The sequence below is a fragment of the Musca vetustissima genome, unplaced genomic scaffold (genome assembly GCF_032173495.1).
Source record: "Musca vetustissima isolate MV318-11 ecotype Yass unplaced genomic scaffold, APGP_CSIRO_Mvet_v1 utg10360, whole genome shotgun sequence".
Lineage (NCBI taxonomy): Eukaryota > Metazoa > Arthropoda > Insecta > Diptera > Muscidae > Musca > Musca vetustissima.
Window position 1 is genome coordinate 36,985 of NW_026875844.1, and position 72,089 is coordinate 109,073.

Here is a 72,089-nt window from a genome sequence, read left to right on the forward strand (position 1 = left end):
AGCCTATTTATGCCTGTCCGTCCGTCTGTAGATGTTAAATTGTAAACAAAGTACAGGTCGCATTAATGTTTCGATTTGGATGAAATTTGGCACAAGTAACTCATTTGACCCAAGGACGAACCCTGTTAAAATTGAAGAAAATTGGTTCAGATTCAGATATAGCTCCCATATATATTTTCGTCCGATTTTAGGTAAATGGTGCAGCAAAGTCCCTATATATCTTTCGATTTGCACGAAATTTGGCATAGAGTACTGAATGAGGTCCAGAATGATGTGTGGAAAGTTTCGTGAAAATCGGTTCACATTTAGATATAGCTCCCATTATAGTTTTGTCCGATTTAAGGTAAATGGTGCCCCGAAGTCCCTATATATCCTTCGAGTTGCATGATATTTGGCAAAGGGTACTGAATTGAGTCTTTAATGATGTGTTCTAAGATTCGTGAAACTCGGTTCAGATTTAAATATAGCTCCCACATATATTTTGGTCCGATTTTAGGTAAATGGTGACCCAAAGTCCCTATATATCCTTCTATTTGCACGAAATTTGGCACAGCGTAATGAATTACGTCTAGAATGATGTACGTTAAGTTTCATTAAAATCGGTCTAGATTTAGATATATCCCCCATACATATTTTCGTCCGATTTTAGGTAAATGGTGCCCCAAAGTCCTTGTATATCCTTCGAGTTGCACGATATTTGGCATAGCGTACTGAATTGAGTCTTTAATTACATAGCGTACCGATTTGAGTCTAGAATGATGTGAGCTAAGTTTTGTGAAGATCCGTTCAGATTTAGATAGAGCTCCCACATATATTTTCGTCCGATTTTAGGTAAATGGTGCACCAAACTCCTAATCTTTGTCCGAATTGGTGCAGATGCAGCCATAGCTCCCATATATATTTCGATCGGTTGCCTGATTGAGATTAAATTTTTAACAGTGCGGCATACTGAATAGCGTGTATCAATTTTGCTAGAAATCGTTTTCAATAAATTTGTCCCATGGTACGCAGACGACTCTAAATCTGCCCGAATGAAATTAAATTTATCATAGGTTGCAGAAAGACATGAGCATGTTTTTTCGAGGGAACAGTGATATGCAATTGTAAGAATACATATGTACAATATACCCAAAGTGGTGAAGGGTATCATATAGTCGGCCAAGACCGACTTTGCTACTTTCCCTACTGGTTTGAATATTTAAAAGGGCTAACTATTGGCGTGTATATTTTAAAAATAAACCACAGGCATAGGCAGGACTAACAGGAGGCGTGGATTTTTTCTAAATATTTTATAAAGGATTATCCATAGGTTGGACTAATAGGAGGCGTGGATTTTTTTAAAATATTTTATAAAGGATTATCCATAGGCAGGACTAACAGGAGGCGTGGATTTTTTAAAAATATTTTATAAAGGATTATCTATCTATATTTTATACATATCCATAGGAGTTTCAAATGAGTGTTTCAGAATAATGCCATAGAGCCCCATGAAGATCCCCAATGGCATCATTTTGGCTATTTTCTTTATAAACAACTTCAAATAGTTGTACTTTCTCGATCTGCCTAATCTACTTAATGTATATAATATAAATAAATAATAATTGATATAAACTACTATAACCTACCATACTTAGCTCCATAAAGTAAGTGGGAGCCCATAGCAACTAAACCTCCAACACTACTCCCTTTTCCAACTTTCACTCCTCGTCGTGGTGGTCTTGGCAATAACTTTCAATTAATTTTCTTACTAAAACTTAATCCCATTAATTGAAAAACTTATAATTTATCCGAAAGTTTTTGGCGAATGGTATTTGCATTGCTAATGCCTTGGCCTGTCGAACTGCCTGTGCATGAAGGGGCGCTTGTGGGGTGGTGAGCCAGCCGAATGGCGACAATAATGAATGAGATTGCATTAAAAGTAAGCATAAATATTTACATATGTAGTTAGTTACTAATCCATAGACACAAAAACAAATATAATAACACACACACACAGACGAATACATACATACACACAAAGTAACGTATGTGTACACAAATACTACTTGGTAAATAGTAGTGGACTTAATACCCTGTGGTATTAATAAATTATTAATTAGTTGGGTAAACCACAATGGCGAAGCGATGGCAAGGCAACATGGCGCATTGACTGAGTAATGGATGTTTATATAGCGATGGATGAGGGGAGGGAGATATGGACTTTGTTGGGAGTTTTAATACAATTTCTGGAATTGAAGAGAAATATCGGAAATTTAATTTTGAAAAGGGAATAAAAGAGGCCGATTAAAATTCATTTCTACAGTACTAGACTGTTGCTAGTACTTAGTCCAGTAGTCCTTGATTCTGATCCCTAAAATGTATTCCTTGATAAATATATAAAAGAATCCACGAAGTTCATTGTTTTTAAAAAAATCAGAAAAATGTATTTGAGTTCAAGATTTTGGACTTGTCTATTCTAAACGTGTTTCAGACATACTGTCATGCTTGTTTTCTAAGAACTAACAAAAAAGTAATCTTCCATTAAAAAACCAGTAAGGAAAGTTCAAAAGTCGAACGGGGCCGAATATATGACACCCTTCACCCGTATGGGTAAATACAAGAGGGTAATGGGTACAATTTTCCAAAACTTAATACACATCATTCTAGACTTAATTCAGAACGTTTTGTCAAATTTCGTGCCAATCGGAAAATTTATAGGGGCTTTGGTGCACCATTCACATTAAATCGGGCGAAAATATATATGTGGGAGCTATATCTTAATCAGAACCGATTTTCACGAAACATAACACACATCATTCGAGTGATATATAGGGACTTGGGTCCATTATTTACCTTAAATCGGACAAAAATATATACGGGAGCTAGATATAGCTGAATCTGAACCGATTTTCACGAAATTGAACACACATCGTTCTAGACTTAATTCAGTACGCTGTACCAAATTTCGTGCAAATCGAGGGATATATAGGGACTTCCGTGCACCATTTACATAAAATCGGACGAAAATATATATGGGAGCATTATCTAAATCTGAACCGATTTTCACGAAATTTAACACACATCGGTTTAGATTTAATTCAGTACGCTGTACCAAATTTCGTGCAAATCGAAGGATATATAGGGACTTGGGTGCACTATTTACCTTAAATCGGACGAAAATATATATGGGAGCTATATTTAGATCTGATCCGATTTTCACGAATCTTAGCACACATCATTAAAGACTCAATTCAGTACGCTATGCCAAATTCCGTGCAAATCGAAGGATATATAGGGACTTCCGTGCACCATTTACATAAAATCGGACGAAAATATGTATAGGAGCTATATCTAAATCTGAACCGATTTCCACGAAATTTAACACACATTGATCTAGACTTAATTTTGTACGCTGTGTCAAATTTCGTGCAAATCGAAGACTATATAGGGACATTGGTGCACTATTTACCTTAAATCGGAGGAAAATATATGTGGGACCAATATCTAAATCTGAATCGATTTTCACGAAATTTAATACACATCGTTCTGGACTTTATTCAGTTCGCAATGCCAAATTTCATGCAAATCGAAGGATATACAGGGGTTTTGGTGCACTATTTATCTACAATCGGACGAAAATATATATGGGAGCTATATCTAAATCTGAACCGATTTTTCCCAATTTCGTCCTTGGGCCGAATAAAGCAGTTGTGCCAAATTTCATCTAATTCGCTTTTTAACATGGACAGACGGACGGACTGACATGCATAAATCAAAAGGAACCATGTGTCTATCTCGATTGCTTTTGCCAGTTACAAACATATGCACAAAGACATAATATCCTGTACCACAGTGTGGTGAAGGGTATAAAAAAAATTCAATCTGCTTTTCACTCAAAATAATAAGCAAACAATATGTTGTTGTTGCTTTTGTTATTGTTATTACCCATTTAAAGGATAAAGTTTGAAACGGGAACGTTCATTTAATGGTCCCTAAACTATAAAAAGGTAGTAGAATCATGAAAACAGTTTTATTTGTGAACGAAGTGACCGAACGAGAAGGGGAAGTCCTAATTGAAAATTATCATTCACTTATCGGTTTATGGTGATCAATTTTTATGAGGCTACCACCTTGAGTTTATCAATATGGGATTCATAAAATGGATAAACGAAATTTTGAATAAATGAAGTTATAAAAATGAAATAATTGTTTTTTTTTTAAATTTAGAATTAAAAATCTTTTTGAATATTTTTAGCTGGATAAAGAGTTTTGTGTCCACATGAATAAAATAATTAAAAATCTTTAATCTGAATCGATTTTTAGCACTTAAGCTTAAAATTAATTACAGTTTATATACACGAAGAAGAGAGTAAAGGACAATAAAAATACACCCGCTCATTAGAGCCAGCAGTGTAAAGTGTAAACAATGACCAAATAAAGGACACGTTTGGATAGTCAACTGATGGTCCACTGCTCTGCTTTTTTTCTTCCTTCAAAGCTCATTAAAAACATTAAGCTGAGAAAACAACATATTTGCTGCTGTTTTTGTTGCTGCTTATATCCCATTTAAAGGATCAATAAACTTTTAAGTATTTGGCATTGTCCTTGTTGTCGCCATTCCGTTTTCATGGATATTGATGCCATCAATGATGTTCCCGTGGTTGCTGCTGTTGTTGTTGCTATCATTGTTATTGCAATTATAGCCATTTTAATTGGTCATATCGTCAAACGTCTATGTGTCTCCTTCATTATTATGCCTTCGGAATACAAATAATACTTAGCTTAGCCGCCAAGGCAGTCAGTGATTTAAGGTGATAAAATAGTCATTTGCATATTAATGAATCACGGTGACAGAGAGAGGGCGGATGAGGGGGAAGTGGGATAGACAATAGTATTGAATTTAAATGCAATGACAGTAAGGCCAAGGCCAAATTTTCGTTATCAAAAATTAGGTAAACATTGAGTAGCTGTCTTGGCCAGACAGATAAATGTAATTGCCATTTTTTTGGCATTTATTTCTTTGACACTATTGTAATTTATTTCAGTTTGTTGGAAATTTACTTCAATAAAAGAAATATTTGTGTGGAAATTCATTGGGAACAATCAGAGAGGTTAAAAAAAATCAGAAAAAGATTAATAACTCCTTGAGCGTCCACAGCGTAAAATCAAAAAATTCTCCACAGATTCATTCTCTGGCCTACAAAATTTCTATATGACATTTTTTGGTGGGCTTTTAGATGTCTAAAAAATTCTCTAGGGTTATTTCAAAGTATTACAAATTTTTATAAACTATTTTTCGTATACCATGGTAGCCTACACAATTTTTTTTTTTAAGTTTTTCGTAGGGCACTATGTGGCCCACAAAATTTCTATAGGAAATTTTTCGTAGGCCACTATGTGGCCCACAAAATTTCTATAGGAAATTTTTCGTAGGCCACTGTGGCCTACAAAATTTCTATAGGAAATTTTTCGTAGGCCACTGTGTGACCCATAAAATTTCTATAGGAAATTTTTCGTAGGCCACTATGTGGCCCACAAAATTTCAATAGGAAATTTTTCGTAGGCCACAGCGTGGCCCACATAATTTCTATAGGAAATTTTTCGTAGGCCACTGTGTGGCCCACAAAATTTCTATAGGAAATTTTTCGTAGGCCACTGTGTGGCCCACAAAATTTCTATAGGAAATTTTTCGTAGGCCACTGTGTGGCCCACAAAATTTCTAAAGGAAATTTTTCGTAGGCCATTATGGCCTACAAAATTTCTATAGGAAATTTTTAGTAGTGCACAGTGGCATGAAAAGGAAAAAATTATAGGAAAAAATTATAGACAAAATGTCTATAAGAATTTTGTCTGTATGCCTTATTCTGTAGTTCCATATTAAACATATACACCATGGCGTATAATTTATGATCAGACTCATACGCTTTCAAGTACCGCTGTGACCAAAAGCGTATGTTATATAGAAGAAAGCCTCACAGGCCTACATATTTCCATTCGGTAATTGTTCCTTAGCCTCAAAGGCTGATCAATTTATATAGGACAATATGTGCCTTCATAATAATAAAAGCCATCATATGCCTTCGTACAAGTTTTTATAGAAAATATTTCGTGGACCTCAACGGGCAACTAATTTATATATTATTTCCTCCTAGCCTTCAGAGACCTACAAATATCTGTCTTCCATTGCTTTTGGATTTTTTTTTTAATACCTCTGCTATCTACAAATGTCCTTCCTTTTGGTGAATTTGTTACATGTGATCTAGCAACTCAATGGCGTATGAGTTATGACAGTAATTATACGCCCCCAAGACCCGCAGTCAGCAATTATTATTTCTTGTTTAAAAAATATGAAGCTCAATTATTTAAAAAGGTTTGAAATATAAAAAATGTCAATTTATATTTTTTTCCTAGACCTTAGAGTTCGACTATGTTTCCGAGGTATATTCGTATAATCAGTTTTTAGGGCCCTATGGCCTACGGAAACTCTTCTTAGGACCTGTTGTTTCGAGCCACGTCTTTTTGTATGTATGAGGATGTATTCGTTTGTTTCCATGCCTCTAAAAAATTTTTAATAAACTGCTTTTGTCTTTTATTTTCAGATGGAACCATATTGACCGGATTTAAGGTAAGTCTAATTCTGTATATTTCTTATTATTTATTTCAGTGTTTCCAATAATCTGTTAAAATCCTGCACAAAATCCTACAATAAAAACAATTTGTTGTTTAAATACATTTACAAATTCCGTCATTGTGACATACACACACACACCATATATCCTATATCAAATGTTTGACAATAAGTTAAGAAGGATTATGAATGGTTTTATAACACGATATGCTAATGGCATCGCATATATCCATGGTGAAAAATCTCAGGTGGCATAAATAATGCCTGTCAATGGAAAATGATAACAAACGGCAAGACAAACAGCAGCAGCAGTTGGAAAATTCCTCTCCCAGCTTCAATAATGGGAAATGTGTTATGCTTTGTATGGAATCTATTCTTCGTTTCCTTTTCATAAGAAACATTTTGAAAAACAAGGAAACACCTCACCCTCTCATCCCCCTCTCTTTCCCTTGCCAATCAGCAGCAAAATATATGGCATAAGGCATTAATCTTGGTTAGTCAATGAGTAGTGTGTGTCACTTTATGTGCTGCAAGGATTAGTGAGCATCCACCTCCCTACTCCTGGTCTCCTTTGTTCATTGCATATTTTATTTGGGTGTTTTTTCTTTCTATTATTATTATTTAAAAACTTTTCTTATTTGTTTACATAGCTCCTCAGTCCTCCACCACCTACTCCACCACACTTACTACTTTGGCACTTCATCTTTGTGGTGTTTCTATGTGTGTTTTTTTTTCATTTTCAAATCGCCATTATTTTTCATGTAAATTAATCGAAAAACTTTTTGGTTTATAATCCGCGCGATGCAAAAAGCAATGCAAGCGAAATGGACAAAAACTGCAAACTTCAAACTACAACTGCAAAATGCAAAACAAATTCAGTGGAGTCTGTCCGTCCGCCCACACTCATCCATCCACTATTCTGTTCGGTGTTTGAATTTACCACTCTTTTTCGTTTTTTTTTCTATGTTACATTTCATTTATTTTTTTTTTGTGTGTTTTTTTCATTTTTTCTCTACTTTACATCGGTTTTGTTTTCGAAGTAGTTTTGTTTTATCTGTCTAGTCTTTTTTTCTCCGCTGCAATGTAACGGCCTTATGTTTTGGTACTTCGAAAAAATGCTGAACGAATTGTAAAAAACGTATTGTCTACCGCCATAGAATATCATTAACAAAAGCCGGCTCTCCTCTCCTTCACAACTAACAACAACGGCGAAGAAGAAGAGCACACAAAAACTAAAATTCAATTAAAAACCTGTAATTACTACGGTAGTGGCGACCATAAAACATGGATGGACCATGAGAAAAAAAATGGATGAACAACAAAACTTTAAATTGATAATGATTTGAGGTGGGTTGCCGGGAGAATGTAAAGCAATTTTTATGGACAAAGGTGGAAAAATATTACCCATATTGGAGAGCTACAAAAAAAAAAAAAAAAAACATATAAGATAATTTGTTGACCTCTCTGACCTACAAAAAATTGTCTATTGAAATTTCTGAGGTTTTTCTTATTAAAGCAGTGCAGGTTATTCGCTTATTAAAGCAGTGGTGCTTGGGGGCGTATGAGTCATGTCATAACTTATACGCCATAGTGTCGTTATATTATCTGCAAAAAAAAAAAACAACTAAGCATTTTTTCCACTTAGGCCTAGATTCCTATAGAAATTTGTAGACCTAAAATTTTCCTATATGCACATTTCATGCCTCAAAGGCCTACAAAAAAGTTCCTATAGAATTCTTATACAAAAATTCCTATAGAAATTTTAAAAACTTTGAGAACTACGTATAATTTCCTATAGCAATTTGTAGGCCACAGTGGCCTACGAAAAAGCTTCCACAGACTTCAAAAAAAAAAAAAAAAAAAAGCCTTTACAGAAATTTGTAGGTCTCTAAAGCAATTTTTATGGACTAAGGTGGACAATTATTACCCATATTAGAGAGCTACGGAAAAAAAACTTCTAAAATAATCCACGCCTCTGATAGCCCTTGAAAAAATATTCTTTAAAAAATCCACGCCTATATCTCTGATAGCCCTTGAAAAAATATTCTTTAAAAAATCCACGCCTCTGATAGCCCTATAAAAAAAAAAATATTCGAAAAAATTCCCAAGGAATTTTAATAAAAAAAATCCTATAGAAATGTTTACACCTCTATAGCAATTTGTAGGTCACGGTGGCCTACGCAAAATCTTCACCAGACTTCCGAAAAATCCTCTATAGAAATTTGTAATAAATCCACGCACAATTTTTTATAGGTTTTTATAGCCCTTGAAAGTTTTAAATATGCATCATGGTTTTTCTATATTACAAATGCCTCATAAATCCAACCTTGAAAAAATATTAATTAAAAAAGTCACGCCTAATACCAACCTTAAAAAAATATTAATTAAAAAAGTCACGCCTAATGCCAACCTTGAAAAAATATTAATTAAAAAAGTCACGCCTAATACCAACCTTGAAAAAATATTAATTAAAAAATCCACGCCTCTGATAGCCCTTGAAAAAATATTCTTTAATAAATCCACGCCTCTGATAGTCCTTGAAAAAATATTCTTAATAAATCCACGCCTCTGATAGCCCTTGAAAAAATATTCTTTAATAAATCCACGCCTCTGATAGCCCTTGAAAAAATATTCTTTAATAAATCCACGCCTCTGATAGCCCTTGAAAAAATATTCTTTAATAAATCCACGCCTCTGATAGCCCTTGAAAAAATATTCTTTAATAAATCCATACCCTGTGACGATCCTAGAAAATGTATTCTTGAATAAAGTCGATATGTTTAAATTTCAATTTTTACCTTTCACATTCCCTCTGGCATATTTTCTGCAATTGATGGCAGATGGGCTTGTTTCTGTAAATAATACAAAAGCCCTTTCTGTCTGTCAGATTTTTATTTAATAAAGATAACAAATATATGAAACGGAGATATAAAAGGATATTTTTTACAAAAGCAAGAAAGGGGTTGGGGGAAGTATTATTGTGGTTAAAACAATATCCAATACGTTTACAATTCAATTTAACCTTTAGCGAGAACAACAACAAAAAATCCTCAACTGAAACAGGACCACATACTGAAATGTGGATGGAGGGCACACAAAGCGTATCAGTGTATCTATGAGAAAAAAAACTATACATGTATATGTGTTTACTATGTGCATCTGTATGTGAATTTTTATATATATCTGGGGTTATCACGAATAACTTGAAAATCCCCTTAAACCATATTTAACAGTGCTCTCTGTTGAACCGAGCCCGCTATTGCTGCACTGCAATAGTGCTACAATACCAGTAACAAAACACAACAACACCACAAACCTACATCTGCTGCATGTTGCCATAGATATTTTCCAGTATCTCGTTTTCATCGTTACTGCAAAAATATAACTGGAATACAACTGAACCGAACCGTCCTGAACAGAAACTGTAACTATCAGGATTAACTATTCACGATTTTTTCATTCTCCCTCTCTACCCTTCTAGGTTTTTGTGGTGGTGTTGTTGTTGCTGTTATTATGTATTTTTTGTTCGATTTGTGCACTACTAATAAAATGCAAAAGATTACAAAGAATAACAACAAAAATCGTTAAAATGAGAGTCGAAAAGCGAACAGAGTAAATCATTTTCATGAAAAACATTTACTTATCGGTTTTCTATTGACGTTTGTCCGGAGGGTTGAGGGGTTTTTTGAGAACATGCACGTTATCAAAGAATTAAGTACTCGCTAACACACTGGACAACAAAAACGATTATAGGAACATATTCACAGTATTAAAGGGACTGTTTTTTCGTATAGAAAAAAATCTCGACAGCACCGCAGGGACTATTTTTTTCGTATAGAAAAAAAATCTCGACAGGACCGCAGGGACTATTTTTTCGTATAGAAAAAAATCTCGACAGAACCGCAGTGACTATTTTTTTCGTTTAGAAAAAAATCTCGACAGGACCACAGGGACTATTTTTTTCGTATAGACAAAAATCTCGACAGGACCACAGGGACTATTTTTTTCGTATAGAAAAAAATCTCGACAGGACCACAGGGACTATTTTTTTCGTATAGAAAAAAATCTCGACAGGACCACAGGGACTATTTTTTTCGTATAGAAAAAAATCTCGACAGGACCACAGGGACTATTTTTTTCGTATAGAAAAAAATCTATTTTTTTCGTATAGAAAAAAAATCTCGACAGGACCACAGGGACTATTTTTTTCGTATAGGAAAAAATCTCGACAGGACCGTAGGGACTACTATTTTTTTCGTATAGAAAAAAATCTCGACAGGACCGTAGGGACTGGATTTTTTTCGTATAGAAAAAAATCTCGACAGGACCGTAGGGACTGGATTTTTTTCGTATAGAAAAAAATCTCGACAGGACCGTAGGGACTGGATTTTTTTTTTCGTATAGAAAAAAATCTCGACAGGACCGTAGGGACTGGATTTTTTTCGTATAGAAAAAAATCTCGACAGGACCGTAGGGACTGGATTTTTTTTCGTATAGAAAAAAATCTCGACAGGACCGTAGGGACTGGATTTTTTTCGTATAGAAAAAAATCTCGACAGGACCGTAGGGACTGGATTTTTTTCGTATAGAAAAAAATCTCGACAGGACCGCAGGGACTGATTTTTTTTCGTATAGAAAAAAATCGAGTTTCACTGGGATTTTTTTTTTGTATGTATTTTTTTGCAATCCGTTGGGACTTATTTTTCGTATAGAAAAAAAATCGAAAGGTCCTTAGGGACTTTTTTTCGTATAAAAAAAATCGAGAGGTCCGCAGAGACTATTGTTTTCCTATAAAAAATATTCACAGGACCGTAGAAAATTTTTTTGCTTGCCTAGTGTAATTTATGCACCCTCAATTAAATTCTCTATTCTTTACAATACATTATCCATATTATATCCTTTGCTTACTTAGCGAAGTCCATCAACAGTTTGTTGTTTCAGGATTAATAAAATGATTTTCAATTACCAGTCATTTATCCATTTCGTCCATTTGTACTCTATTTCATCTCAATTTCCATTTATAGCTGTAGCTATTTAACCAGTCAATATTCCTCCTCCTCTTCGTCAAGGAACTGAAAATGTTTTTTTAAAAAGCAAATGTTAGTGTACTTTGCGTTTCAATTTGTAATTAAAGAAATTGCACAGAAATAGTATCCAGAAACTATCAAGAGTCCTCCAAAGCGAGTAAAAGCGAAAAAACCACAAAGCATTGCTATTTGTAGATATCCATCCTCTAAACAACGCTGATGGCAAACGAAATAGACGACTGACACCTAACTAGCTTAACCAACAAGAACAAGTGAAACGACAACAACAACTACACCACTTGAGAAGTAATAAAAGTGAAATGAAAAGAGGTTGACCTCCTCTCCCTCTTGAGCTTGGCCAAAACAAACGTTAAAAATTCCGCAGAAAAAAATTTCGAAATAGAAACAGAGCAACAATTCGCATCACTCATATGGGGAATAGAACACGAGAGACCTCCGAAAAAATGAAAAAACTCATCGCAAAGCGAAAGTGTCTTTGTGTCAATAGACACAATTCCACTTTTTCCATTCATTCATCCGTTCATTCGTTGGTTCTTCTAGAACCAAAAATACCACAACGATTGTTCGGGGTTAAAACCCCATACACCACACGATCATATAAACAACGTGACATGGAGTCACCGCCACCCCACACACACACATCACAGCACTTGGAACCACATCAAACCGAAGTGAAACAGCATCCAACAAAAATCCAACTATGCATGCCACAGACGGACAGACAGCCTCCGACTAAGTTTAAACTTCAGCTTCAGTGAGTCTTTGGTTTTAGATTGTTGGGTGGAGGAGGGGAAGAGGTGGTTGCAATGCATCACCGTGGCTTTTCCGTTTCTCTTTTTCATTTATTTAACCCTACGGTCAATAACCGGGTACATTTGTACCTTTTTTTGAATAAAAATGCTGTAAAAATTTTAAGAATAGATCAAATGTTGAGGAATCATTCTTGAGGTATTTCCACACATAATTGAAGAAAAAATTATAAATATTTTCCATATATAATTTATATAAACATTTCAGGATATTACCTACGTAGATCAAAAACCGTGGTACTCTTGTACCCATACAAAGATAGCTCTGTAACTCATTAAAAAATTGGACTATCGTGAGGTTTTTTATTTTAAATTAGTCTATACGGATCTGATCTAGATGTAGGAACTCAAAATTATATATACATTAAAATAATATATATTTAAATCCGTGCTTAAATGATAATCTATCTAAAACAATCATAGTAAATTCGTAATAGCTTTCGAATGGGTTAAGCTTTTTTAGTTATTTTTTTTATTGGGATCTTATTTAGGTGCAAATTTTTGTGGCCCTAGACAACATGGGGCCATCAGGGCGACTCGTGGAAGTCAGAAACTACCCTGGTTTTCCCTTGATATGCAGGGACAAAAACAATGATTCTTGTCCATAATTATCCAATTATTCTTCATATTGGGCCTGAAACTTTTTCTATAATCGAATTAGTCTGATTTATAACAATCCTAAATTGACGTAAATATATAAACTATAATTAAATAACGTTTTAAAGTATTAAATAGTGTTAAAAATGTGCCAATCACAATCTCTAAACTCATAAAATGTGAATAATTGGCAATAATAATTGTTTTAGTCCCTGTATACCAAGGAAAAACCAGGGTAGTTTCTGACTTCCACAAGTCGCCCTGATGGCCCCATGTTGTCTAGGGCCACAAAAATTTGCAGAGGGGTTGAGGAACACATAAATAAGATCCCAATAAAAAATAACTAAAAAAGCTTAACCCATTCGAAAGCTATAACGAATTTACTATGATTGTATTAGATAGATTATCATTTAAGCATGGATTTAAATATATATTATTTTAATGTATATATAATTTTGACTTCCTACATCTAGACCAAATCCGCATAGACTAATTTAAAACAAAAAACCTCAAGATAGTCTACTTTTTTAATGAGTTACAGAGCTATCTTTGGATGGGTACAAATGTACCACGGTTATTGATCTACGTATACTTTTTTGGTTATTGACCGTAGGGTTAAAAAAACAATTTGTAACGTTCCACTTTTCTAAATAGTTTCCTCTTCGTTTGTTTATTTGGTTGTCGGGGTTTTTTATGCTGTCATCCTCTTCATCGTCGTCGTTGTCTCTAAAGCTGGCTACAAGTTGATAACAACAATCCCACACACAGATAGACAGACACACACACACACTCAAGTCACACATAAATCCATGGATACTCCAATAAAGCATTTCAATGAAGACTCTCAGGGAAAGTTCCACGGGTTAGGAGGCTAATTTGGTTTTAGCAGGATATTTATTTTTTTGTCATTCCGGATGGATAACCCTCCGGTTGAAATGTGAGGTTTTTCTCCAGGAATGTTAATAATTTGGGATTTGTTTAGAATGTATGGGTGTAGTAGAGGAATTTAAAAAGTTTGGAGGAAAAAGTTTTGGATTTTTTTCAAATACAATTGTTGGGTAATATCTCCACTACAACATATTATACTTGACAATGATGCGGAAATATATTTCAGCGGTCATCACGGGACGTGTGTTTATTAAAGAATATTTTTTCAAGGTCCAGCAGAGACGTGGATTTATTAAAAAAATATATATTCAAGGTCCATCAAGGGCATGGATTTATCAAAGAATATTTTCCAAGGTCCATCAGAGGCTTGGATTTAATAAGGAATATTTTCCAAGGTCCTACAGAGGCGTGGATATATCAAAAATATAAAAAAATCACAGGACCGCAGGGACTATTTTTTTTGTATAGAAAAAAATCGACAGGACCGTGGATTTAACAAAGAATATTTTCCAAGGTCCTTCAGAGGCGTGGATTTATCAAAAATAAAAAAAATCACAGGACCGCAGGGACTATTTTTTTTTGTATAGAAAAAAATCTAGACAGGACCGTAGGGACTATTTTTTTTTTGTATAGAAAAAATCTCGACAGGACCGTAGGGACTATATTTTTTTCGTATAGAAAAAATCTCGACAGGACCGTAGGGACTATATTTTTTTCTTCGTATAGAAAAAAATCTCGACAGGACCGTAGGGACTATATTTTTTTCGTATAGAAAAAAATCGCGACAGGACTGTAGGGACTGATTTTTTTCAAAAATAGAAAAAAATCTCGACAGGACCTTAGGGACTATTTTTTCGTATAGAAAAAAATCTCGACAGGACCGTCGTAGGGACTCATTTTTTTCGTATAGAAAAAAATCTCGACAGGACCGTCGTAGGGACTCATTTTTTTCGTATAGAAAAAAATCTCGACAGGACCGTCGTAGGGACTGATTTTTTTCGTATAGAAAAAAATCTCGACAGGACCGTCGTAGGGACTGATTTTTTTCGTATAGAAAAAAATCTCGACAGGACCGTCGTAGGGACTGATTTTTTTCGTATAGAAAAACATCTCGACAGGACCGTCGTAGGGACTGATTTTTTTCGTATAGAAAAACATCTCGACAGGACCGTCGTAGGGACTGATTTTTTTCGTATAGAAAAAAATCTCGACAGGACCGTCGTAGGGACTGATTTTTTTCGTATAGAAAAAAATTTCGACAGGACCGGCGTAGGGACTGATTTTTTTCGTATAGAAAAAAATCTCGACAGGACCGGCGTAGGGACTGATTTTTTTCGTATAGAAAAAAATCTCGACAGGACCGGCGTAGGGACTGATTTTTTTCGTATAGAAAAAAATCTCGACAGGACCGTAGGGACTGATTTTTTTCGTATAGAAAAAATTCACAGGACCGGAGGGATTATTGTTCATATAGAAAAAAATCACAGGACCGCAGGGATTATGTTTTCGTACAGACTATTATTTCTTATAAAAAATTGCAGATCCTCTTTTTCGTATAGAAACAATTCACGTGGATAAAAATCGCAGTAGGGACTATTTTTTCTATAAAAACTATTCATAGAACTTTTTTGTTAAAAAAGGTTTAGCAAATTTTTTCTATAGAAATAAATCACAGGAGCGAATGGGAGTTTTTTTAAAGGTCCTACAAAATCTTCTAGGATTAATAGTGTTTCGAAATCATTTGAATAGTTCACTTTACGTCAAAACATGAATTGAAGAGCCAACATTAAAACCAAAGAGCTCTATGTTTCTGTTCCCATTTTCCCTTACTATACCAAACCAGGACTGCGCAAAATCCGCATCAATGTCTTCCGAAAAAAAATTCTCTTATAACCATACGCAAATCTCCACTTCTGTCACGATGCTTCATACCTTACAGGCATTTTATGCAAAGAGCTATTATGCCAATCTGTTTCAAAATTTAGAATCCTTTCAGTCATCCTGTGAATAGCACGCAACACGCTTTTGTGTTTTTTACGACACTTCGGCTCGAAAAAAATCGTTTTTATATTTACGAGTTTTAAAATACCATCTAAAGATGTGATTTTGTTACTTACAAATTTGTTAGACAATCACCACGATAAGGGCGAACTGAGGAGCTGGAGCGGAAAATAAACAAAATATCCCGATAATAAAACATCAAGTCCATCACAAGGACATAAAAAAGCTATCAAAATATTGTAACGCTCGTAAAAAGTTAACAAAGGATTCCACTTACATGCTCCTGCGGAATTCATGGTATAGCCCCTAAGATACCATCATCATTATCGGTTTCATTGTCAACAACAGCCTCAGATTTGTCACCCGCGCCATGTGTCTTTATATGGGTGTTGCTGAACATTTAGTTGATATATTGACTTTTTGTGTCTGTCGAATGATTGAAATGTCTATTTTCGTATTGATGATGACATGTGGCCTCACCACAACAACAGCAACCAGCCTGCAGGATGAAGAGGATGTTGTTGTCACGGGTGATACCACAATCCAGTCGGGATAATAATGCATCTGCTGTTAACCATTGATACTCTGATGACACGAAGTACGTGTTCAAGGACTTTGAAGGATAACACAAGTCAAGTGATTAACGGTAATCTGGTGTTAAAACAATGTTTTTTTTCCTGTTTCCACATTCGTCAACAAACGTACGTGAGTAGTCGTCACTCAACTGCGAGGCACATGCTGGCACAATCACACACACGCACACATCCACACTCTCACACACAGATTAATGTATAAATAATAAATTTAATACAAAAAGTGAAAAATAAAAAATAAATAAAAACCATGCAATTGTTGTGGAAAATCTGTTGTGTTATTTTTTGTTGTAGTTGCATTTGTTGTTGTGGCTGTTTTCGGGGTTAAAACCAACGATTACTTTTTGAGGTTGCCTTGCTTGTTGTTGGCTGGTTAGTTGGTTGGTTTTTTGGCAGCCTTTTGTTTGTCTGGCTTCCTGACTAAAGTTGGAGAGCTGAAAATGAAAAAAAAGAAATACCGCATCAAGCCATAATTCAGCCATATAAAAATTAATTTAAGTTTTTTTATTCAATGCCACTGTAAACGCCGCAGGTTGTCGGTTGAACTATATGATGTATTGTGGGTGCAAGCCGCAAAGGCGGGACCAGTCAACATGAGTGGCAATGGCTGTATTTTTTTTTTTATGATATAGTAAAGGACTAGTAAATATGTTTCTCATCGGTGGAAGATCCTATTCCCCCGTTGCAAGTGCTTCTGTCCTACGTCTCTGGTTTATGAAAAACCTTGATTTTCTTTTCATCAAAAACAAAACCCGCAAAATGTTTATATATTAAATCTTTTTTTTTAACTTGCAAGGAATAATAACCTACAAAGAATTTAATTTGTTATTTATTCGGGCAGAAGAAAAAAAATCGCAGATAGTCAAAAAAAAAAAAAATATATATATATATATAGCCAGAGGTAGAAGCATCTGTGCGACGAAGTTCTGAGCTCCCAAGTTTTGTTTTTCTGTAACAAAATAGTCCCCGACAGTCCTGTGATTTTTTTTCTATAGGAAAAAATAGTCCCTGTCCTCTCCAAATGTTTTTCTATACGAAAAAAAATTCCCTGCAATCCTGTCCAAATTTTTTTTCTATACGAAAAAAAGTCGCTGCGGTCCTGTTCAGATTTTTTTCTATACGAAAAAAATCGTCCCTGTGGTCCTGTCGACATTTTTTTCTATACGAAAAAAATAGTCCCTACGGTCCTGTCGAATTTTTTTCTATACGAAAAAAATAGTCCCTGCGGCCCGGTGAATTTTTTTTCTATACGAAAAAAATAGTCCCCTAAAGGGTCCTGTCGAGATTTTTTTCTAGACAAAAAAAATCAGTCCCTACGGTCCTGTCGAGATTTTTTTCTATACGAAAAAAATAGTCCCTACGGTCCTGTCGATTTTTTTCTATACGAACAAAATAGTCCCTACGGTCCTGTCAATACGAAAAAAATAGTCCCTACTGTCGAGATTTTTTTCTATACGAAAAAAATAGTCCCCACGGCCCTGTCAATGTTTTTTTTCTATACGAAAAAAATAGTCCCCTAAAGGGTCCTGTCGATTTTTTTCTATACGAAAAAAATAGTCCCCTAAAGGGTCCTGTCGATTTTTTTCTATACGAAAAAAATAGTCCCCTAAAGGGTCGAAAAAAATAGTCCCCTAAAGGGTCCTGTCGATTTTTTTCTATACGAAAAAAATAGTCCCCTAAAGGGTCCTGTCGATTTTTTTCTATACGAAAAAAATAGTCCCCTAAAGGGTCCTGTCGATTTTTTTCTATACGAAAAAAATAGTCCCCTAAAGGGTCCTGTCGATTTTTTTCTATACGAAAAAAATAGTCCCCTAAAGGGTCCTGTCGATTTTTTTCTATACGAAAAAAATAGTCCCCTAAAGGGTCCTGTCGATTTTTTTCTATACGAAAAAAATAGTCCCCTAAAGGGTCCTGTCGATTTTTTTCTATACGAAAAAAATAGTCCCATAAAGGGTCCTGTCGATTTTTTTCTATACGAAAAAAATTGTCCCCTAAAGGGTCCTGTCGATTTTTTTCTATACGAAAAAATAGTCCCCTAAAGGGTCCTGTCCTACGAAAAAGGGTCCTGTCGATTTCTTTCTATACGAAAAAAATAGTCCCCTAAAGGGTCCTGTCGATTTTTTTCTATACGAAAAAAATAGTCCCCTAAAGGGTCCTGTCGATTTTTTTCTATACGAAAAAAATAGTCCCCTAAAGGGATTTTTTTCTATACGAAAAAAATAGTCCCCTAAAGGGTCCTGTCGATTTTTTTCTATACGAAAAAAATAGTCCCCTAAAGGGTCCTGTCGATTTTTTTCTATACGAAAAAAATAGTCCCCTAAAGGGTCCTGTCGATTTTTTTCTATACGAAAAAAATAGTCCCCTAAAAGTTGTGGATTTTTTTTAAGAAAAAAATAGTCAAGGGTCCTGTCGATTTTTTTCTATACGAAAAAAATAGTCCCCTAGAAGGTCCTGTCGATTTTTTTCTATAAAAAAATTAAAATGTTTTATAGAAAAAAAAGGGTCCTGTCGATTTTTTTTATACGAATAAAAAATATAAGATTCTTAAGAAGATTTTTAAAGAATATTTTTTTGAGGGTACACAATGAGTGAATTCTTCAAGGTCTACAATAGGCGTGGATTTTTGAAGAATATTTTTTCAAGGTCTATAGAAAGCGTGTTTTTTTTAAATATTTTTGAAGCTTCGATGAAAGAATGTTTTCAAAAATATTTTCCCCGTGGGTTAAACAAGTCGTTGGTTATTTAAAAAATATTTGTAGGCCTCTGTTTGTGGTTGTATGGAACGTATGAGTATTGTCGTTACTTATACGACATAGTATTGGTGTATTGCAGGCAACAAGAAACTAAATGATTATTTTAATACATCATTTGCAGACCTATTGTTATATTTTGCTGATAGCTAAGACTGACTTAATCAAATCTTTAATCTTCACATATAACTGCCGTGCCTCACAACGTCATTTACGATTTCAAATGTTGGGAATTTTTCATAAATACGAGGTGACATTTGTTGCGAGTGAAAAGGGTAGGGGTAATTCGCAAATTATGTTGTTTCCCGTTTTTGTTTTTGTTATTGTTTTTTGAAAAGGAACCACAAAAAGGCGGTGAAAATATTTTGACATGTGATGGATCAGCAACCATAACTGATAATGGTTGGGTGTTAACAAGGACAACATGGACGAGCAAAGAAGAGACAGAGATAAATTGGAAATCATAACATGGCAACTGAAACAAATGCACACACACACACATCAAAAGACAAAAAACACAACAATTTCATTACCCATTTAATGTTCGAGTTAGGGATAAGAGGGCAGAGGAGAAATGTTAGGGGTACAGCTGTCTGGAACCATGTCATGACCTATGGTGCTCCCCACTTAAATCTGTGCGTGGGTGTGTTAACCCATATATAAAGTGATATTTGGTGTGGGGTTAATTATCCTGTACAGAGAACATGAATCCCTTTATCCCTTAAAAAAAAGTGAGTACACACTTCATGTTATCCTGGTGTTCCGTTCAAGTGTCTCTGACAGAAAACCCCGCTACCCCTTGCTTTTCGCACATACATCATTCTAGTCTATTCGCTTTGTGTGTGAGTTGTTTTTCCTCATTTCCTCTGTACATAGGCTGGCTGCTTGGCTATTCATGGAAATGGAAACCCACTTCAAAGTCTAAAAAAATAGACATACACAAAAACAACAACCAAAATACCGGGTTATGTACACAGAACCGGAAAAAACAACAACAAAACTGAAACTTTTTTCTCCCCACGCAGACAACATCTAAACAAAATATCGTCTGTCTGTCTGCTGCATGCCTTCCTGTCTGTCTGGACCTTTGTATATATGTATGTAGGGGGGTGTGTGTGTGAGTGCCAGAGTGTTTGCCCCCGATGTTTGTACAGACTCTACTACCACTTGCTTATTTTGTTAGCTGTGATTTAGTTTTTTTCTTCATATATTTACACCGGACTGCTTTATTATTGTTGTTGTTTATCATGTGTTCATGTTGTTTTTGTTGTTGGCAGTGGTTAACTGCAAAAAAAAAATGTTCCACCACAAAGACTCAGACGCAAATAAAACTTACAACGACGGCATAGGGGGCCCCACATGTACCCATTTGTCAGGATTTAGCTTAGCGTCAGGACGGAAAAAAATAAAACACCAAAGCAACCAACAACAATAAAAACGTTTTTGATTTCTTTCTCCCAAATTGCACTCACGTTTTATTTTTTAGTGTTCCAGTTATTTGATTTTTTGTTTTTGTGTTTTTCGGTTTAGGGTTTAACCTTTTTTTGTGGAGGATTTTTTCACACATGTCGTTGTATTTTTATATGTTATGGGAGCTGAGATTTTTAGGGAATTAGAATTTCATGTGTGTAGCAGAAATGTTTTTGATTTTAATTGGCCAAAAGTGGTTACATGGTAAGACATAAATATGACTGGTAGATTTTTGGATAGTAAAAGGTAAAAGGCACTTGTGATAGATGGTCTAAAGGAATGTGTAGACCTGTGGGGCTTCTGGTCACACCAGGCCACATTGTGGCCTACAAATTTATATTTTTAATGGTTTATACATATCTATAGGACACTTCTTGTTAGCCCCAGAGACATACAAATAGCTTTAGGAAATTTTTCGCCGGCGCATCTGGCGCATCTATAGCTCCTTTTGCTCACAATGATCCCCCAGCCATATTTATGATTTACCATATAACCACTTTTCGTTAATTAAAATCAAACAAAAATTCTCTAATTCCCAAAAAATCTGTGGTGACCAAACCTTGTCTGTGAAAAATTTCCAATAGAAAATTGTAGGTGTCTGAGGTAGACATCTGAGATCCTATCGATCGAATGTATTGCTTGAAAGCGTATGAGTGCTGTCAAAACGTATACGCCATGTTATCTATCTAAGAAAAATTGCCTATAAAAATGTGTAGGGCTTTGAGTCTTATGAAAAACTTCCTACAGCAATTGCTAAGGCCTTTGAAGCCTACAAACATTTTCTTATAGTAATTTGAAGCCCTTTGAGATCTTCGAAACATTTCTTATAACTACCAAACATTCTCGTTGGAGACGTTTGAGTAGATCAGCCTGAGGTGGCAGACATTGGCCAAGTAAGACTCTGGTCGTTTTGGATCGTAGATCCACCTGTCGTGAAAACGTGTAGTTCTTCGAGGCGTATAATTGTTGACATAACTTATACGCGTATAAATTATAACAGCTACGCTTCATAGTACCACAGATTCCAAATTTCCTAAGATTCTATAAATCATAGGAATTCTACACAAATTTTGTTTTTCAGAGGCCTACAAAAATGTGTAGGGCTTTGAGGTTTATGAAAAATTTCTTACAGCAATTAGTAAGGCCTTTGAAGCCTGCAAACATTTTAATTTAGGAATTTCAAGCCCTTTGAGATCTACGAAACATTTCTTATAACCAACAAATATTTTTGTTGGAACATGTGGGTGGATCAGCCCTATTGCGTTTAGACAATGGGCTGAGGTGACAGACATTGGGCAAGTAAGACTCTGGTCGCATTGGATCGTAAACACACCTGCCGTGGAAACGTGTAGGTCTTCGAGGCGTATAATTGCTGTCATAAGTTATACGCGTATAAAGCGTATGAGTACCACATATACCAAATAAGTAAAAAATGAGACCCACTAATTTCCAAATGTAAAGTTTCTATAAACCTTAAGAATTCTACACGAAAACATTTTTCTACCGATTTTTTGAGAGACCTCTATAGGAAATTTTCATTGGCCTAATTTTTAGAGGCCTACAAATTTCTGTAGGGAATTTTTCTTAGTTCTTAGAGGTCTACAAATTTCTATGGGAAATTTTTCTTAGCTTTCAGAGGCCTACAAATGTCTGTAGGATAATTTTCGTATGCTTCAGATGCCTACAAATTTCTGTAGGAATTTTTATAGACCTCAGAGGCATAAGAATGTCCATAGAAAATTGTTCGTAGTTCTCAGAGGCCTACAGTTTTCTATAGGATTTTTTTTTGTAGGCCTTAGTGGTCTACAATTTTCAAAAGGAAAATTTTTGTAGACCCCAGATGCCTACAAATTTTTACAGGAAATTGTTTGGATCGTAGACACATCTGTCATGGAAACGTGTAGGTCTTCGAGGCGTATAATTGCTGTCATAACATATACGCCATGGTTTCGCTATAATACTGGCAAGCAAATAAGAGAACCCATGTACGAGTATTTTCATGAAAGTATATAGTTTATAAAAATCCACGCATTTTCATATAACAGCGATAAGACCTAGAGTCTTCTAGGTTTCTTTATTGCTCGGTCACAAGCATATTTCACACTTGAAAATAATTTTTCAATAACACACCTACCACATTATACATATGTATGTGAGCATGTGGTCAGACCACATATTTTCTCAAAATTTTCCCATAAAAATGTGTAACCCAAAAATTTGCACACTAACATATCTTTGTTTTGTCATTATTAATTATTTGCTGAAACACCGCAAAACTTATTTAATTTCATCTAAAGTTGAAACATATGAACAGGCAGAGGGCGAGAGCAGATGATAATCACAGAGCCTCGTATGACCTCTTATGCATCATCGTCGTCGTCATCATCATCATATTACACAAGCATTTGATAACCAAAATTCTATGAAATACCGCAATGTTCTAGATTGGATGTGCTAACCGAACACAAATACACACGCATACGCACACAGACGCACTCATATTTTAAAACAAACCCATTACAACATGTGTGTGTGTATGTATGGTTAGGGTAGCATTTGGAAGAGGACAAGCGGCGATAGTCCAAAGTTTTATGTTGTCTATTTTTGAAATAGTGTTTATTAAATTTTAAATACATATCGCAGAGACCGAAACAAGAAATACAGGCAATGACCGATAAAGGAAATTGTAGAACAGTAATGTGACATTTATACAAATATGGGCTTTGAGGAGTTTCTGAATTTAGCCTAAAGATATAGTAACATTTCCTTTTTTCAATTTTTTTTTATTTCACATTTTTTCTATTCCATTTATCTGGAACCATCTGTAATGGTTTGTTTACAAATGTCGACTAAAATATGTTTATCATAGCTGTCATAATGGACTAATGTTTCACTTACCCCGAAAAATTGCAGTTGAGTTGTGTGTAAAGTAGAGATAAAATTGTAGCTTAATTTTCAATGCGCAAAAGTTATGCTGTCAAGCGTATGGATCTGTAATCATTTTTGGTGGCAATGCTACCAAAAAGGAGGACAACATTACTGATAAGCCTTGGGGATTTTTGGAACTATTGTTTGTCAAAAATTTAAATTTTATTAAATAAAAATATTATTAAAAGGGTGGTACGGAAATACGTACTTAAAATATTTATAATTCTTTTGGACATGAAGACCAAAAAAATCTACATAATTCGGTGAGGTTTGTAACCTACAGTTTTATGTTTAGTTGTTTAATTGTACATTCCAACACAATAGCGTATAAGTTATGACAGCACTAATACGCATCAAAAATGTTTAGGCCTCTGAGTCTTTCTACAAAAATTTGTAGGCCTCTGAGTCTTTCTACAAAAGTTTGTAGGCCTCTAAAAAACAGGCCAATGAAAATTTTCTATATATGTTTCCCAAAAAATCGGAAGAAAACTATTTCATATTGAATTTTCTGAAGACTATGAACAATTTTCTACACAAAATTATTGGACAAGGAAAAATTCCCATCAAAAATGTTAAGGTCTACGAAAAATTCTCTAAAAAAAATGTGTATGGCTCTGAGTCTTGAAACCCACAAACATATTCTTATAGTAATTTGAAGCACTTTCAGATCTACGAAACATTTCTTTTAACTACCAAATATTTTTGTTGGAACATGTGGGTGGATCTGCCCTATTGCGTTTAGACAATGGGCTGAGGTGACAGACATTGGGCAAGTAAGACCCTGGTCGCATTGGATCGTAAACACACTGTAACGTGTCAAAAGCCACATACATACCCATCATAGCAACAACCTCGCATGACGTCCCCGTGAGTACTAGGAACGAGTGCATAGGCATTTGCTCTCGCCACCTACTCTATCATATAATTATCATTTACGTTGTGACTCCGCAAACTGAAGTATTTCACTTTCATCTACTGCGGGCGGCTTGCCATTGCATAGGCTTGCTATTTTGTGTTGTGGATGTTCATTGCACTAACGATCATTCACAATTCTTTTGTGTGACTACCCATTGTGGCGGCTACATAAATACATCCACACAGAGACTTCGGTCTACTGTTCCACACAGAGGCTTCGGCTTACTGTTCCACACAGAGACTTCGGTCTACTGTTCCACACAGAGGCTTCGGCTTACTGTTCCACACAGAGGCTTCGGCTTACTGTTCCACACAGAGGCTTCGGCTTACTGTTCCACACAGAGACTTCGGCTTACTGTTCCACACAGAGACTTCGGTCTACTGTTCCACACAGAGGCTTCGGCTTACTGTTCCACACAGAGGCTTCGGCTTACTGTTCCACACAGAGGCTTCGGCTTACTGTTCCACACAGAGACTTCGGTCTACTGTTCCACACATAGGCTTCGGCTTACTGTTCCACACAGAGACTTCGGTCTACTGTTCCACACAGAGGCTTCGGCTTACTGTTCGTAGTTAGATATAGTAGATTGTACGAGAACTTAGTCAGTAAGCAACTACTAACATCGTTCCCGATTACCGTTAAATCGTCGTTGCCGATCATCGTACTGACACCCGACAACCATCATTCCCGATCACCGTCAAAGCATCGTTGCCGATCATCGTGCTGATACCCGACAACCATCATTCCCGATCACTGTTAAATCGTCGTTGCCGATCATCGTACTGACACCCGACAACCATCGTTCCCGATCACCTTTAAATCGTCGTTGCCGATCATCGAACTGACACCAGATAACCATTATTCCCGATCACCGTTAAATCGTCGTTGCCGATCATCGAACTGACACCAGACAACCATCATTCCCGATCACCGTCAAAGCATCGTTGCCGATCATCGTGCTGATACCCGACAATCATCATTCCCGATCACCGTCAAAGCATCGTTGCCGATAATCGTGCTGATACCCGACAGTCATCATTCCCGATCACCGTTAAATCGTCGTAATCGCTCCTGATAATCACCAGCATATTAAACCATCCGAAATCAATTATTTGTATCGCATATTTATATAAACACACTAGTATCAAAATCAATAAACATCAGATTTTTAACCCCAAAAGGGAGACACTAGTCTTTTCAATCAATAAGGTTTTGTGGGTCCTTATGAAGACCTTGGACAAGACTGGGCTTACCTCAGCCGACGAGAAAACCACGTTACAACACCTGCCGTGAAAACGTGTAGGTCTTCGAGGCGTATAATTGCTGTCATAAGTTATACGCGTATAAAGCGTATGAGTGCTCATACGCTTCATAGTACCACAGATAACACATATGTAAAAATGAGACCCACTAATTTCCAAATGTGAAGTTTCTATAAACCTTAAGCATTGTACACGAAAACATTTTTCTACCGATTTTTTGAGAGACCTCTATAGGAAATTTGCATTGGCCTAATTTTCAGAGGCCTACAAATTTCTATAGGAAATTTTTCTTAGTTCTTAGAGGTCTACAAATTTCTATGGGAAATTTTTCTTAGTTCTCAGAGACCTACAAATGTCTATAGGATAATTTTCATATGCTTCAGATGCCTACAAAATTTTTTGTTGGAATCTTTATAGACCTCAGAGGCATAAAAATGTCCATAGGAAATTGTTCGTAGTTCTCAGAGGCCTACTGTTTTCTATAGGAATTTTTTGTAGGCCTTAGAGGTCTACAATTTTCTAAAGGAAAATTTTTGTTGACCCCAGATGCCTACACATTTTTACTGGCAATTTTTTGGATCGTAGACAAATCTGTAATGGAAACGTGTAGGTCTTCGAGGCGTATAATTGCTGTCATAACATATACGCCATGGTTTCGCTATAATACAGGCAAACAATAAGAGAACGAGTATTTTCATGAAAGTATATAGTTTATAAAAATCCACGCATTTTCATATAACAAGGATAAGAACTAGAGTCTTCTAGGTTTCTTTATTGCTCGGTCATATAAATATTCCACACTTGAAAATAATTCTTTATTAACACCTACCACATTATACATATGTATGTGAACATGTGGTGAGACCACATATTTTCTCAAAATAGTCCCATAAAAATGTGTAACCCAAAAATATACACACTAGCATATTTCTGTTTTGTCATTATTAATTATTGGTTGACACACCGCAAAACTTATTTAATTTCATCTAAAGTTGAAACACCTCTGCCTGTTCATGCAGAGGGCGAGAGCAGATGATAATCACAGAGCCTCGTATGACCTCTTATGCATCATCGTCGTCATTATCATCATCATATTACACAAGCATTTGATAACCAAAATTCTATGAAATACCGCAATGTTCTAGATTTGATGTGGTAACCGAACACAAATACACACGCATACGCACACAGACGCACTCATATTTTTAAACAAACCCATTACAATATGTGAGTGTGTGTTTGTATGGTTAGGGTAGCATTTGGAAGAGGACAAGCAGCGATAGTCCAAAGTTTTATGTGGTCTGTTTATGAAATAGTGTTTATTAAATTTTAAATACATATCACAGAGACCGCAACAAAAAAATACAGGCAATGGCGGATAAAGGGAATTCCCGAAAAAGGAAGGGAACATACATATATGGGTCTTGAAGAGCTTCTGAATTTAGCCTAACGAGTTAGTAACATTTCCTTTTTTCAATTTGTTTTTATTTCATATTTTTTCTATTCCATTTATTTGGAACCACCTGTAATGGTTTGTTTACAAACATACATTAAAATGTCGACTAAAATATGTTTATCATAGCTGTCATAATGGACTAATGTTTCACTTACCCCGAAAAATTACAGTTGAGTTGTGTGTAAAGCAGAGATAAAATTGTAGCTTAATTTTCAATGCGCAAAAGTTATGCTGTCAAGCGTATGGATCTGTAATCATTTTTGGTGGCAATGCTACCAAAAAGGAGGACAACATTACTGATAAGCCTTGGGGATTTTTGAACTATTGTTTGTCAAAATTTTAAATTTTATTAAATAAAAATATTATTAAAAGGGTTGTACGGAAATAAGTACTTCTCATATTTATAATTCTTTTGGACATGAAGATCAAAAAAATCTACATAATTCGGTAAGGAATTTTTTGTAACCTACAGTTTTATGTTTATTTGTTGAATTGTATATATCCACCCTATAGCGTATAAGTAATGACAGTACGCATAAAAAATGTTTAGGCCTCTGAGTCTTTCTACAGAAATGTGTAGGCCTCTGAAAAATAGGCCAATGAAAATTTTCTATAGATGTTTCTCAAAAAATCGATAGAAACATTTTTCATATAGATTTCTCTGAAGACTATGACACAAATTTATTGGACAAAGAAAAATTCCCCTCAAAAATGTTAAGGTCTACGAAAAATTCTCTAAAAAAATGTGTATGGCTCTGAGTCTTGAAACCCATAAACATTTTCTTATAGTAATTTGAAGCTCTTTGAGATCGACGAAACATTTCTTATGACTACCAAACATTTTTGTTGGAAACATGTGGGTGGATCCGCCATATTGCATTTACACAATGGGCTCAGGTGACAGATGGTGGTCAAGTAAGATTCTGGTCGTTTTGGAACGTAGGCATATCTGTCATGGAAACGTGTAGGTCTTCGAGGCGTATAATTGCTGTCAAAACTTATACGCCATGATTGTTTTGTTATCCGTAATATAGCGAAACTATGGCGTATAAATTATGACAGCACTCATACGGTTCATAGTACCACATATACCAAATAGGTAAAAAATGAGAACCACTAATTTCCAAATGTGAATTTTCTATAAGCCTTATGAATTCTATAGGAAACAATTTTCTACCGTTTTGATATACCTCAGAGACCTCTATAGGAAATTTTTGAAGGCCTCAGAGGCCTATTAATTTCTATAGGATATTTTTCGTGGGCCTCAGAGGCTTACAAATTTCTATAGAAAACTTTCCGTAGGCCTCCATAAAGCTCTATAGACATTTGTCATAACCTCAGAGGCCCACAATTTTCTATACGAATGTCTTTAGATCCCAAATTTCTTTAGGAACATTTTCAAAGTCTTCAGAGATTTACATAATTCTATAGGAAATTTTATGTAGGCCTCAGAAGTCAACATATTTCAAAAGAAAATTTTGTGTATGCCTCAAAGGCTTTCAAATGTCTATTAAAAGTTTTCGTAGACTTCAGAGCCCTAAAAATTTCTATAGGACATTTTATCTAGGCCCACAAATTTGTATAGGAAATTTTTCGTAGGCCTCGGGGGACTAAAATTTTCTATAGGATATTTTTTGTAGACCTCAGAGTTAAAAAGAATTTGTTTTAGGCCTACCCGTAGAAAATTATATACATATATTATAGGAAATTTTCCAGACTTTAGATGCGTTATAGGAATTTTGCAACAGAGACAAGGACATTTTTCTTATGCCTCATAGACCAGTTATTTTCTTTAAGCCACAGGAGGATACAAATTTCACAGGAAATGTTCGATAAAAATAAACATACGAGCATTTTAATAGGCCTCAGAGGCCTTCAAGTCTCTATAGAAAATTTTGCGTAGGCATCAGATGCCTACGAACGAAAAGGATATTTCATATAAGAATTTCTTTTGTGGCAGAAGATTACCAATTTGTATAAGTAAATTTTTCGTTAGCCCCGAGACTATAAAATTCTAAAGAAAAAATTTCAAAGACCTGAAAGGCTTACAAATTCTTCTATGAGTTTTTCTTAGACTTCAGATAATATAGTACCACAAATAATATAGTTTCTTTGAGGCTTTATATAAATCTGTAAATTTTTATAGATCTATTTATTCTCCTATAAATTTCGTTATTTCCTTCCGTGTAATATGGAGACACCATGGCGTATAAGTTACGACAACACGTATACACTCCCAAGAACCACAGAAGCCTAAAATTGTCTATAAGGCAGCCTACATGTTTTATATAGTGCACAATGGCCTACAAAAACATATAGGAAATTAAGGAAATCTGTGAAAAATATCCAATAAAGATTTGGTAAAAAAAAGTAGACCTGGAATGTTAGTCGATGTAAGTCTGGATTTATATAGTCAACTTTTTTGGGCAACTCTGCTGCTGCTGCTCTCTTCGATTCTCTTCGGAATTTCTTTCCCCTTGTCACGTTTTATACCTCTCACTTCTAAGAACTCAGCAGAGTTGCTTACAAAAGTTGCATGTATAAACCCAGTCTAATGAATTACATTTCATATATTTATATTTTGTTGCTTCTATTTTCATTTTATATTTTATAAAATTCTGTGTATATTTTAATTCAATTTTATTTATTTTTATTATAAAAATCAAATTGATTCTGATCGCTGTGATTTATTTCAACTCTCTGAATTCAATTTGATGATGATAGTTGTAATTACAAATTATTGTTATTGTTTTATTTCCTGTTGTGCAGCTGTTGATGCTCTTGTGTTGATGATTGATTTCATTTGCCATGATTTTGTATTTCCTCCTCAACTCCCCCTACCTCCCAACAACATACTTATTTGTTTTCTCTTTCCCTTGTTATTTAATTTTGATGATAGATTACCACAACATATGATGATGACCAGCCACGTGGTGTGCGTGTGTGAGTATTTGTTCTTCACATCAAATTAATGATCCCGATACCGGACACGTGTGTTTTATAAATGACTTGGATAATCAGAGCCCCAGGCATTAATGGATGAACGGTTGAATGAACGAACGAGTATTGTAGAATTATTCAGGTATGTTTTGCAGCAGCATAATTAAATACAATTTAATTTTTCTTTTATAATCATTGCACAACACACAAATACATACACAGGCGTATGTACAAATATTGTGCGTGAGAAATTATTTACATAAAAGTAGCTTTACGCATTATTGCAATTATGTTAAATCATGTAAAAAGAATTTGTGCATCATCACGTTGGTTGGGTTCAACGTTTCACTGAAAGGGTATTATTTTTTACATTACTATGTGTGTTCAACGCGGTAGATGTGTTATTGACACCCATTTAAATCACAAAAAATTACAATTAATTGTCAATGATGTGTAAAATGATATTTACTTATGACTGTGGGGCATTATATTTCATAAAAAATGGGCTTATGTGAAATGTTGTGCTAGGGTGCGTATGAGTGGTGACAGAACTTATACGCCATGGTGGTACTGGAGTAATTGAAATAAAATAATATATTTTCTGCCGCAGCAAAATTGTGCGTATGGGGTGGTAAACACACACTCGGAACCTAAGAAGAAAAATTCCATTCCAACTGAAAAGTGCATAAATAATCTTTTTTTTAATGGAGGGTTTCTGAAGACCACAACAAATATCCGAGGCCCACAAAAAATTTTACAAATTCTGTAGAAGATTATAAGCCTCTGAGCCCTATCAACCTATGTAGGCCATTGAGACCTACAAAACATGTTATTATAAATATGTGGGCCTATGAAAAATGGCGTATAGTACCTTGTAGGCCTCTTAAGCTTATAAAACCATTGCGATAAAAAATTTAAGCCACGAAAAATATCCTAGAAAAGTCTAATAGAAATGTTTATGTCTGGGAGATGTATTAAAATGTTCCTAAATACAACGCCTACTAGAAATTGTGTGCACCTCTGAGTCCTAACTTAGAGTGACAATTGAGGCCTACCAGAAAAATCTCAAAGGCAACTTTCCTTCTATAAGTTTTCTGCCAAAATGTGTAGACTATGGGAGTGCTGGCAAATTTGAGTGCTCTGGAGTATAACAAAGATTTCCTATTGAAATACCAAGGCGTTAGATGTCTGCTAATATTGTCCTCAAAACATGTATATGCCTCTGAGGCCTACAAAAATATCCTGTGTGCATTTGAGGTCGCAGAAGTTCCTAAATACAACGCCTACTAGAAGTTGTGTGCACATTTAATTCCTAACTTAGAGTAACAATCGAGACCTACCAGAAAAATCTCAAAGGCAACTTTCCCCCGATAAATTTTCTGCCAAAATGTGTAGACATGGGAGTGCTGGCAAAATATGAGTGCTCTGGAGTATAACAACGATTTTCTATTGAAATACCAAGGCGTTTGATGCCTACGAATATTGTCCTCAAAACATGTATATGCCTCTGAGGCCTACAAAAAATATCCTGTGTGCATATGAGGTCGCAGAAGTCCAAGAAAAATTGTCTTTTGAAGAGGTCTAATGCTTTCGAAAATGTTCCTTTTAGAATTTTGCATGCACCTAAGTTTTCTGAGCTTGAGAACGTATGCGCGTTGTCATAACGTATACGTCATGGTGTCATTACATCCAATAGTATAACCTCTATACATTTTTTAATATTATTAAGAAATTTAAAGGCTTATGTGGGCTTCGTAATATGTCCTCTAAGGCCTACATTAAATTTCCTATAGTAATTTGGAGGGCTACGAAAATGAAATGCCAACATATTTTTAGGCTTCTATCTTTTCAATTTTTTTTATAGAAAATTTTAGGCATTTGAGGCCTACGAAAAAATTTCTTTAGAAATTTGTAGGCCTCTGAGTCTTACGAAATAGTTACTATCGAAAAGTGTAGGTGTCTACAAAAAAATCTATACAATTTTGTGTGTTTTGTTAGTCTCTGAGCTCCACAAATTCCTATAGGCCTCGGAGGCCTACGAAAAATTGCCTATACGTCTTTGAAGGGCCTACGAATAACATTTTATAAAAAAAATTGTAGGCTTTGTTAAAATGTGACCTCCACAACAAATGTCGTCGGCCTCTGAGGCATATGAATAATGCCATATTGAAATTTCTGTTTGTCATATGTAATACAAATATGTAGACCTCTACTAATTCCGAAAAATTTCTTTTAAGTATGTGTAACCCTTTAAAGCTTTCGAAAATTTCCCATAGAACGTTGTAGACCTCTGAGGCATACGAAAAATTTCCTATATGAATTTATAGGCCTTTGAAATACATCAGGTTCCCGAGTTCCACGAACAATAATTTGCTATAGAAAATTCTCCTTTTGAAACATTTTGTGTACGGTCATAAAACCTTTGACAAATGGCGTGCAGAATTTTGTAAACTCCTGAGACGTACAATAATATTTTAATAGAATTTATTAGGTCTCTGTCGTCTAGGACAAGACATTTCTTATTAAGGCATATATATATATATATATATATGTTATAGGCTCTAAAAAATTTAATTTCATAAAAAATAGTTTCTGGGGTTCTTGTGGACGTATACGTGTTGTCATAACTTATACGTCATTGTACCAAATAGTGCGTCAAATCGTATGAGTACTGTCGTACCTTATACGTCGTGATTGCTAAATGCTGTTCAACAAGCGACTGCATATATGGTGGAAATTTGTAAGTCTCAGTGATGTAAGAAATATTTCTCATATAAATTTGTAAGGCTACGCAAATCGTGTAATTAATGTTTCTGTATCCAAAAAGGAAAATATTCCTTATGAACCCAAGCCTCCGAAAAAAATTGTAATGCCATTTTTCAAGTCTCCGAGTCCTATTTCAGTTTTTTTCTAATTTGTTTAATTATTGGCTTTATCATCGAACTTATTTACTTTCAACTATTGAATTATTTGGACTTTTGTAAACGATTAATTCATAAATAAACTATTTAATTGTCAATTAACCATATTGTAATAACGGCTGAACATTTGTGTCAATTGATGTTGTTGTTTGCAATACAAATTGCAAATTAATTTAAATTACAATGACATTGTGGACGGACGGACAGACCCATATTCACATATATACATTTCCATTACAGCTTATAACAATACCATCACCACATATAGACAGACACTTCAATTAATCATTAAATATTTGTTTTTGTTGTGCGAAGAAGAAAAAAAAAACAATAGCGGAATTGACGTGTTATATGTGGTAATTCTTCTTTATTGTTTATTTGTTATAACACTAATGTAACGACAATAACTTCGTAGTTCAGAAAAAATTCCCAGAGTTCTTTGTTAAAATGTAATTAATGGTTTCCGTGTAATTTATTTGTAATGGTGTTAAATGTTCGGGAGAGAATGTAAGGCGTTTAAATATGCCAGCGAGGATTTATAATTTCAAATGGTTTTTCGAAGCGTATGAGTAATGTCGCCAAGTATACGCCACTTAGGGGTTGTAATACATTATTTGTTTTAAATTGAATTTATTAACTTAAAATGGAGAAAAATTTAGTAGAAATTTGTTGTAATCTTAGGTCTATGAAAAATATCCCATAGAACTTTGCAGGCCTCTGAGGCCTTGAACAAATTTCACGAACATTTTCCAGGCAAAGTTTGTAGGTCAAAGAGAGCTGAGAAAATTCCAATAAAAATATGTAGGTGCCTGAGGCCTGAAAAAAATCCTATGGGAATACGAAGGCTTTTGATTCCTACGAAAAATGTGCCCAATACATAATTGAATTTTCAGAGAGAATTTGGACGCCCCTGAGGCCTACGAAAAATTTTCTATAAATATTTTGTAGTTTTAAAATATTCGAATCGAAATGTATAGGCCTAAAACACAATTCACAATATTTGTTTGTTGGCTTCTCGGACTTAGGAAAAGTTTCTTAATGAATAGGTCTGTAGAAATTTGAAGCCCTAAAAATAGTTCATTTGTGGAAATCAGAGGAGTAGTTATAATGGTTTATTAAATTTGTATTTTATGGACTATGAATATGTTAACTGTGGTGCTGGAGCACGAATGAGTGTTGTCATCACTTATACGCTATGGTGTCGTAATATGACATGCAACAACATAAAAAACCTATAGAAATTTTTAGACCTTTGATGCGGATGATTCAAATTCTTCAGAAAATGTAGGGCATCTGCGGCCTACAAACAATTTACTGTTGAAATTCACTTATTAATAGTTTCTTATAAAAATTTGAAGGGCCTCCAAAGCCTACGAAAAGTAACTTCCAAAAACTAATAGGCCTCTGCAGCCTACGACAAATTTCCTATATATAAATTAGAAGGACTTTGAGGCACATGAAAAAGTTCCTATAGAAATGTGTAGACCTCTGATGCCTACGAAAAATATGTTATAGAATTGCATAGCCCACTGTAGGTAGTGGCTCCACAATTTGTTGAAGAAAATTCCTAACTTTTAACTGTGGTGCTGGAGCTTATAGAAATAGGTAGAGTACTGAGGCCTATCAAACATTTATTAAAGAAGTTACGAAGCCATCTAAAACCAACAAACAATTTCCAAAATAAATTTTTAAGTTGCTGTGTCCTAGTAAAAATTGAGGCTATAGAAATTTTTTGCCCCATTAAGGCATACGAAAATTTACATATAGAAATTTTAAGGCTTCTGTGGGCAATGAAGAATTTCCTATAGACAGGCCTCTGCGGCCAAAGAATATCTGTAGGCATCTGATCCCTACAAAATTTGTCTATAGGAAATTGTAGGCCACTGTGGCCTACGAAATTTTTATACCCTACACAACTATGTTGTCAGGGTATTATAGCTTTGTGCTGCACCAAAAGGTGGTAAAGCCGCGAAATATTGGTCCTGGACCGACCCACCTTTAAGTATACCGATCATCAATTTAACTATCGATCTATTCCGTCTGTCCATTATAATTTGTAAACACGATACAGGCCACAGTTATGGACCAATCTTCACAAATGCCTGGCCAAAAATTATCCATCGGTTAATATAATGAAATGGACCAAAAACTTTACGACAAATTATGACCCAAACACCGCGAATTTTTGCACGGAGAAATTAAGTATGCCTGTTTTGATAAAGATCGGCAATATTTAGCGGGTCAAATGGACCCTGACTTTTGTGTGAAAAATTACAAAAAATGGGATATATATTTGCACCTGAAGGTCTTAGACCCGAGAAGTTGATAGCATGTTCAAGAGGAGTGGTTGACCTTTAAATTGATACCAATTACATTGTCGTATGTACTCGGATGCGGGACTTACACATAAATATTTATTATATATAATTTAGTAACCCATTTATGAAACCATCGCTTTGAAATTCTCCATGAGGTTCAAGTTATGGTCACCGACAACGCCTATAATTTTCGGTGATGATCAGATAATAATTTTCGGATGAAGTGGACCGAAAACTTATTTTATTTATTTATTTTTTTTTTTTTGAGTCGATCTATATGCCACAAGCCGAGCATCACAACACAACCCACGGTGAAGGGAATCTGGACAAGTGATTAGACGGGCTGTACTGAATATTTGTAATATTTGTTGACCTATAGGGGGTGCAAATCGAAATATTTACATATAGAAAGTTATTGGAAAGGCTTATGTCGGCCCCGGCATACTGCTCCGCTCACTGGTTTTTGTTTTGTTTTTCTTCTCAGATTTAGAAAAAGGTCTGCAGAAATTTGAAACCCTAGAAAATAGTTCATTTGTGGATATCAGAGGAGTAATTAATGGGTAATGGCATTGTATTTTATAGAAAATTGGAATCTGTTAACTATGGTGCTGGGGAGCGGATGAGTGTTGTCATTACATATACGCCATGGTGTCATAATATAGCATCATAAAAACAACAACATAAAAAACCTATAGAAATTTGTTGACCTTTGATGTTGATGATACAATCAGAAAATGTAGGGCATCTGATTCCTGCGAACAATTCCTAGTATAAGTTTGACTATTAATATTTTCCTATAGAAATGGGAAGGCCTCTGAAATGGGTAGGCTACTGAGGCTCTCTGAATCCAACGAACCATTTCGAAAATAAATTTTAGGTTACTGGGTCCTAGGAAAAATGTGTATAGAAATGTGTAGGCGTCTAAGGCCTATTTTTCTATAGGAATTTGTTGGCATTAAAGCCCCACAAGAATGTTCATTTATAAATTTTTAAGCTTCTGAGGCCTTCGAAAAATGTTTTATAGACATTTGCAGGCCTCTGCGCCCAACGAAATTTTTCCAATAGACATTTTTAGGCATCCGATCCCTACAAAATTTGTCTATAGGTAATTGTAGACAATGTGTCCTACGAAAAATGTTTACATTAATTTGTAGACCTCTGAAGTTTACGAAAATATTCTTATAAAAATGTGTATGCCTCTGAAGCCTACGAAAACTTTCCCATTGAAATTTTGTTGGATTCTAAGGACTGCGAAAACATTATTTTAGAAATTATATAGGCCTCTGAGCCCAAAGAAAAATTTTCCAATTGATATTTGTACAAAAATGGCCTTATAAAAATTTTGTTGGTTTTAAAAATTAATAGGCTTCTGAGGCCATCTACATTGTGGTCCATATTCCTTCCTTATTACACATTCTTGAAACCAACCAAGACATTCTTGGCCACAAATGCAGCATAAATTCGTTAAATATCGCAACTTGACAGTCTTGTAGAGACAGCGAGAGACTGAAATATGCAGTAAACCGTTTGTAAATTCGTGGTTTTAAGATGTAAGTCCATACATGATACGGCGTAAGGTGTCTGTCGACCAGCCAATATAGGCTCATTTGGTTAATTATACTCATTAATTTCGACGGTAAAGTGATCCATGATGGGCGAACGGGACATGTGGGCATTGGAATCAATGCCCATGTGTGTGTGTGTCGGTGTGTAATTGATTCATTGGCAAATTTAATGATTAAGTGGCCCATCTGCGTTTCAAACAGCGATAATAACATACACAAAAATTCACAATGACAAAAACCGCAATACAACTATGCACGACAACACACATACACCCAAAACCATTGTAATTATATTCAATTTATATAATACAATGTATTACACTATTAACCACAATCACCAATATATAAAGGACAATGCATATTAAAGGATTAGGAAAAGGAAAACGCAAATCTGAGATTCTTGAAAATGCCCAAAAATCTTCTTAAACGAAGTATTAATGTTCTGGAATCCCCGTGGCGTATTAATTATGATAACACTCATACGCTGAGGAGAACACCCAAGAAATATTATATGAAAGGAGTACTCCTAAGCGTATGAATGTTGTCACTGGGATTGTAATAAATTATTAGTTATTGTTACAAGGCGTGGATTTATTAAAAAAATACATTTTTTTCAAGGACCATCAGAGGCCTGAATTTTTAAAAAAATATTTTTCCAAGGACCGTAAGAAGCGTGGATTTATTAATAAATACATTTTTTCAAGGACCATCAGAAGCCTGAATTTTTATAAAATATTTTTCCAAGAACCGTAAGAGGCGTGGATTTATTGATGAATATTTTTAAGTATCATCAGAGCATTTTAGAAAATTTTTTATAAAAATGAGAAAATATTTAATTAATAATTATTCTTCCAAAAAAAGACCAAGAAATCATAACCTACACAAAATAAATTAAAATTTTCAAAAATACCCAACTGTTACCACAATTATTGCAAAATTTACATTATTTATTTACTAAAGAGCAACAAAATGCGTGCAAATCATATATTTTAATTTTATTGCTGCTCCTGGACGTCTGACTCTCTTTGTGTGTTATTTATATATTGACATATATACATATATAGCCGTTTCCGTGTCTGTTTGTGTTGTGAAAACACAATATATTTACATATGTCCATTATGAATATACAATGAATCGGAATTTGACAACACGACCGACCGACCGGACCGGTTCGTCCGGTATGTTTAAGCTGTTGTGCAACATTTGTAAATAATTGATATTTTATTAGAATATTTCATAGTTATGTAAACATATGTAAGTATCTAACCGAATGACCGACTATCATGAATATACATATAAATAAATATAAATTTATGTGACGACACATTGTAAGGTCATAATATTTTAACTGACTGGTGATCACGACAATAAAACTAATAGGATTTAATTTTTTTATAAATTTGTATGGGGTTTGGAGGACTTGTCCACAAAATATTATAGACCTTGGAGTTCTATGAAAACAATTTCATACAATTTTATAGGAATTTTATTTATTAAATTTATGTAGGACCCGGAGTCATATCCAATTTTTGCCTATGAAAAATGTTCTCTAAAATGTTAGAGGCCTCGAGAGCCTCTGAAAATGTTTCTATAATATTGTTTGGCCTATAAAAAGTTTTCTAGAAAACTTTATAGTCCTCAATGGCCTATGAAAACTGTTCTATAAAGAGTTATTGAGCCAGGTGGCCTATGGACAATTTTTATACAAGTATATAGGCCTCGGAGGCCTATGCAAAATGTCCTATAAAATTGTATAGGCCATGGAGGCTTTTGAAAAATTTATATAGGCTTTGACATAAGACAAATTTTCTAAACATTTTTATAGTCACCGGAGGCCTGTGAAAAATTTTCTATACATTTTTATACCCCAGCCTTTAAGCTAATGAGGATATATACACTTTGATACGGTGAAAATGTGTTTCATCGAAATATTATTTTTAGGCCCCATCTTTCTTTGGATCAAATCCGTTTCAGAAAATTTGGAGTCGATTTAGCCTTGTCCGTCTGTCTGGATGGCTGGTGCGCACGATAACTCTCGAAGACAGCAAACGATTTCATAAAAACTTTGCACATCTTAATATTTCTTAGTTTATGTTCGAAGCCTTTTTCAGCCTTTTATCTTTACTAAGTCTAGATCAAGTAGGAAGGTGGGATCCATTGGTCCACTCCTTCTTATACCTCCCCACAAATGGTCAAAATTTTCAATAGTAGTCCACTCCTTCCAAATGGTCAATATTTTAAATCCAATATCAGGCAAATGGAATTTCTGATTTGAACCAAACCTTGCACAATCTATTATCTTTACCAAGCCTAGGTCAAGACCGAAGATGGGAACCATTGGTCCACCCTTTCTGGTACTTGCCCCACAAATGGTAAACATTTTCAATATTTGTTAATCCAATAGCAGGCGAATGGAATGTCCGATATGAGCCAAACTTTGCACAACCCTTTATCTTTACGAAGTCTAGATTAAGTCCAATGATGGGACCCAGTAGTTTACTCCTGAGTCCCAGGAGTAAACTAATCTGTGTCTAATTCCGATGACCTCCGCAGTAGTTTACTCCTGAGTCCCAGGAGTAAACTAATCTGTGTCTAATTCCGATGACCTCCGCAGACCATATGCTGGGGTATATATCTGTCGGCGACACCAACTGACACTTTTTTACTTGTTATAGAACATTTTGATTTCGGAGACCTATTCAAAAATGTATAGAAAATTATTCATTGGCCTCCGGGGACTATTAACATAGTTAAAAAAAATTTCATAGGCCTCCAAAGTCTATTAAATTTTTTTGATATATTTTCATAAGACTCCGAGGCCTATAAAATTGGGCTACAAAATTTTCAATAATGTTTATAGACATCAGTATGTCTGATTTTGGCCAAATATGCACCCTTTTTTTGTATGATTTGTTACCAGGTATTTTCATTTGAAAAAAAAACTCTAGTAGTCAATTTTCGCAATCCTCCCTAGATACAATTTTGTTATCATTAATTAGTGCCAAATCCGGACTGTATGGTGGATGCATTATAACTTCCCAACAAGCTCCCTAAGTTTCTGGCGAGTCACTGAAGATGTGTGTGGCCAAGTCCATTCTTGGACAATTAATATATTCAAACGGCGCTGTTGTTGACAGTAGAGATCCGAATTTAGCGATTGGCCATATGGAAGCAACTCATAATAAATAATCCCCTTCCAGTCCCTCCAAATGCAAAGCAGAACCTTCCTGACCGTTAGTCCTGGTTTGGCCACCGTTTGAGGTGTTTCGTATGTGATCCTTTTCTCATTGCAGTCACCATCCGTTTAAGAAATGGGTATATCTCATTCCGTTTGGTCAAGGCTTCGCAGATGGAATTTCGATCCATCCTATTTTTTCTGCTAATTGGTATGACACACAAACATCGAGCTTTTTTTTTTTTGAATCCAGTTTAGAACTGTTTTGTGGTCGATTTTTAGCTTCTGGGCGATGTTACCACTGCTATCATGCCAGTCAACTTCGATCATTTCTCCGATTTTATCGACATTTTCGAAGAGCGACCCAATGGATTTCCTTTTTCTCAACCGAATATTTTCTATAATATTGTTTAGACCTCTATGGCCTATGAACAAATTTCTAACAAATTGTATAGGTCTCGAAGGCATATGACAATTTTTTTTTATAAAATTTATAGACCGCTTTTGAAAATGATTCGGAGTTCTAAATAATTTAAATATATCCTTAAAGTTCCAATTTCCCCGCTAAATGCTGTGCTCGAACATAAAATAGATATTCATTTGCATTGCTATTTGGTGCATGAAATAGAGATGTATTCAGATGTATTCATACGTATTATTGTTGTTATTATTATTATTTCTATTATTTGAATAGTCTATTGTTTACAGACAATAATGAATCAGAGGAGACAGAATGAGATACCATCTCTCTGTGTATATGAGCCAGGAAACAACACGTGAATGTTTTGCATTTAAATTTTTGCATTTTTAATACCCTACACAACTATGTTGTCAGGGTATAATAGCTTTGTGCAGCCCCAAGTGTTTGTAACGCCGCGAAATATTGGTGCTAGACCCACCTTTAAGTATACCGATTGTCATATCTCGACTACACATGAGTGTCCGTCCGTCCGTCCGTCTGTCCATTATAATTTGTAAACATGATACAGGCCACAGTTATGGACCAATCTTCACGAAATTCTGCATGTAGGATGGGTTCTGGCCAATGAAAGGTCGGTTAATATTTAGGGGATAAAATGGACCAACAACTTTATTTTTGTCTAATTTTCTGGTCGCTCCAGAGGCCGCAATTATTGCCCAAACATCGCGAATTTTTACATGGAGAGGGGGATCGGTCCAAAGAATAAGCAAGCATGTTTTAATAAAGATCGATCAATATTTAGCGATTCAAATGGACCCTGATTTTGTATGAAAATTTACAAAATATGTATTCTATGGCTTATATTTTTACTCCTAAGGGACATAAACCCGAGAGGTTGATGGAATGTCCAAGAGGAGTGGTTGGAATTAAAATTGATACCAATTATATTGTCGTATGTACTCGGATGTGCGGACCAATCTTCACGAAATTTTTCATGTAGGATAGGCTATGACCAATGAAGACCTCTATTGTTTTTGGTAAATATAGGTTACTATTTAGGGGATGAAATAGACCAAAGACTTTTTTCGGTTTTTCTGGTCGTTTTAGAGCCCACAATTATGCCCAAAATTTTACATGAAGAAGGGGATCGACCCAAAGAATAAGCATGCCTGTTTTGATAAAGATCGGTCAATATTTAGCGGATGTAATGGACCCTCACTTTTGTGTGAAAAATTCTGAAGGACATAGACACGACCTTTAAATTGATACCAATTATATTGTCGTATGTACTCGGAAGTGGGAGTTACACTTAAATATTTACAGGTGCTTACGTATTCATATATTATTTAGTAATTACCACAATACCACAGTAGAGGCAGGAAATATAAAGCTGATCTCTTTGAAATTTTCCATGAGGATCCAGGTATGGTCAAGGACAAAGCCTATAATTTTCGGTGATGATCAGAAAATAATTTTGATATGAAGTGGACCGAAAACTTAACTGAAAGCCGACCATAACAACACATCCCACGGAGAAGGGAATCTGGAATATTTGTTGACCTCTAGTCGGAGGTCAAGAGGGTGCAAGTATCGCGAAATATTGCCCAAGTTTAGAATATAGAACCACACAATGTTATATTTTCGTGGATGTTGTGTAGGGCATCATATGGTCGGCCACGTCCGACTATGCTCCTCCGCTCACTGGTTATTTTTGTTGTTGTTGTTATTATTATTGCACGTAAATATTTGTTAGCTATGTCATTATTGTGTATTTAACGAAAATGCTGTAGCACTTTGACAAAATATATATTATGGTGGTGATGGATGCATGTTGCACATTTCACGTATTTGCATGAACTTTTAAAAATGTAGAGGGAAGTGGAAGAAGTTCAAATTGTTTCTATTATAATTTGTAAACATTAGAAGCTACAGTTGTGGACGGACAGAGGTTTATAAAAATGTTTATATATAAACATGTCTTAAGGGATAACTCCTCACTGGAACATCGGAATCCGAAAATTCCAACGGTGTTAGAAAGATTACATGACTGGCTCTCGTATGAACTAGGATTATTGACTTCGCTCTAAAATTAACAAAATGGCGGACCTTTAAAAAATTATTTTTGGAAAATCGCCGATTTTTGAAAAAAAAACAAGTTAAAAAATAAGGAAGATCTTCACCGATTGACTTTATCCTATTTCATACGATAGCTATACACTCACAGAGAAACGTGTAAAAATTTGAAATCGATTGGGTTATTAGTTTTTGAGTTATCGTGCCCGCCATTCGCAAAAGAGAAAAACGCGTTTAAAGTTTGAGAAGCCCTTCAGCGTAACTTGATGCTTTGTTACAATAAAATATAGAATAACTGGAAACGTTATTCCAGAAAAAAAATATTTTTTTTTCATTTAGAAGGTCTATATACTCTGGAATAATTTTAAGTAGCTTCTTATATTATAAAGGAAGCCTCATGGAATATTTTCTTGTCAGTGGATATAAAACTAAAAAAAAATATTGACTTTATTTTTATTTCAAATAATTTCAGTTATGAATGAAATAATAATATTATTTCCAAATTGAGTAGATGATTGTCTTCTTTTGTTTTTTACTTTCTTTCAATGTCTTACATTTTACAACACTAAAGTATTAAATAAATATATAATAAAACAACAAAAGCTATAAAATCAATAACAGCAGCAGCTTGAACAAATCTTTATTGTTAGCAGATAGTTTCTTTTTTATTTCCTTGAAAGAAAAAAATCAACAAATTGATAGGTTTGTAAAGATGTGAATGATGACGAAGAAGAATAATAGCTGTCTGCTTTGCGAATAAAGTAAAATTGTTACAATAAAGTGAAATATGATAAAATACAATATTTCATTGAACGAAATTGGTGAGAGAGGCAAAAAAAGAGTGGAAGTGGAAGTGGAAGAGAGTAAGTAAATCAAAGTAAAATTGATATAATCAATATATATACCAAACAAATAGAAACTAATAAAATTTCTAAAAGAGTAATGGAAGGACTCGAAGGTATGGATTTTTTAGTCAACTTTACTAAATAAGGTCGTGCGATTTTTTTTCTGAAAAAAATTGCATTTCGATGGATTTTTTTTCTATAGGAAATAATACAAATAGATTTTTTTTCTAGAAAAAAATGAGGTTCAATAGATTATATATATACAATCTATATATTATATATATAGAAAAAAATACAAACTGAGTTTCATTGGAAGAAATAGAAAAAAAGGCATCGAACCCCAGTTCTCAATTTTTTTCAATAGAAAAACATCATTCGAAATTTTTCTATAGAAAAAATGCATGGAAACCCATTTCGCAATTTTTTCTATAGAAAAAATGCAATTCTTTCTCAAAAAAAAAAAAAGAATCGAATCGAATCGGCATCGGCATCGAACGCCAGTTCGCATTTTTTTTTTCTATAGAAAAGAATGCATCGAACCCCAGTTCGAAATTTTTTCTAAAGAAAAAATTCATATAACCCCAGTTCGCAATTTTTCTAAAAAAAAAAACAATTTCGCAATTTTTTTCTATAGAAAAAAAATTGGAGAACCCTAGTTCGCAATTTTTATACCCTTCACCACACTGTGGTACAGGATATTATGTCATTATGCATATGTTTGTAACAGGCAAAAGGAACCGAGATAGACCCTTGGTTCCTTTTGAGAGTTTCATTGGAAGAAATAGAAAAAAAGGCATCGAACCCCAGTTCTCAATTTTTTCTATAGAAAAAATCATTCGAAATTTTTCTATAGAAAAAATGCAATTCTTTCTCAAAAAAAAAAAAAAAAAAAAATGAATCGAACCCCATTTCACAATTTTTTTTAAAGAAAAAAAGGCATCGAACGCCTTTTCGCATTTTTTTTAGAAAAGAATGCATCGAACCCCAGTTCGCAATTTTTTCTAAAGAAAAAAATTCATCGAACCCCAGTTCGCAATTTTTCTAAAAAAAAAAAATTAATTTCGCAATTGTTTTCTATAGAAAAAAATTGGAGAACCCTAGTTCGCAATTTTTATACCCTTCACCACACTGTGGTACAGGGTATTATGTCATTATGCATATGTTTGTAACAGGCAAAAGGAATCGAAATAGACCCTTGGTTCCTTTTGAGAATATCCATAGGATCATTTTCTAAGTCGATTTATGCATGTCCGTCCATCCGTCTGTTGATGTTAAATTGTAAACAAAGTACAGGTCGCATTTATAATCCGATTTGAATGAAATTTGGCACAAGTCACCTATTTGGCCCAGGAACGAATCCTTTTGAGAAAATCGGTTCAGGTTTAGATATACCTCCCATATATAGTTTTGTCCGATTTTAGATAAATGTTGCACCAAAGTCTCTGAAAATTATTCAATTTGCACGAATTTTGGCACAGCGTACCAAGTAAGTCTAGAATGATGTGTGCTATATTTCGTGAAAATCGGTTCAGATTTAGATATAGCTCCCATATAGTTTCGCCCGATTTTAGGTAAATGATGCACCAAAGTCCCTGAAAATCATTAGATTTGTACGGATTTTGGCATAGCGTACCGAATTATGTGCAGAATGACGTGTGCTAAGTTTCGTGAAAATCGGTTCAGAGTTAGATATAGCTCCCATATATACTTTCGCCCGATTTTAGGTAAATGTTGCACTTAAGATCCATAGCTAGGCCGATTGACACAACGTACTAAAATTAATAAAATTTAATCGCTGTCAAGTTTAGGTTGATAGATTAAGATCACATATTTAGGTTCGTTCAATTGCAATGTTCCTTCAAAAAGGCGACGTCTTTTAGGATACATATCGTTAGCTAAAATGCAAAAAGGCGTAACTAACAAAAAATTGAAAATGGAAATTGACTTTGTTAACACATGTAGTTTATTGACATTCACAATATTCATTCAAAAAGTCAATTTTAAATTTTTTGTTAGTTACGCCTTTTTGCATTTTAGCTGACGATAAGTAGGATATTCCCAAAGTGCTGAAGGGTATCATATAGTCGGCCAAGTCCGACTTTACTACTTTCCTTACTGGTTTTCTATAGAAAAAATTCATCGATCACCAGTTCGCAATTTTATCTATAGAAAAAATGCATCGAATCCCTGTTCGCAATTTTTTTCTATAGCAACAAATGCATCGAACACCATTTCGCAATTTTTTCTGTAGAAAATATGCATCGAACCCAGTTGGCAATTTTTTCTATAGAAAAAAAGCATCGAACCCCAGTTCGCGATTTTTTTCTATAGAAAAAAACTTAGAACCAAAGTTCGCTTTTTTTCCTACAGAAAAAAAAATAGTTCGCATTTTATTCAATAAAAAAATTACGATCTGACCATAAATGTATTTTTTATAGTTAGAATTTTTGTACAGTTCTTTGTACAATAAATTTATTATGGTTCTATTGTTTAAATAAATTTTAAAATTAAACCCTCTTTAAACTCCACACAAAATGCTTCACTCTCACTTATCGATTGTCAAGTTGTTGCCTCATTTTTTTTTCCTCCTCTAATAATGACCCACATTTCGATTCCAAACACAATCTATGCAACTCCCTTCTCATGTCGTCCTGTGAGGAGTGAGGCAACGCGGGGGTATGATATACATTTTATGGTTTTTTACATTCAATTTATTGTTTAAATTGCATTTTCTGCACATGAATGAGCAAACACAATTTGTAGCATTTTTTTTTGCTTTAGTTTTCAATGCTACAGCTTTTTTTGTTGGACTGATTTTGTCTTCGCCTCAGACAAATTTCATTAAAAAACTTGTTGTTCGTTCAATTCTCCTTCGACTGCTTCTGTTCTTCTTCTTCTTCCTATTTTTTGAGGATTGAACTAGTCGCCAGTGAAGATGAAAATATAAAAATACGATATTTTCCAGTATGAGGAAAAAGAATTTAGAGAATAAAATCCTATTTGGTGCGGTATGGTATTCTGCTTTACTGCACTTCGACTAACCCCCAGTTAGAAGATGATGATGAAAACGCCAATGGAGTCATTTTCACACACACACACATGCATATGTATGAATGTGTGTGTATTTTTTGATAAGTTTCAAATATATGTTTCTTAAGTGCAGTTTGTCTACACAGCCATTGCCTTTGTGTCTGTGCGTGTGTGTGAGAGTGTACATGTGTTTTTGTAAGTGTTTGTACAATGCTACTTGAAGTTATTTGTTATTGCTGTTATTGTTGTTCTCCATAATCTTCTTATTTAAGAGTATTATTTTATTTTATAAACTTTATTAAGTATATCTATGTATGTATGTATGTGTATTTGTACATAAATTGAGACAAATGCATTTATCTATCTGTTCGGATGTTATTGTTGTGTTAGTCGTCTTGTATATTGCTGTTCTCCGTCATTATACTTCCGAACAAAAGACATTGCTATTTTGTTTTGCTGTTTTGATAAATGGCACAGTACATGGGCATATTAGGGTGGTCCTTTTTTTAAAGAAAATAGTCTTACTTTTTTATTTTTTTTTTTTTTGTGGAAAAAATGACGAACTCTAGTTCGATTTTTTTTTCTTTAGGAAAAAATTTGTTGTACCATATCTCGAATTTTTTTTCTATAGAAAAAATGTAGAACCATAGTACGTAACCTAGTTCTCTATTTTTCATATAAAAACATATGGAAAACCTTTTAAGCAATACTATAGAAAAAATCATCGAGCCCTAGTTCGCAATTTTTTCTATAGAAAAAAAATCTGGAGAACCCTAGTTCGCAATTTTTATACCCTTCACCACACTGTGGTACAGGGTTTTATGTCTTTGTGCATATGTTTGTAACAGGCAAAAATAATTGAGATAGACCCATGGTTCCTTTTGAGAATATGCATAGAATCACTTTCTGAGTCGATTTATGCATGTCCGTCCGTCTGTCCATGTTACATTGTAAACAAAGTACATGTCGCATTTATGATCCGAATTGGTTGAAATTTGGCACAGGTCACTTAATTGGTCACTTAAATTGGGAAAAATCGGTTCAGATTTAGATATAGCTCCCATATATATCTTCGTCCGATTTAAGGTAAATGGTGTACCAAAGTCCCTATATATCATTCGATTTGCACGAAATTTCGTCCTATTTAAGGTAAATGGTGTACCAAAGCCCCTATGTATCTTTTGAGTTGTACGAAATTTGGCATAGCGTACTGAATTAAGTCTAGAATTATGTGTGAAAAGTTTCGTGAAAATCGTTTCAGATTTAGATCTAGCTCCCATATAAAGTCTCGCCCGATTTTAGGTAAATAGTCCACTAATGTCACTGGAAATCTTTAGATTTGCACGAATTTTGGCATAGCGTTCTGAATTAAGTCTAGAATGATGTGTGCTAAGTTTCATGAAAATCGGTTCCGATTTAGATATAACTCAATTATATTTTCGTCCGATTTTACATAATTGGTGCACCAAAGTCCCTATATATCTTTCGATTTGCACGAATTTTTGTATAGGGTACTGAATTAGGTCTAGAATGATGTTGCTAAGCTTCGTGAAAAGATCCATAGCTAGGTTGATTGGCACAACGTACTGAAGTAATATAAATTAGTCTCTGGCAAGTTTCGCTGAAATCGGTTCAGATACAGGTATATAACAAAAACGCGACGTCTGTTAGGATACATATATAGTCGGCCCAGTCCAACTTTACTACTTTCCTTACTGGTTTTCTATAAAAAAATCTGGAGAACCCTAGTTCGCAAGTTTTTTCTATAGAAAAAAATCTGGAGAACCCTAGTTCGCAATTTTTTTCTATAGAAAAAAATCTGGAGAACCCTAGTTCGCAATTTTTTCTATAGAAAAAAATCTGGAGAACCCTAGTTCGCAATTTTTTTCTATAGAAGAGAAATCAGGCCTCAATGTCTGAGGGATTTTTTCTATAGAAAAAAAGCATCGAACCCTAGTTTTAGTTGCTAGGTCGCAATTTTTTATATATAAGAAAAAATTGCGAACATAGAGATCGACGAAAAATTTATCGAAATATAGTTCGCAATTTTTTTCTAAAGAAAAAATTTTATCGAACCCTAGTTCGCAATTTTTTATATAGAAAAAATTCATCAAACCCTTGTTCCTAATTTTTTTACAGAAAAAAAATTTTATATAGAAAACAAAAATCGTAGAACCCTAGATCCATATTTTTCCAACATAAAAAAATTTATCGGTTCTTAGTTCTCTATTTTTTTTTATATATAAAATTTCGTAGAATCCTAGTTCCCTATTTTTTTCTTTAGAAGAAACTATATTTAGAACTTTAGATCTTTATTTTTCTATAGAAAAAAATGCATCGAACCCTAATTCTCTTTTTTCTCGAAAAAAATTTTTTATAGAAAAAATTCACAAAAATTCTCAATTTTATCATAAAGAAAAATTCTCTGGACTTCAGTTCGATTTATTACAGAATCTCTTTTGTCAACTAAAATTTATTTATTAATTTTTTCAAAAGACTTCAGACAATGCTAGTCTTCTTCTTTGGCCCTTACAGAGGACCCGCTTCTCTCTTATCACCGGCACTTTGAACGAATTCCTGTAATGTGTCATATCCACTGGTGTACAACGTTCCTGCCATTCCTCACATGAACGCCACTGCAATAAACCCGTTTTCGTGGAATTTCCATAACTTCGAAGATAATCCATCTCCTCCGACCTACGATATTTGGCTTCCCCATTCAGCGTAGCCCTCTCTTGCGGTACAATTCTAAACATTAAATCTTTCATTGTTGTTGCATTCCTTTCAAATTGATCCGCATCCCACAGGCGAATATTGCCGGCCTCGGAATTTAAACGATTTCGAAATCCTTTCAATTTCCACTCAACATAATCTTGAAAATCTTTTTGTGAATTATCATCGCCAAGGGGTATTGGAGTGGTAAAGTCACTTTTATAAAGCGGTTGTTGTTGCTGTCGTGACAGACACTCACTCTGCCCATAAATGCAGGGTGTGATGGCCTTCTTGTCACTTTTATCGGCAAAACGTTCCTCAAACCAATTGCCAACTAAAACGTTGTTGTTGTAGGGATTCTCTTGAATTTTAAACTTTATTGTGGTATCGATGGCACGATGTTGTTGGTCAACACCCCTTCCACCACTACCATCACCACCACCACTTGTTAGCATTGTTACGGACATTGACCAGCCGGAAGACAAAAGTTGAAATAACACAAATATCGATTTTTTGTTGTTTTTGAAAAGAACACAAAAAAGTTTTGAAAGTTAAATGTTTGAAATTCTTTGGGCGGTTTCATAGCTTTTATTTTGACTTATTTTTCTAGGGAAAATAATTTTCAAGTGCTTCAAATAATACTACGAGCCTTGATATGAGCATTGAAAAAATATTCTTTAATAAATCCACGCCTGATATGAGCCTTGAAAAAATATTCTTTAATAAATCCAGGCCTCACGTTGTCCCTTGAAAATATATTCTTTAATAAATCCACGCCTGATATGAGCCTTGAAAAAATATTCTTTAATAAATCCACGCCTGATATGAGCCTTGAAAAAATATTCTATAATAAATCCAGGCCTGATATGAGCCTTGAAAAATATTCTTCAATAAATCCACGCCTCAGTTGGCCCTTGAAAAATATTCTTTAATAAATCCACGCCTCAGTTGGCCCTTGAAAAATATTCTTTAATAAATCCAGGCCTGTTATGAGCCTTGAAAAAATATTCTTTAATAAATCCACGCCTGATATGACCCCTGAAAAAATAGTCTTTAATAAATCCACGCCTTGTGATGGTCACTGTCTAAGTAGCATTGTCTTTCATTTTGTCGTCCTGCTGTTTAAAATTTAAGCTCATGAATAACAAACAAAATATATGTATATACGTAATTTTCTTCTGTGTCCATTTTGGACCAGACCAACTGTTGCCTATTAAAAAAAAGGAAGAAAAACACCCCGAATACGAAATTGCAATAAATTAAGGCGTTCATTTTATTTATGGCCATAATTAATCTCATTTTCTTGTCGTTTTTTTCGATGCGGATTTTTTTCCACTTCATTCATTTATTGTAACCTGTAAAACTACAATCACAGAGAGAATTGTAAATGAAAACAAAGGAATGTGAAAAACATACAAGCACACACACACATCCGCCTCCACACTTACGCACGTGCACTCACACACACACACAGCCGTTGTCGCATTTGTAAATGTGAATGACAAATATTTATCTGCAATTACATGCATTTACTTATATTTGTCCAATACCTTTGGCAAATGAAATGAATGCACAGGCACAGAGAGATCGGCATGATTGCAGGATAACATTTTGGGAGATGTGTGTGTGTGTATGTGTGCAGGATGAACAGTTCACCTATGAAATTTACATATAGTAGGGTACCTTACAAACTGCATTTCCAGGAATTGCCATTAACGATTTCATACAATGGATAGGATAGTTCTGCATATGCGGAACTATCATCCTCCTCCACCTAGCTGGCAGATAATCTATGATCATCGCTTTTTTGCATTTTATTTATGGCCTAACTGATGCCTGATATATGGCTTTATACGCCATTTAACTCCGGCGAATTGGCAGTTATTGCGACATGAGATATACCAGAATGGTATATCTCATGTCGGTGTAGATTCTCAGAACGAATAAACGAGCGACCGAACGTTGGGAATCGAAATGCATGTTATGTTCGGTTTGGTTCTGGAATTTAATAATTTATCTTTTCTTTATAAGCTTTTCCTTTTAGTGTTATGTCCATTTTCTTTTCTTGTTGCTGTAGTTGCAGATTCCAAGTGGGTGGGTGGTGGCCAACCGAGTTTGTAAATTCTGGAAGTGACATTTATTGCCTTGTTAAGAGAGGTGGCCAAATCTTAAATCAATGACAGTAAACGAGAACTATTTCGAGGACGAGCACAAGGCATGGATGTATTAAAAAATATTTTTTTTTCAAGAACCAAATCTTTTTTCAAGAACCAAGGATTCACACAAGGCGTGGATTTATTAAAAAAAACTATTTTTGTAGGATCCACACAAGGCGTGGATTTATTAAAGAATATTTTTTCAAGGCTCATATCAGGCGTGGATTTATTAAAGAATATTTTTTCAAGGCTCATATCAGGCGTGGATTTATTAAAGAATATTTTTTCAAGGCTCATATCAGGCGTGGATTTATTAAAGAATATTTTTTCAAGGCTCATATCAGGCGTGGATTTATTAAAGAATATTTTTTCAAGGCTCATATCAGGCGTGGATTTATTAAAGAATATTTTTTCAAGGCTCATATCAGGCGTGGATTTATTAAAGAATATTTTTTCAAGGCTCATATCAGGCGTGGATTTATTAAAGAATATTTTTTCAAGGCTCATATCAGGCGTGGATTTATTAAAGAATATTTTTTCAAGGCTCATATCAGGCGTGGATTTATTAAAGAATATTTTTTCAAGGCTCATATCAGGCGTGGATTTATTAAAGAATATTTTTTCAAGGCTCATATCAGGCGTGGATTTGTTAAAGAATATTTTTTCAAGGCTCATATCAGGCGTGGATTTGTTAAATAATATTAAAGAATATTTTTTCAAGGCTCATATCAGGCGTGGATTTATTAAAGAATATTTTTTCAAGGCTCATATCAGGCGTGGATTTATTAAATAATATTTTTTCAAGATCCAAATCAGGCGTGGATTTGTTAAAGAATATTTTTTCAAGAACCAAATCAGGCGTGGATTTTTTAAAGAATATTTTTTCAAGAACCAAATCAGGCGTGGATTTGTTAAAGAATATTTTTTCAAGAACCAAATCAGGCGTGGTCACCTTTATGAAAATATAACAAATAAATTCAACCTCACTCACCTGGTCACTTAAATCGGATATGTCAAGAAAGAAACCGAATATATAAAACACAGTAGAGAAGGCGAAAAAGAATCACCTTTTGGGCAGGAAATGTGTTTCGGAATAATTTCAGATGACTGCCACACGCACACTAACACAAACAGACATCAACATGTATGGTTTATATGTGGTGCACATAAGTGGGATGGGGTAAATGGCTTGGGTTATTGGATCTGTTTTGTTAACACCGCCCACATAACTACGAACAGCAAAATGCAAAGAAGAATTCTTGAAGAGAGAAATAAAACATTTTCTTACCACATTTTAAAGTTCTTTGCTACAAAATGAATGGAGATTGAAGATGGCTATTTGTGTGCGTGTGTGTGTGTGCGTGCGTTAACCATCATTTCAATTCATATCCGGTGTTGTTTGTTGTTTTTTTTTCATTTGGTGAATACCTGATTCCGCCTTAATGGTTTTTTTTACAATCAGGTGTGATTTTAATTACGCTTCTTCGTGGTTGTACATTTTTAAATAATCTCGTCAGCCTCATCATCATCTTCGGGCAATGCTTCGGGGATTTTATGGCAATATATATTTTATTTAATGTAGCCATGAGCTATGGAGCAGGATATTGATACGCATAATTTGGATGCTAGAGATGAATATGTGTGTGTGTAAGGGTAATGATTGTAACAGGTGTATACATGGAAATTTAAATATGTAATTATTATTTTACGATGTTGAGGAGGAATGTGGAAATACGTAGTAAATATTGTAATTTTTATTTTGTATTCCCATAACGAAGCAATGACTGGAAGGAAATTCTGAGAAATAAATCCTTTTCCTTTTTCTTTTTTGAAATCATTTTTCTAATGATATTCCTCGAAAAATTATTTAAAAAACATCCGCACTTTCTGACCCTTTAATGTTCGAAAAATGATTGGGCGAGCAAGGTAATCACATTTCGCAGTCTCCTGATATCATAGCGGGTGCGTATAATTAATTGTCACGTAACGTATACGCAACGGAGAACGAAGAACTTATTCTTCAGTTCAATCATTTCATTCTTTTTCAAATTTATTTCAACAATTTAAACCTGAAAAATATTTCTTAAATTTTAATTGTCTTTAAAAATCATTATTAAACGCTTCTTAAACATTTTTTTTTATTTTTCTGCACATTTGCAAAGCAAAAAGGTCTAGCAATATCGTCATGTTTTTCAAGCAATTACAGCCTAGTTCAAGGTTCTGTTTATTTTATTTTTTTCTCTTATATTTTCTATTTACATAATGAAAGGCAGAGCGAAGAAAAAGTCAGCACAGAAGTAAAACAAAAAAGTTGTAGGTAAACATTTCTCATGAAACGTTTGGTGAATATGCTGCAGTACCAGCCAGGCAGCCAGCCATCATCTTTTCTTCTTTAAAAAGTAAAACAAAAATAAAACTGCAAAAAATATTTCCAGCCTATGGAAGAAGGTCATGATGTGTAATATTAAATTTAATGATTTAATGTTGATGTTGTGTTATTAATATTTTTTAATAAAAAAGATTTCATTTTTTTATCAGATGAATGAATATTCTCTATATATTCAATTTTTTTTCTTTATATTAACTTTTTGTGTTACATGTATGGATTCTGTATATCATGACACCCAACATTTGTTTTGCACCCTACATAAGGTAGGTGTTGTAAGATATTTATATGGAATGCTCATCGTAAAACTGTTTTTTTTTTCTTCATGTTTTCTTTTGGTTTTCGAAAAATATTATTTTTTAAATCCACGTCTTTAATGTTCCTTGAAAAAATATTCGTTTTTAAAATACTCGCCTTGTCCTTGAAAAATTTTCTTTTTTTAATCCACGCCTTAAAGGGTCCTTGAACAATGTTCTTTTTTAAATCCACGTCTTTAAGTGTCCTCGAAAAATATTCTTTTTTAAACCCACGCCATTAAGAGCTCTTGAAAAATCTTCTTTTTGAAATCCACGCCCATAAGGGTGCTTGAAAAGTATTTTTAAATCTACGCCTATGAAGGTCCTTTAAACATCCACGCCTATAAATGTCCTTAAAGATATTATTTTAAAAATTCTCTTGAAAATATATTATTTTTAAAATCCACGCCTGTTAAGGGCTTCGAAAAAATATTCTTTTAAAAATCCAAGATCCTTGTAAAAGTATTCTTTTAAAAATCTACGCCAATGACTTACTTAGCTGGCTTTTTACAGAACGGTTGTTCCATAAGCCGAGCTTAAAAATGATTTCCAAGCGTGTCGGTCTTGTGCGCAAATCCACCAATTTGGAAGACCACGTTCCCCGATGTTGTTTTCTACTTGGTCATTCCATCTAATTCGTGGCCTTCCCCTTCTACGGGAACCATCAGTAGGCTCGTTTTTATATGCCTTTTGAGCTGGGACATTCTCATTCATTCACACAACATGGCCACTGTAGTCGCTGCAGCTAAATACGACTGACTATGTCGATGTCCGCCTATAAATTGTAAAACTCGTGGTTCATTCGACGCAGATATGTAAAGTGTGAGTTTGTTCTGGCGGGAGGTGGCCTTGTTTCTAAAGTGCTTACTTAGACCATAGTAGCATATGTTGGCCATCTCAATCCTTCTCCGAATTTCAAAACTGATGTTATTCGTTTTATTTATGGCGGTAAATAAAATCTTTAACTACTTCGAAGCTGTAGTTCTGAAGTTCCACAATTGGTCCGAGTCTACTGGACGTCTTGCGCGTTGATACCATCAGCTTGGCCTTCTCGCCGTTTACTGCCAGACCCACTTTGGCAGACTCCTTCTCAATTTGTTCAAAGGTGGCTGTTACCGCTCGCAATGTTCGACCCATTATATCGATGTCATCGGCGTAGGCGAGCAACATGTGTTGTTTGGTGTACAGCATGCCATTTCTGTACACCTTTGCCTCTCGTATGACATTTTCCAGCAGGATGTTAAATAGATCACACGACAAACTGTCACCTTGTCTTAATCCTCGTTCGGTATTGAAGGGCTCCGATAGGTCCTTTCCTACTTTAACTGCTGACCTTGTGCCACTTAAAGTTATCCTGCATAGCCGTATTAATTTTGCAGGAATGCCGAATGTAGACATGCCTTTAAACACACAGATTGAACAGATTGAAAATGTGGTCAATGGTGGATTTGCCAGGTCTGAAGCCGCATTGGTATGGTCCAATGATGTCATTGCCCATTGGCTTCAGTCGTTCACACAGCACACTGGATAAAACTTTATATGCGATGGGAAGGAGACTTATTCCTCTATAGTCTTGTCTCCTTTTTTGTGCACGGGACACAGGATGCTGAGGTTCCAATCATTGGGCATGCATTCCCCTCTAGCCTAATTGTACTAATCAGCTGGGGCATGCATTTCCCTCTAGCCTAATTGTACTAATCAGCTGGTTCATGCTTCTGACCAGCATTTGCCCACCAGTCTTGAATAGTTTGGCTGGTAACCCATCGGATCCTGCTGCTTTACTGTTCTTGAGGCGATTAATTGCTTTTATGACCTCATATTGGCTAGGTGGTATACACTCTATACCATCATCTCTTATTGGCTCTGGGGTATCTTCTTCAACGCCACTATTTGATACCAGAAACTTTTCAAAATGCTCCTTCCAGATCCTCAACACGCTGTCTGTATCTGTCACCAGGTTTCCTTCTTCATCTCTACAGGAGGATGTGCCTGCACCAAAGCCTTCGGTTTGGTGTTTTACTCGTTGGTAAAATTTCCGGACTTCATTCTGACTCCTGTACATCTCGATTTGTTCACGCTCACGTTTTTTCATCTTTTTTCTGAAAACACGTTTCTCCTCTCTCCTTTTCTCCCGATAATTCTCCATCACGTTACGTGCTGCTACGCCTATTACGATCCTAGAAAAAAATATTATTTTAAAAATCCAAAAAAGTAATACCCTTCCGACTCTTTTGCAAGAGTTGTAAGTTCGTTATAGGTCGACCTGAACACCTTTGATTATTTTCGCATTTATATTTTTCGAGAAGGGAGTAAAGGTTATGACCTGATGACTTTGGGTATTGACACACTCACCGCAGTATATCGTAACATGTTATTCTCCTCATTGGAAAGCTGTTGAATAATTACATTTCAATGTCTGTGTGAACACAAGACATGATGATATGTTTGAAAGATACAAATTTCATCGTAGTTCAATTTTTTTCTTTTCATTTTGACATTCAACAAAATGAAATATTTCTATAGAAATAATGAGTTCTGTCAGTTATAATTTATCTTGTATTTATATTTCAACCCCTACCAAACAATCAACAGCAGCAACAACAACAACATCAAAAATTATAATTTTGGGTTACAAGGTTGTAGCAGAAAAGTGTTTAACCTTTTGTATCTTGGCAAAAAAAAAAAAATTGGTTTTTATTTTCTATTTCACATGTGAAACCTGAAGAGTGGGGAGATTGCCTTCTTTTTCATATTCTAGAGATAAGACATGTTTAAATTCACATTTCACCCACTGTGACATTTCGAAGAATAGAACAGACAAAATTATTCAAAATAAAATTACACTTCGTAGAATAATAAATTGGAAATAAATTTGATTTTTAAGAAAATACATTTGTTTTTTTTTTTAATTTAATATCTTAATTGATTTCAAATTAAGTGCAGCAGTTCTTGGAATTAATATTTTCTTGAAAAGTAATTCACTTTATTTTAACATAAATATTTGCTGTAATTTATAAATATCTACTTATGTCATAAATTTAGATCACAGTTGACAAAGAAGGTCATAGAATTAAAAAAATTAATTTATATTTTTATCCATGCCTTGCTCAGGTCCTTCAAAAAATATGTTTTAATATATCCGCACCTAGTTTGAGTCTTAAAAAAGTGAAAAAGCGTTAAGTTCAGCCAGGCCGAACTTTGGATACCCTCCACCATAGACATACTAACAGGTACTTGAAATGAAAATATAGAGAACATACCAAAAAGTGGACCTATACCGACATTTCTGAAAACGGATTATGTAAACCATAATACAAATTTCAGAAATTTTTAATGGATAATTATACCTTCAGCCTTTAAAACGGTAAAAATGTGCATCATTGAAATATTGGTTCTAGGTCCCATGTTACTTTGGACCAAACCCGTTTCAGAAAATTTAGATTTCATCCAAACTTTGCCCATCTTATTATTTCTTCCAACCTTAGTTCAAATTCGAAGATGGGGAATATCAGTCCACTCCTTCCTGAACCTCCACACAGGGACTAGGTCGAAATGCGGCTATAGATCATTATCGAACCTTACATTCTTATTTTTATCTCGCTATCATCCGCAGGTGAATTTATTACAACAGAGTCTTAGAACAAAACTCAAAACGCGGAACAAATCAGATAACTATTTTAATAAAAAAAGGGAGATATATGGGGACTACCCCAAAATAGGAGGCGAATATTAATAATTTTTGGTAGGGAGATTTGTTACCATATATGACCACAAAATACCAAATTGCAGCAAATTCGGTTGAAAAACGCCTTCATGAACTCCAAAATACCGAAAATTGGGGGTACCTTTATATGGGGTTGTTCACGTAGCGAACATTGTTTTAAATAATAAATATAGTGAATGCCTTGCTGTGGGTCTCTTGTGTAGAAGAGAGAATATTTAGTTAAACAGGGATCTATTTTTGTATACAGTCCACTTGAGATAAGAGCATTTTCTTGTTGAATATTTGTACACCAGAATAAGATAGGAGTTTTCTATTGCCACATGTGGTATGTTTGGGTGAGATTACGGGGAGTAATCTTCACTACAGACTGATAAGCATGTGTAGCGTGCTTGCCACATGTGAGATAAAGAATTGCGTGTGTCCTCTCCATGGGTTATGGCAGATGCACTCTCTCCCTCTCTCTCTCTCTTTTACACATTAGTCTAAGATAGGTTAAGTCATATTGTACAACTTAGTTCTTAAGAAACACTTTTTATATTAATAAATTAGTGTGTAAATGCACAGCAAAAAATACAGACGTGCTCTCACTCCGCGGACAGTATCCACGTAATATAGATCAGATCCCTAGTTATATTCATAATTTTTTGTGAAGAGATTTGGTACCTGTTAAAAACTCAAAATACTAAGCTACAGCTATTTCGGCGAAAAATTTGGTTAAAAAACGCGCTCAAGAACCCCAAAATACCGAAAATTGGGGGTACCATTATATGTGAGCTATGCCCAAACGTGGACCGCTAAAGCCCATCTTCGAAATTGACCTGCCTGCAGACAAAAGACGACTCTATGCAAAATTTTGGCGATCTATCTCACTTCGTTTAGACGCTAGAGTGATTACAACAGACAGTCAGACGGACATGGCTATATCGCCATAGAATTTTACTCTGATCAAGAATATATATACTTTATAGGGTCGGAAATGATTATTTCAATGAGTTACAAACGAAAGACAAAATTAATATACCCTCCATACTATGGTGGAGGGTATAAAAAAATAATCCATTAATACATCCACGCCTGATTTGTAGCTTGAAAAATAGTCTTTAATAATTCCACCCTTCTAGCCGTCCTTGAAAAATATTTTTTAATCCAGGACTGAACAAATATTCTTTAATAAACCCAGACCCTATATAGGTCATGGTAAATATATTCTATCATCAATCCATCCATAAGTTGATCCTGGAAAATAATGAGCTAGCCTTTTCCGTATCGCTTTGGTATGGCAATTTGAAAGTTATTCAATGTGACGTATACATTACGGCAATAGTTATACGCAGCCATGTACAATGGACATTGAATTCACAACTTCAGAAAATATGCTTGAATAATTCCAAGTAATAAATTCCCTGGCTTGTTTTGTAAGATAAAAAAAGTTACCTCAACCTAATATCCAAATTCCCATCCTGCCCTTTGAGCTGCTATCATTTAACAATCTAGCTGGCAAATAAAACAAAGATTGATGTCTTCATGGAATAAATTAGTATCCTCTATAACAAAAGCAAGAATTCGGCTATTATTGTTAAATGCGATAAAAATAAACTTTGAGATCATCATCAAATGGTCATTAGCAAAGCCAATATATTTTTCTTAGGCCATAGCAACAACAACAACTACAAATAATTAAATCCAAGAAAATTGAAGAAAAATTCCGCAACACATGCTAACGCCTTGGAAAGGCAACCAAACAAATGGCCAAAAATATCCTTATGGTCTCAGAATAATAAAACAAAAATTAACTTTAAATGAGAGAGAGAAAAAAGTCTGTCTTTTCCCCTGACTACCGGTTGGACTTCTGCTATTGATGTCGATTGCCGCTGCCACCTGCAATTAAGAAATGCCAGGCTCGAAAAGGAAAATCAATTAATTTCTTAATTTTCACCACACACCGCCTCCCCCCTGCCTTCGAATTTTTTTGTGGTTTGAGCAAAAACAAAAAAAGGAATGCCATACAACAATTCCCTTCTGTTGGCAAAATGATAAGGTCCTTTGGCCAGGTAACTATTTGGGATGTTCTTGTTGTTGTTTTTACTTTCTTGGATTTCTGGGAAAGCCATTACACGATTTTCTTCGGGTCATTATATTCCCTTATGATGTTCCTTTGTCCTGTTTTGTTGTTTCTTCGGTCATTTGTTAACTAAAGAAATCTGCTGGTGTGGAGGTGTAACATACATCTGAATATGATTTACAAGACGTTATGCGGCCCACATCCAGAAAAAAAAACATCCCAATAATTAAGTGAAATGAAAAGAAACCAGATGTTTGTTTGTTAGTAAGGTTAACATGCTTCCATGAAAGTTGGCCTACAAAATTCTAAGGAAATATGAAGGACAGTGGTTAAATACAGAACAAATTGATTTATTAAAATAAATTGGGAGACTTCAGCAAATTTATTGATAATTATTTACTTAAAGACCCTATTAAGTACGAATTCCAAGGTACTTGTTTGCGTATAACTGCTGTCGTAACGTATACGCCACAGTGCTCAAGTAAAATTTTTCAATATCGAAGCAAAACAATTTAGTAAAGAATATTTTTCAAGGGCCAACTGAGGCGTGGATTTAGTAAAGAATATCAAAAAAGGCAAAAAGCTATTCAAGCAAACAAAAGAGGGAATATGAATAGAACACAAACATATCCTTTTATGTAGATTCCTAAAAAAAAAAAACCAAAACAAGCAACAAAACAAAGAAAAGGATCACAGGGAAGCATAACCAACTATACCTTAACCAAGCAGATGTTGAAATCATAGATATAATGAAGGAAGGAGAAGAAGTGCCTGCTTTATTACTATGAACTAAAATGATTTCATAAAATTATTAAAACAAATTTCTCCACCCTTATTTCACATGAAAAGGTCTAGGGAAACTAGGAATGTGGAGCACCCATCATCATCAACATCAGTAGACAAACAATTTGTTAATAGATTTCTTGTTTGAAAAACATAATTTTGAGAAAAACATAAAATATGTTTTTATATATATATAAAAGATATAAATCCTCCCCTTCCCTTTACTGGATTTCCCATGGACCATAAAACTAATAATTTAAAAATCCTACAAAGTTGTCTTTTGCAATTAAAAGATCAAAGAAGAAGTCAGTCATGCCCTAAACATTCCATACGGGCCCGACGAAACTATGATAGTTTTTATAACCCCTCGCATCTTTAAATACCAAACTTCTTTCTTCATCACATAAAAAATTGAGCATATTAATCTTAAAACTTCATGTCTTTGAAAGGGATCTGAAAGAGGTTGTAAAAGAAAACATGTTTACTATAGCAAAAAACAAACTTTTATGACCTATAAAATTCATCTCATTTTTATGTTATTCATTATCTGCTGACCAATATGCAGACATGTGTTTTGGAGAAAAACTTTTATCTTATATTGATGGTAAAATAACAAGAAAAATCTCAATTAATCTTTATTGACAAATATTTAGCATAGTTAGGCAAAAAAAACGTTATTGTCGTTGGTAAAATAGTGCGGATCTTTGTATTTTACTTAATTATGGAAATCTGTAATGTGACGTATAAGTTACGACACAAATTATACGCACCCAAGTACCATGGACATAAACACCAAAGCATTCATATAAATCCACGCCTGATATGACCCTTGAAAAAGTCTTCTTTAATAAATCCACGCCTGATATGACCCTTGAAAAAGTCTTCTTTAATAAATCCACGCCTGATATGACCCTTGAAAAAGTCTTCTTTAATAAATCCACGCCTGATATGACCCTTGAAAAAGTCTTCTTTAATAAATCCACGCCTGATATGACCCTTGAAAAAGTCTTCTTTAATAAATCCACGCCTGATATGACCCTTGAAAAAAGTCTCCTTTAATAAATCCACGCCTGATATGACCCTTGAAAAAGTCTTCTTTAATAAATCCACGCCTTGTATCCTTGTTTTGACCCTTGAAAAAGTCTTCTTTAATAAATCCACGCCTGATATGACCCTTGAAAAAGTCTTCTTTAATAAATCCACGCCTGATATGACCCTTGAAAAAGTCTTCTTTAATAAATCCACGCCTGATATGACCCTTGAAAAAGACTTCTTTAATAAATAAATCCACGCCTGATATGACCCTTGAAAAAGTCTTCTTTAATAAATCCAATAAATCCACGCCTTGAAAAAGTCTTCTTTAATAAATCCACGCCTGATATGACCCTTGAAAAAGTCTTCTTTAATAAATCCACGCCTGATATGACCCTTGAAAAAGTCTTCTTTAATAAATCCACGCCTGATATGACCCTTGAAAAAGTCTTCTTTAATAAATCCACGCCTGATATGACCCTTGAAAAAGTCTTCTTTAATAAATTTAATAAATCTTCTTTAATAAATCCACGCCTGATATGACCCTTGAAAAAGTCTTCTTTAATAAATCCACGCCTGATATGACCCTTGAAAAAGTCTTCTTTAATAAATCCACGCCTGATATGACCCTTGAAAAAGTCTTCTTTAATAAATCCACGCCTGATATGACCCTTGAAAAAGTCTTCTTTAATAAATCCACGCCTGATATGACCCTTGAAAAAGTCTTCTTTAATAAATCCACGCCTGATATGACCCTTGAAAAAGTCTTCTTTAATAAATCCACGCCTGATATGACCCTTGAAAAAGTCTTCTTTAATAAATCCACGCCTGATATGACCCTTGAAAAAATCTTCTTTAATAAATCCACGCCTGATATGACCCTTGAAAAAGTCTTCTTTAATAAATCCACGCCTGATATGACCCTTGAAAAAGTCTTCTTTAATAAATCCACGCCTGATATGACCCTTGAAAAAGTCTTCTTTAATAAATCCACGCCTGATATGACCCTTGAAAAAGTCTTCTTTAATAAATCCACGCCTGATATGACCCTTGAAAAAGTCTTCTTTAATAAATCCACGCCTGATATGACCCTTGAAAAAGTCTTCTTTAATAAATCCACGCCTGATATGACCCTTGAAAAAGTCTTCTTTAATAAATCCACGCCTGATATGACCCTTGTCTTCTTTAATAAATCCACCCTTGACCCTTGAAAAAGTCTTCTTTAAAAAAGTCTTCTTTAATAAATCCACGCCTGATATGACCCTTGAAAAAGTCTTCTTTAATAAATCCACGCCTGATATGACCCTTGAAAAAGTCTTCTTTAATAAATCCACGCCTGATATGACCCTTGAAAAAGTCTTCTTTAATAAATCCACGCCTGATATGACCCTTGAAAAATTTGTCTTTAATAAATCCACGCCTGATATGAGCCTTGAAAAAGTCTTCTTTAATAAATCCACGCCTGATATGACCCTTGAAAAAGTCTTCTATAATAAATCCACACCTTATGGAGCCTTGAAAAAAATATTCTTTAATAAATCCTCGTTTTGTTTGGGTTCTCAAAAAATATTTACATATAGGTGCGTATACATAACGACATTAGTTATACGCACCCACGTACTACAATTATATTCTTTTTTTCATATCTATTATTTTTTAAGTATTTCTTTTGTTTTTAATCCTGATAATAAATGTCAAATGCTCCTTAAAAAAATGTCCTCTCAAATTAATTACATTTACAATGTAAATGATGACAAAAATCAACATTATTTTCATTTTATTTGTAATACAAATTGTTATATTAATTACACAGATCTTCGACATAAGTAGCAGAACAACAAGGACAACAAGTCTCTTCAATCATAATCATCCGAATAAATAAAATGACAGCATCAACATTGGACCCGTAGAAATCACAACATACAAATCTTTCGTCGACTTCGAGGATGACTGAATGAATGATAAGGGCAATGACAGTTTGTGTCTCTGTGTCTCATTTGCCGGTACTGTTTAGCAAATTTTCATCGTCCAACCGCCTCCGCTATCTACACTGTCTTTATTTGTCTACTATTTATCATCGCTAATCGTTCATATTTATGTATATAACTTTATTAACTTCCAAATAGTAGCAGACATTGTTTAGACATCGACTACGATGATGATGATGATGACGGAATGGCTGATTTATTTTCCAAAGATAATATTTTGAGTGGAGGAGTCAGACTTTTGAATATTTCGTTAATTACTGTGTACCTAGCATTTACAATACAAATATTTATAGGACTCTATTTCGCCAAATATTTAAAATAAGGACATCATTATTTTTTAATCCTGATTTTAAGTAGAAAGAGTTTCGACAAGAATTTTTGTAACACACATAATATTTCTGTGTCTTTCAGATGATCAATACCCCTGTTGCGAATACTTAATGACGGTAAGTATACGACCACATGTCCCTTTGTATTGAAATTATTAAATATTATATATATATTTTTAATTTTCCTTTAATCTGGATTCCTAAGAATTATTTTCTAATGAAAAAAATCGGACCTGGATTCCTACGAATCATTTTACACATTTCTGGGTATCCAACCTCGAGTCTATTGATGGGTTTTATTTTAAAAATTTTCACAGTCTTTTTTTCAAGGTAACCTTTTGACGATACCTATTTCTCTTCTCAGAAAGATGCTACTTTCTCTTTCCACATTAGCTTGCAACTTTGTACACCTATGTTTTTTTTTTGCTCCTCAATGGTACTTGACATCAATGAAATGGAAATCAATAATATGACCCACTCAATGTCACATGTACACACACACATACACCCTACCATCTCTAATATATTTTTTGTGTGTATATACCAAACCTCCACAGTGCATTTGATAGTCTGTATGTATGAACTTTATATTTTATTTGAATGCATTTTCTTGTGTATATTTGTCAATGGAAATTTGCTAATGGATACGAGTAGTTTCCAACTATACGGAGATGTGCATATCGTTTCTTTTTTTGTTGATTTTATTTTTCGGAAGGACTACTACCCTCAATGAATATTTCACGTCTGTACCTACTTTCCGTTTCATTTCAATTTGCATTTTCAAACAAGCTGGCAAATGCCAGTCGGTTTTTTAGATGTGCTACTGAAATATGTTCTGTTCTGTTGATTTCATCAATTAGGCTATAACACAGTTATTTTGTATTCAAATATAAATTGTGGCCAAGGTCATTCGAATGCAAACGGATTGGATTCAATATTTAGAAAAGAACACAGCCACCTGGGTTGAGAGGACAAACAGAAACTGAAGTATTATGTGGTGTAAATTTTTTATAGAAAAATTAGATCTGAATTCTAGCGAATTTTGTTCAATTGAAAAAAATTGGATCTGAAGTTCTGTGATTTTTTTCTTTAGAAAAAGGCCAGTCTTGCGAGTTTTTTCTTTAGAAAAAAATGGATTTTCATTAGAAAAAAAGTTGGTCCTGATGTCCCGTTAATTTTTTATACCTTTCACCACACTGGGGTACAGGGTATTATGTCTTTGTGCATATGTTTGTAGGAGGCAAAAAAAAAATCGAGATAGACCCATGGTTCCTCTTGAGAATATGCAAAGAATCACAATCGATTTATGCATGTCCGTCCGTCCGTCCATGTATTTTTGTGAACAAAGTACAGGTCGCATTTATGATCCGATTTGGATGAAATTTGGCACAGGCCACTTATTTGGCCCAAGGACGAACCCTATTGAAATTGGGAAAAATCGGTTCAGATTTAGATATAGCTCCCAAATATATGTTCGTCCGATTTAATGTAAATGGTGCACCAAAATCCCTATATATCTCTCGATTTGCACGAAATTTGGCAAAGCGTAATGAGTTATGTCTAGAATGATGTGTGTTAAGTTTCCTGAAAATCGGTTCAGATTTAGATATAGCTCCCATATACATTTTCGTCCGATTTAATGTAAACGGTACACCAAAGTCCTTATATATCTTTCACTTTGCACGAAATTTGGCGCAGCGTAATGAATTGCGGAATGAGATGTTTATTGATCCAATTTCATTTTACTGGTGATTTAAAAATGCGACATCTGGTAGGATTCATCTGTTAAATGTACCCAATGTGGTGAAGGGTATCATATAGTCGGATCCGTCCGACTTTATTTCTTTCTTTTTCTCTGAAAAAAAACATCAGAAATTAGGTATTTTTTTATATAAAAGAAGCCAAATCTGAGGATTGACGAACTATTTTCTATAGAATAAAATCAGACTTTAGGTCTGACGAATTTTTTTAAATAGAAAAAAATAAGACCTTAGGTCTGACGAATTTTTCTCTATAGAAAAAAATAAGACCTTAGGTCTGACGAATTTTTTTCTACTGACGAATTTTTTTCTACAGAAAAAAATTAGACCTTTGGTCTGACGAATTTTTTTCTATAGAAAAAAATTAGACCTTTGGTCTGACGAATTTTTTTCTATAGAAAAAAATTAGACCTTTGGTCTGACGAAAAAAATTAGACCTTTGGTCTGACGAATTTTTTTCTATAGAAAAAAATTAGACCTTTGGTCAGACGATTTTTTTTCTATAGAACTTAGGTCTTTTTTATAGAAAAAAATCAGAACTTAGGTCTGACGAACTTTTTTCTATGGACTTTTAATCTGACGGTTTTTTTCTATAGAAAAAAATCAGACCTTTGGGCTGGAGATTTTTTTATAAAAAAAAATCAGACCTTAAGTCTGATGAATTTCTTTCTAAAGAAAAAAAAATCAGACCTAAGGCCTGACAAATTGTTTTCTGTGAAAAAAATCAGACCGTAGGTCTGAACTTTTTTCTTAAAAAAAAGAATTTAGGTCCAACGCTTTTTTCTATAGAAAAAAATAAGACCCTAGGTCTGGCGAATTTTTCATATAGAAAAAATGACATTTATAAAAATCCGACGATTTAAGAAAAAAAATAGACCTTAGTTCTTGCGATTTTTTCTATAGAAAAAAATCAGACCTTAAGTCTGAGAAGAAAATTCGTCAGACCTTAGAAAATGTCTTATTACACTTGCTTTTTTCGGAGATCTTGACCCTTCAGTTCCTCTTCAGTTTATGGAGGCACCCTGTCTTCAGCTCGTTTATAGAATACACTTTTCAACTCGTATGTTAGGACACCCTTCAGCTCGTCTATAGAAAGCTACTTGCATCAGCTCGTCTTTCTTCTTCAGTTCGTATATACGGACTTTCCTCAGCTGTTCTTTTTAGATTGTCTATAGGAGTCTCCTCCTACCAAATTTTACTAGAATAAAGTCAGATGCGAATTTTGTTAAATCACACTTGCGTTTTTGTTTTTCATCTCCTTTTTAATCGCTCTTCGGAGATATTTTTGTCCTGGTTATAGAGACACCCTGAATTCAGCTAGTTTATAGAAAACACTTTTCAACTTGTCTGTAAGGATACTCTAAAACTCATATATAGAAGATTCAATGCTTCAGCTCTTCTATAGAGGACGGCCTCTCTATAAGCGTGTTACCCACTAGAATTGCTTCACCTCGTCTGCAAGGACCCACTTCCCAACTTTTTAAAACTTCGGACTTAGATGTCTTTCACTTAGCCTTCTTCTGGATCATAATAATCTGTTATGAAGATAGCAACCCATTTACATGCCAATAACGTTTTTCCACATCATTTGTTTTTCCACATTTAAATAAAAACAAAGAAGTACTTAATTTCGTGATTCCCCCCACATTCGTTACTATTGATGGAATAGACAAAAAATATCTGTATATTAAAATGTTCATTGTATTTCAGGTGATTGATGGATCGATGTATGACACATTTCTTTAACAGCATTTGTGTTAATACGAAAAAACATTTTTTAAATGGTTCCAATGTCCGCTATTGTGTCATTTCATTAAGCACGAAAAAAAATTATATTTTTTATAGTCATCCCCAAATAAGATGAAAATAACAGAGTTGGGTTACCAGTCCGAATGGCCAGCCAAATTGTCAGTTATCGGGTAACAAGACAAGCAATTCGCTAGGTTACATTTTTAACAATATTGGTGGGTAAACAAAAAAGTTGGAGGGGGAGGTAGAAGCAATTGACATCATTTTGGTTGTAAAAAAGAGAAACGGAAATAAAATCCGCTTATTTAAATCCTACAGGACACATATAACACCACTCTTCTGGGTCTCGGTGGCAGTGTGACAGACATTGCATTGTGTTGTGACATTCCCTACATTTCCGTTTGCCGAGGAGGAGGAGGGGGAACTGGTGTTTTTTCGGAGACTAGTCTCCGTCGCACAGTTATAAAAAATCAAAACGTGTATTACATATTTTTCACAAAAGAGAATTGCTTGTTGGTGTCACAGAATTCGTTGGGAATAAAAAGGGTTGCCGTTTAGAGGATTCAAATTTCATTAAATTTTGATAGTGGACAAAATTAATATTGGAAACAAATTAAAATTATAAATATCCTTAATTATTTTTTTATTCCACCCAATTTTCGTAAAAATTACAATTTGGCAACCCCGGTGATAATCAACTTAACTCCCATGACACCAGTACCAGCACTAACACTTGCTACCTTGGAATACATAAAGAGCTGGGAAATATTTTCGATAAAAATGCCTTTTGGACATGTATGTTTGATGATGATGATCATCATTTGGATTGCTTTTCAGTGTCCGTAGTCTCTTTATCTTCTTTTTTTATGGTGACCATCATTGGCATGATGATGTTCGTCCGTCCATCCAACATAATAATATGAAACTCAGTTTCATTTCCTATTTCTGCATAAAAAAGTAAATCTGTTCTGCTGTCGTCCGCTTGCGCTCCACTAACTTTATTTTAACGCTTCAATGAGTTACCTCATACCCTGAAATTGGTTCTATTTGTTTTCCGATTCTCGTGTAAACGCTACGTGATGTCGTCGTCCTAGCCGTTCACATCGTCGCAGCAGGCTGACCCTGTTGTCATCCTGCCCAGAAATATTTTGTTGGCCAAATATTTTGTGAATATATTTTGTTCGGGTGCCAAAATTCAAACATTCCTTGTTGTTGCTGTTGTTGGGATCGTTATTGCAGCTTTTGATGTTCCAAGGAAAGCATATTTAATGTTTGGCTAGCAGGATGCGTCTAAATGACAGTCCAATATTAAATGAGATGAATATTGTCTTTTTCGTTATTCCTATTTTCTGCTTAGTCTCAGAAGGGGGAGAGGAAAGGAATTCCACTGGACAGAGTGACAGAGTGTGAATTTAATAATGTCCAAGCGAATGGATTTTGGCAGACATGAAGTAGAGGTGCCAACATTTTAAATTATCTAAGGAAGATAGGATTTTTTTGTGAATAATACAAAACGGAAAGGATAATGAAAAGGAAACTGCAAGGAGTCTTCTATAAACCAAATTTAAAGATGTCTCTATGTACGATTTGAAGGGAGGATCTATAGACGAGCGGTAGGTAGACTCAGTAGACAAACTGAAGGGAGAATCTAGCTGAAGAAGAGAGTATAGACGAATAGAGTCTTCTGTAGGCAAGCTGGAGGGAGTTTTTATTGACAAGCTGGAGGGAGTTTTATAGAGACGAGTTGAAAAGAAGGGAGCCGCGATAACCTAGCTGAAAGGAGATCTTTAATAAATCCACGCATTGAAAAAATATTCTTTAACGGGTCCTTAAAAACTATTTTTTAATAAATCCACGCCTTGTATAGGTCCTTGAAAAAAATCTCCTTTAATAAATCCACGCCTTGTATAGGTCCTTGAAAAAAATCTCCTTTAATAAATCCACGCCTTGTATAGGTCCTTGAAAAAAATCTCCTTTAATAAATCCACGCCTTGTATAGGTCCTTGAAAAAAAAAATCTCCTTTAATAAATCCACGCCTTGTTTAGGTCCTTGAAAAAATCTCAATAAATCCACGCCTTGTTTAGGTCTATGACAAAAATCTCCTTTAATAAATCCAACCCTTGTTTAGTTCTTTGACAAAAATCTCCTTTAATAAATCCAACCCTTGTTTAGGTCCTTGACAAAAATATCCTTTAATAAATCCATGCTTTGTATAGGTCCTTGACAAAAATCTCCTTAATAAATCCACGCCTTGTATAGGTCCTTGAAAAACTATTCTTTAATAAATCCAAGCCTTGTTTAGGTCCTTGACAAAAATCTCCTTTAATAAATCCAAGCTTTGTATAGGTCCTTGACAAAAATCTCCTTTAATAAATCCAACCCTTGTTTAGGTCCTTGACAAAAATATCCTTTAATAAATCCAAGCTTTGTATAGGTCCTTGACAAAAATCTCCTTTAATAAATCCGAGCCTTGTTTAGGTCCTTGACAAAAATCTCCTTTACTAAATCCACGCCTTGTATAGGTCCTTGAAAAAAATCTCCTTTAATAAATCCACGCCTTGTATAGGTCCTTGAAAAACTATTCTTTAATAAATCCACGCCTTGTATAGGTCCTTGAAAAACTATTCTTTAATAAATCCACGCCTTGTATAGGTCCTTGAAAAACTATTCTTTAATAAATCCAAGCCTTGTTAAGGTCCTTGACAAAAATCTCCTTTAATAAATCCAAGCCTTGTTTAGGTCTTTGACAAAAATCTCCTTTAATAAATCCAACCCTTGTTTAGGTCCTTGACAAAAATTTCCTTTAATAAATCCACGCCTTGTATAGGTCCTTGAAAAAAAATCTCCTTTAATATATCCACGCCTTGTATAGGTCCTTGAAAAAAATCTCCTTTAATAAATCCACGCCTTGTATAGGTCCTTGACAAAAATCTCCTTTAATAAATCCGAGCCTTGTTTAGGTCCTTGACAAAAATCTCCTTTACTAAATCCACGCCTTGTATAGGTCCTTGAAAAAAATCTCCTTTAATAAATCCACGCCTTGTATAGGTCCTTGACAAAAATCTCCTTTAATAAATCCGAGCCTTGTTTAGGTCCTTGACAAAAATCTCCTTTACTAAATCCACGCCTTGTATAGGTCCTTGAAAAACTATTCTTTAATAAATCCACGCCCTGTATAGGTCCTTGAGAAACTATTCTTTAATAAATCCACGCCTGATATGAGCCTTGAAAAACTATTCTTTAATAAATCCACGCCCTGTATAGGTCCTTGAAAAACTATTCTTTAATAAGTCCACGACACTAAAAAAAATATTTAATGAATCCAAGCCTCTGAGGACCCTTGAAAAATATTCTTTAATAGAGGCTAGGTGGAGAAAAATCTTTCATTGTTTTGAATAACTGGAAACATAGATCTGCCAATCAGTAATACGAATTATTATCTCTATTTTTCCTATGGAAATTCCTTCCTAGAAGAAATAAATCAAAAGGAAATTCAAATCCTTGTTTGTTCTTTCAGGTTGCTCTCTTTTTATCAATGCCACATAAATTATTTTTCATTGGAATTCCATTGTTTTTGAGTTGCCATAGAAATATACCTCCAAATCCCTCACCCATCCCTCTGAAGAAAAATGCATATGCCTTATCTCTGGTTTTCGTCCGTTTATCTCTTCATTGATTTAGATTCTGTGAATATTTTGTGGGTTATTTGTCTTCCGCTTTGTTGTTCTTCTACAAAGGCAAAAATAAGCGGACCAACTTCGAATTAGTTTTTTGTGTCCACTTGTCAAAAGTTTTTTGTTCTGCTTTTTGTTTTCCAACAATTGCCATAGATTTTGGTATCTGCATGATGATGATGATCGGCTCACTCATTAATTTGGCTTTTGTGGAAAACCAGAGAACAAGACACTTAATTTTAATATTAAACCTAGGGACAGAATGATGCAGGACACAAGTGTAGGCAGACCGATAAGTGAAACGAACTATTCATACTATGTATGTGTCTGTGTTTTAATATTTTCTTTGTCAAACAATTTCTATTTGGCAATTGTTTCCCTTCTATAGTTCTTTGGCAACTAACGAATGGTCTTCCTCTTCTTGCTGCAAATTCCTCGAAGTTTACTGCAATTTGTTATTGCCTTCGATTGATTGTTTGGTCATTTATGAAATCATTTGTTTTCATGTATTTTTCTTCCGCTCACAATACCATATTCTCAATCAATCAGTTGTTGTTGTTATTTCGAAATATTTCCCATAGAAATATTTGCAACAATCTGTCAATCAATTGAACAAATATATTTCATTGTCAGATCTCTCGAAGTTCAAATCGACTAAACAAAGTGGCATTGGCAGACAAAACATAGACAGAATACACGAAATTTTTGTAGAGGTGGTAGGCAACGAATATAATTGAAGGTACAAAATAATCCACGCCTGATATGACCCTTGAAAAATATTCTTTAATAAATCCACACCCGATATGACCCTTGAAAAAATATT